The 72,089-nt window shown below is 40.0% G+C and overlaps 2 pseudogenes; both read left to right on the top strand.

The window, feature by feature from the left end:
• Window positions 1–44,437: 44,437 nt before the first annotated feature.
• Window positions 44,438–44,998, top strand: LOC149146059 (pre-mRNA splicing factor SR-like 1 pseudogene; annotated as a pseudogene).
• Window positions 44,999–50,588: 5,590 nt separating this feature from the next.
• On the top strand, window positions 50,589–51,149 carry LOC149146058 (pre-mRNA splicing factor SR-like 1 pseudogene; annotated as a pseudogene).
• The last annotated feature ends 20,940 nt before the right edge of the window (window positions 51,150–72,089 follow it).

Here is a 72,089-nt window from a genome sequence, read left to right as displayed (position 1 = left end):
GTCTGCATGTCCTGGCTTCTTCTTTCCAGTGTTTGTACCAGGCTTCTTAATGTAAGGACCCTCTTTATCAGCAAAATGGTTTCAGTTCTGCTGGGAATTCCCATTGCTGCCAGCTGAGGACCTGTACGGTTGTTGAGCACATTAATCATTCTATTGGCTACCTCAGGCATGTTGCCTAGAGATGCCCTTGCTCTCTGGACTTCTCTGTGTGCTTTTCCTATGAGTTCCATTTGCTCATGAATGGTCTCAATATACTGCCACTGATCTGTGATTGATTGGCCAATGTTGGCCCATAAAACTGTCTTGAGCTGAGCCACCACTTTGTCAAGGGTAAGCTCTTTCTCCAACTCCTTTATCTTCTCCTTAAGGGCCTTTATTTCCCTCCCTTTTTCTGCTATGCTTTGCTTTGATTTGTCATATTTTTCATTGAGTTTAGCTAAATTCTCTCTGGCTTCATTTAACTTTGCCATTTGGGCTTCTAGGGCCTGAATTTCATTCTTCAGCTTCTGCATATCAAGGCTTGGAGCCTGCTCTGTTGTTGGTGCTGGTGCTGATGTAGATGGTGCTGCCTGAGCTGTCTGTTCTGTAGGAGGAGCACTAGTTTGAGGGGGTTCCTCAAGGTTGATTATTTGTGGAGGGGGCTGTGATGTTTGGCCTACTTCCCTCTGTTGTAGGGCTGCCTGCACTGCTGCCTCTGATTCTCCCAATTTCTCCTGTGTCTGGATCAGCTGTTTCTATAACGATACCAGCATAGCTGCTGCATCTTGGTCATGTCTCAGCTGAGCAACCTCTTCCGTTTGTGGGTGAATAGTTGCTGGGACCTTAACCATTTTTCTTAGTGCTGCCATATCTGCATCTCTTAGTTTCAGCAGCGCTTGTACAGCCTTGATGTCCTTGGGATCATGCCCAAGTTCTATGATTATATCCTCTAAAGCTTTGATTCGGTTGTCCTTTGCTTGAGCGGATGCTTTCTCCAACTCAAGTTGGGCAGCTGTATTGTTTAGGCTATTTTCCAGCCTAAGATTTACCAATGTTTTGTCTGCAAGAGTGGCATACACCATCTCACCCGTTTGCTTATGAAATTCAATCTGATCCATAGGGTGGATGTCTTTTGCAAGGACCTCAAGGTTGGTCCTTATGTAGTCTGCAGCTGACTGTGGCTGCAACATGGTTGGCATGAAATGACTCATTACCATTTTGCCCTCATTTACATCATAGGTAGACATTAACCTCTGTTGGTTTGTAGGAGCCATCTTTAATAAGTGGTTGTAGAGCTGTATCTTGAGTGGCTCATTCCTCTTTTTGATATCTATAAACTGTTGTTTGATGCCTGCTTCAGCTCCCCTTTGGTGGCTTGAGGAGCTGACTTCTCCTCCAACTGTCCTTTCCTGTTCCTGCTGAAAGGAACTTGCAGATGCCTCCATACTCGGTGGGCCCATGCCCAAAGAATTCCCAATAGGCATTTCTTCCTCAGAGAGGGGATTCATTCTGTGCCTTTTCTCCCCGTGAGTTGTGGAGGTGGTGAGGGGAGTCTCCTGCTCTCTATCCCTCTTTTTTCCCTTTTCTTCTTTTTGTGGAGTCTGTAGTACTGAGGCCTCCACTGTCTTTTCTTGCCTAGGGGGCACATTCTCTTGAGCCTGTTGCTCAGTGGATATTGGGGCTTCAGGTGTCTGTTCTTGTTGCTGTACTTGCTGCCCCTCTTTTCGCCCTCCTTCTTGCTGTTCTACCTATTTTTCTGCTTGCTTTTCTGTTTGCTTTTCTGCCATAGGAGGTGGCTGTTCTTGCTGATGTGCTGTTGAAGATGATGCAGCTGCTCCAAGCTGCCTTTGGTATGAAGAGGAAACCTGCCCACAAGTTTCCAAGTCAGCCTCTTTCTCAATATTTTTTGCTTCTCTTTGTAGTATTTGCTCCCTAGTCATTGGCTCTTCTAGGGTGCCCTCTTTCCAACTTAGTAGATTGGCATATTTCTCAATATGAGGCAATTTAATGTGAGCATAGCCACCCAACTTATGTTTTATCCTCCCGAGAGAAATGAAATGATTAGGGTCATAAGGTACCCATTTGAAACTAGTTTCTAGTCGGAGGCCCTCTAGGATCATATCTGCTTCCTTCCATCCCTCCTCCCTTATGTTGTAAAGGAAAGGGCCTAGCTGGTTCCTGACTTTTAGCTGCACTTTCTTGTTTTTACTATGGAAATGGATTTGGTCTGCATTTCCAAACTGCCTGAAATATTCCAAGGCAAATAGTCTCATAGGGACATATCTTGGCAGCCTATAAGGGTTCAGCTCACAGCCATATACTCTGATCATTGTATGGTGTTGGTAAAAGTACCAATCACCAATGCTGTAGGACTTAGAGAGATGGAGACTTCTTTGCATTTCCTCGGTTAATCTCGGAGGAGGAACACCATATAACAAAGTCATTGCTGGATGAATGAAAAGGTCTATGAATTCACAGTATGTGTATGGTGAACAGGAGGTGCAATAAAAACTGAGGTCCAAAATACTACAGACCTTGGATTCCCCTGGGCATCAAGTTTCTTGAGAGGAATGGGGAAACTGTCTGGTTGATAAAATAGGAACAGATGATAGATGTATGAGGTGTATCTGAACACCTTTTCCCTTTCTAGATTCATCAGTTGCTCATGAATCTTATTTGCAATATATTCAGCATAGTCATAGTACACAGCAGGAGGCTTCCCAGGAGAAAATATGGACATCATGGCCATTATGGTATCATCAACATCTTCAACTCCCTTGTAGCCCAGGACATAGCTAATCAAATCCACCAGCATCCTCCCCAAGTCATTGAGATAGGGATGCCTAATAGGAGGTGTTCTCAGAGCTTCAGAGCTTGGCTGCATAAATAACTGATTAATTTTGATGAATTGGGCACTGGACAGGTTCCTCCCCTTCTTTAGTAAATCTAACATGGAGAGAGGAGTCAATGGTCTTGCAGAATGAAAGTTGAGCATTTGATTTATGGCCTCAGGGGTGATATGGAACAAGACTGCACCTGAGGGATTGATAACAGCTCTCTGACATGGATCATAGCATTCACAGCATCTATGGATCAAGTCTGGAAGGGCATTGACTTGAGGGAGGTTGTAAATGGGCAAGTTGGAGTCCCAAATCCCTAAAATATCAGCTCCACTGAGGTGTTGAGCTTTCAATTCATTTAGCATATGAATATTATACTTAGAATTTATTGGGAACCAGTCTAACATCTGATAATCAATATCTCCTAGGGCTTTCCATTCTAACTCTCTTTGTGGGGCATTCAGAGGTCGAATATTGAGGGCTACTGGTGTTTCCATGGTTAAGTAGTGCTATGACTTGTATTAGAACTGGTGTTACTAAACAGAGCAACACAGAGGAGTATTTCTGGAACAGAGAGGTGAATTGCAAAGGAACAGAGGGAAAGTGGCAGTGACAGCAATTGAAATACTGTACAGAGGACTGATAGAGCAAGTGGCAGGCCTGAAAAAACTCTCTTCTCGGTGAATTAGAGCAGCTCGGGTTCTTAGTTCACGAATGCGCAAGCTAATTGTGAATTTCGAGAAATTTGTTTAAATGCAGGTTCTGGAGAAGAATTCGGACCCAACAGTTGGAAATGGACACAGGTTACTGGTGGTTTGCTGGTAAATACAGTGTTTTCTCACTCTTTTTATGCTATCTTTGGACAATCATGGACAAAACCAGGCGCGGAGGGAATGATATCGATAAATACCTCTTCAATTGCCGGCAATGGCTACGAATGCAGGTGGATTGGATGCGCCCACGGTCTCTGGGTCGATTTCTGCAGGTTGGCGATGGATTGGTCGTAAAACACATGCCAAGCAGAGCAATAGTTGTTTTAACAAAAGTGACAAAAAACACGATTTTCGGCGAAAATATGGACTTTTTTGGGATTTTGGCGCTTTTTTTGGATGACGTCATCAGGTGGGGTCAGGGTCGGATGACGTCAGCATGACGTCATCGGGTGAGGTGGCAAGCTGTGAGTGGTCCACGGGGGTGCGTAGCTGGCGGACATGTCGGAGTGCTGGCGGGCGGGGGCGCTGATGCGGCGGTGAGGTGGCCTGACGTGGGCATGACGTATCAATGGCGTAGGCACGGCGGGACCAGCGGTAAACCAGAAATGGTAAATGGTATTTCTCGGACCGCTATTGATACGGCCGTGGATTTGTCAGAGGGCGACCTGAGAGAATTTGGGGGTGACGCGTGGCGGAGGCCTGACGTCACCCTCTGACAATTTCTCGGGCGATAAAGGCAGTACATCGGGACCGACCCGATATGGATCTGGGCCGTCGGATGGGAAAGCCCAGATCCGACGGTCGATGGGTTGATGAGATGTAAGGACAATACGGAATGCGGGGCTGATAAAATATTATTATTCTCTGAACTGTGTGCCCGGCGGAACTTTATAAAAAGTGGGTTTTTATGGTTTTTTGCAGTGTTACGTGTTAAATGGGTTTATACACAGATTTATTTACAAAGCGCGTTTAGGTTATTAATCCAAGAAAATCCCGGATTAATCCCACAATTAATTTTCCAGCGCTTTTTGGGTCGCGCTCTAATGTTTTAGCGCTTAAACCATTTGGAACCAAACTTAGAGTTATAATTCTCGGGGAAGGGGATACATAGGTATTTTGGGGTTTTTGCATAATTTACATAGTAATAAGGGGAAAAGGGGGTATAGGGAGTTAAATAGTAGAAGTTAGGGGTTAATATGAGTGGAAGAGGTGGATGAGGAGGGGAAACACTAAGTTTTGTATGGAATCAACTTAGTTTAGGGAGTAGATCAAAATGAAAAGAATTTTACACAAGAAATGTGGCTTTTAAAGAAACAAGAACCACCACAAGACCTTGGTTACTTTCATGAACATGGCTGGAAATGGGATGTTAGCAATGAATGTGAGGGGGGAGATTAGGAAGTTAGACATGCTCCATTTTGTTGCTGCAAATGATAGGGAGAGGAACTTCTCTTATCCATTGATGCTTCCTTTATGTTAGACCAGCAAAATTCAGTTGAAAGGAATGACATTTCTGCAACCCCATCTACCTACCCATCTACTTGCCTAGCATTTTTTGTTTCTTCATGGAGGGTGCACTTAGACTTGCAAACCCTCATGTGCCTTTTCTTTTCCTTTGGCTTTTTCTTTTGATTTTCTATCTAGAACTACCCTTATTGCTTCCAAGGCCCCAGATTAAGCAGTTGGGAACCTTAATTCTCTACCTAACTAGTGGTCAGCCAAGATTAGACAGTTTGGACAGACTTCTTTCTCTATTCTATAACAGAAAATTGAAGCATGGCATGATCCAGATTAGGCTGTTAGACCATCCATCAAAATTGAGTCAACATCAAGCTTATGTACACACATTGTCTTCTCTTGGAAATATGGGATCTTTGCATCACCAAAGCAGAGCATATTTGGAACTTTTAGTTGCCCATCATGAAATATGAAACCTATTGGTATAGGTATCTAACAGTGGCTCCACATGGGGATGGTTTTTCTTCTTGAAAGACCAAGAACAGCAGGTCAGAATGCCTTGGCCCTTTGACTTCTCTTTACCAAAACTTGGAGTTTTTCTTCCTTGAAATCTCAAAACTGGAATCTATCATACTTGTGGACCTTGCTGAACTAAAGCCTCTTCCTGATTCTGCAAGACCTTTCAAACTGAGCTATTCACATGCTGAAAGAAAACATTATATACAACAAATTATGTACAGGGAAACAGCCATGCTATATACATGGAGAGTAGTCAAAATAGTGCTTCAACATCCTGCCATTCACAGGACCTTCATCCAAATTAGTTTCATCAAGACTTTTAAGAAAGTAAGTATTGTTTCCTTGCACTGCTTGGATAACAAATGGTCCTCTCCAAAGGGAATCAAACTTTCCATGTTTTCCCTTATCTTGCCTTCTTGAATCCCACTTGAGGACTTTGTCCCCAATGTTAAAGTCTTCAGCCTTAGTCCTTCTGTCAAAAGCTTTCTTTAACTTTTTTTGTAAAACTTGAACTCTGCTATAAACTTGGTCTCTAGTTTGCTGCAAGCATACCATTTGATTGATCCTTCTTTGTATGTCATTGGGCTCAGCTTGACTTTCTTGAAGTAGTTTCATAACAGGGATCCCTAGTGATGAAGGAAACTTGGCTTCTAATCCATAGACTAACTCATATGGGCTGACCCCAATAGATCTCTTGGTTGTTAGTCTGTCTGCCCATAAGGCATTGACAAGCTTCTTATGCCAGTTCTTCTTATTTTCTTCCAACATCTTCTTTATGACGTTTACAAGGCTTTTATTTGATGATTCAGCAAGGCCATTTCCTTGGGGATAGTATGCAGTAGAATGGCCCAAAATAATGTGGAATTTGTGACAAAAATTGACCATCTTCTTGGATCTAAAGGCAGCAGCATTGTCTGTTATGATCTTATCTGGACAACAAAATCTAGACAATATATTATTCTCCAAAAACTGAATGATTGTTGAATCATTTGCCTGTCTACATGGGATGGCCTCAATCCATTTGGTGAAGTAGTCTGTGGCTGTGAGGATCCATCAATGTTGGCCTGAGGATGAGGGATGAATTTCCCCAATGAAATCCAAGCCCCATTGTTGAAAAGGTCTTTCTGTTGCAATAGGCCTCAAAGGAAGTGGCAGTAACTTTCTCTTTCCCTCAAACACTTGGCATTTATGACATGAAGTGGTAAATTTTTTGACATCAGAGAAAACAGTGGGCCAATAATAACCTGCCCTCAATATCTTATCCACAATGGACTTCCAGTACAAATGTCCACCACAATCACCTGCATGAAATTCTTTCATGACATTGTTAGTCTCGTTCTCAATTAAGCAGTTTAACAATATACCCTCATGGTTTTTCCAAAGCAAATTACCATCCATGACACAAAATCTTGAAGCTTTCATTTTTAAGAACCTACATTTAGTTCTGGAGAATCCTGGGGAGCACACAGGTTTTGTAACACATAACATAAATCAGAATACCAAGAGGATTGTTCAAAGGCTGCATTGATCTTTGGAGTCGCCAGCTCCGGTTCATTGTCCAGTTGGTTAATGTCTAAGGCTTGAAAGTTTGCTTCTGTCATTAGTTTGGCCAAACCTTGCCCTTTTATCAGTTTTGTAGGTTTTATTTCAATATCAAATTCCAAGATGTTGGCAATCCATTTGCCTCTTCTGCCCTCTAGGTTTTCTTGGGTGAATATGTCTTTCACAATGGGACTTGGCACATAAGATATAACATGGGAGTATAGGATGTAAATCCTAAAGTCTTTAATGGCCTTGACCAAAGCATAAGCTTGCTTCTCCATGATCTGATATTTCAGGGGTGCATCTCTAAGAGCTCTACTAAAGAAAGCGATGGGTTTTTCATTTCCTTGGTCATCTTTTTGTAATAAGACAGCAGCAATGGTATGCTGGGAGGCAAAGGAGAAAATGATAAATTCTCTGTCAAATTGAGGATTTGTTAAGACTGGTGTTTGGGTAAGGGCCAACTTTATGCCTTCAAAAGCTTGATTTGCTTCTACTGTCCATTTGACTTTTGAATCCTTCTTAAGCATGTTATTTAGTAATCTGATCAATTCTGCTAGGTTTGGGATAAACCTCCTTAAGAAGTTAATTTTTCCCAAGAAAGCTTGTAATTCTTTGATGTTTCTTGGGTGGGACATTTGTAAGATAACTTGTATCCTGTCTGGGTCAATTCTAATGCCATCCTTTGAAATGATGTGACCTAACAGCTTACCTTCTTCTAAACCAAACAGAGATTTCTTAGGATTTAAGGAAATTCCGTATTTCCTACATGTTAAGAATATCTGTCTCAAATGCTTCAAGTGTTCTTGGTCAGATTTTGAGAAAGGTGTGAGGTCATCTAAGTAGATGACAAGGAAATCATGAATCTCTTTGGCAAAAGCAATATCCATTGCTCTTTGAAAGGTAGCTCCTGCATTCTTCAATCCAAAAGGCATTTTTACATATTTGAAGGTTCCCCATGGGGTTGTGAATGCGGTTTTGTCTTGATCATCAGGGTGTACTAGGATCTGGTTAAAACCTGAGAATCCATCAAGTAGTGAAATCCTTGAAGCCCCTACCACTCTTTGGAGAATGTGATCCATTTTGGGTAAGGGATAATTGTCCTTGAGGGATACTTGGTTTAAGTTCCTTAGATCAACACAAAGTCTTATCTCACCAGTTTTCTTTCTTGTGGGCACCAAATTTGAAATCCAGTCTGAAAACCTGATAGGTGCTATGATACCCGCTTTAAAATTTTGTACCTCTTTCTCAATTGAAGGGAGAAGCATAGGATTTATCCTTCTCAATTTTTGCTTGAATGGCTTTTGATTAGGCTTGAGAGGGATGGTGTGTTGGATAACAGAGGTGTCATAGGATTTTAAATCCTCATAACTCCATGCAAAGACATCTTGAAACTCTTTGAAGAGGTCAATGTATTTAGGCTTCTGATCAGGAGGTAAGGATGCAGACAATTTTATTATCTTGGGCTTTTCAACAGTTCCAATGTTGCATTCTTCAATGGCAGCATTAAGGGGCTGCATTTTTGGTTTTCTAGGGACATCATTTGAGTCAAAAATATCCTCCAATGGAGTTAGGCCTGTTGGAAGAAAATTGTCTTTCAATTGTATCACTTCTGCTTCAGCATCAGCCACTTCTTCACAACTGATTTGTTGAATTTCTTGTATGTTGTCTTTGTTAAAGATGGTTGGATGTAGCATTTGGTTAGCTGTTTTGGGTGATACCACTATTTGGTCTTGTTCACATATAGTTTGTGACTCACTTACAGCCTCTGCATCAATGTTTAGTCCTGAAAATTCTTGCTGTAAAGTCAAGAAATTGTTTATTTGTGTGTCATCCTCAAATACTTGCCAATCCTTGATATTGTTTGGGACAGAGGGTCTGTGTTTAATCTCAGCTGTAAAGCAGTGGTTGGGTTCAAAAGGTAGTTTGCATGTGCTTGCAAATGTGGCCAAACTGTGAGCATGGAGATTATGGGTTCTAGAAATTTTGGTAATTTGAAATTCAGTGAAGGAACTTAGTAATTCAACAGCAGCAGACCTATAAGATCTCAGTCTTTTGTCATTAGTAACAAAATTTCCCTTCACTTGTTGGATAATTAGGTCTGAATCCCCCATGACTGAAATTTTTGTGGCTTGTAAGGATTTTACTAGTTTGAGGCCTAGCAAAAGAGCTTCATATTCTGCCATATTGTTGGTGCATCTGAAATTTAGTCTATAGGCTCGACCTTCTGCATGATTGTTTCGTTTGTTATGTATCCAAACTCCTGCTCCTGCCCCTAATTTGTTGACTGACCCATCAAATTCAATGAACCATAGTATTTCTTGGTCGGGGGAGGAATTGTCAACCACCATGGGGCTAGGCATCAACAACTTGAGATCTTGGCTTACACTTGGTTTTTCTTCTTGAATACTTTCATTTGTTGACCTTTCAACCATTATTTCCTGAGTAGCAGCTTGTTCATTTATATCCTGATCTTGTTTGAATGACTTAGTTTCATCATCATTTGTAGAACCTGTATTATCATTGAAGAGAATATAGGAGTCAATGTCAGAATGGACAGCATATATGGGGAAGTTTTGAGGTTTTTCTTCACTGCTTACCATGTATTTCATCAGTGTTTCTCTGTATAGTCTTTTTGGTTGCCCGAAGACAGATATGGTGGCATAGGACATGTCTAATTGAAGAGAACCTTGAATTTTAGCCCCCCGTGATCTTGATAACAACATTCCATATTTAGGTGGAATATCAGCAACTACAACATCCATCAAGATTGTCTTATTGGGGTATTGAACAAGTGAGACACAAAGATCCTTTATCAGGCCTAAACACTTGACTTGGCTTGAGTCAAATGAAAATAGGTCCTTGTATGGTCTTGTAATATCTAGATTTAATCTTTCCATGAATGATTTGGGCATCAGGTTGTGGGAAGCACCTGAGTCAAACATTGCATTGTGTAATACCTTATCATGAACATGCAGGCTGACATAAAAAGGTAAGATTCTTGTAACTACTGTCTTTCCGTCAACCTCTGGGCCAAAAAGTAGTTCTGGAGTGTCATCCAACACATTAACATCATCTTTGTTATGAGTAAGCTGAAGGGATCTCTTAATTTGTTGTTTATAGATGTCATGTTTGGCCAACTCTGAGAGAGGAATGGCTATTTTCAGTTTTCCAATTTCAGCTTCCAAGTCAAAAGGTTTTTCAGATTGGGTTTTGGTGTTCTGGTTGACAACCTTTTCCCTTTCTATGGATTCCTTAGAGCTTTCTCCTTGATTCTCATTTTGATCTTGGGGTTTGTCCTTTTTACTCATCTTTTGAGAAATATTGCTGGGTTTATGCTGCAAGGATGATGTCACCACTGGCTGTTGATTTGAGGGAGATGCTTCAGTTATTTCTTCCACTGTTACTTCTTTTGTGATTGGATCAGTTTTATCAATTGGCTGTGTGACAATAGCCTTTTCAAGTGGTGGGGTTCCCTTTGTTTTGTCAGGCTGTGTCACATTTATTGTTCTACATCTCAATTTATATTGCTTATGAACCTCATAAACAGCTGTATCATAGCCTTGTTTGAAATCAAATGACTCACCTGATTTGGTTTGGAACTGCTTGATATCATCATCCTTATGATCTTCTTGTGTTAAAAATAATTTATTTCCACTGTCCAATCCCATTAGATTAATGTGAGGGTCTTCATTGGGTTCACTAGATGTGGAAGCCTCAGCATAATTCTCTTGAAAAGGGGGTCTGACATGCTGGTCAGGATCAGTTCTTCCCACATTGGGATTTTGATTCTTTCTAAAGTTTTGGTTTCTTACGTTGCTTGTTTGCCCTTCCCATGATGCCTTTCTTTCTATGGTTTCCACTATGTCCCCAAGTCTATCCATACCTTTGATGATTGCATCTAACTTCTACTCAAATGCTGAAGGTTCTTCCTTAACGGTAGTTCTTCTTTCAGTTCTGGCTCTATTTCTCTTGGCAATCAGATTTGCCTCTACACTTACTGCTATGTCTTGCATGTCTGCCAAAGTTGCAGGGGCTCTTTCTCTCAATTGATATGCCATATCAGCATCAAACCCATCAGGGAATTTTATTAATGCTAAATCAGGTGGAGGTCTAAGGTTTTGAGGAATAGCACTATAGATAGAATTGAATCTAGTGCAATAGTCTGAGACAGTTTCTTGTGGACCTCTCTTTATGGTGTCATATTCAGATAAAATATGTAGAGGGTCTTTTTTCTTTTCCCATCTGTTTAGAAAGGACTGGTAAAGGGCAACCGAATTAGCTATAGAGTTTGCAGCCAGTGCCCTGAACCAAGTTCTTACTTCACCTGTCAGACTTTGTACAAAGATTTTCATTCTCGCATCATCATCATCTATCTCATAGTTTTCGAAGTAGTCTTGCATTTTCTTTGTATGCTGTAAGGCAGTATATGTACTGGTTCCATCAAAATAAGTTATTTTTCCTTGGTAATCCTGAGGCATGGCCGCAGGATTGTTAGGCAGCTGGAGGGGAGCATAATGATTTGCCATGTTTGGTGGGACAACTGGAACAATAGGAACAACAATAGCAGTTTGTGTGTTAGATGTTGCCAATATGTTTTGTGAAGTGGATGATGAAGAGGGGGAGGAATGAGTTGTATGGAGGTGAAAGGTTGGCTTAGAAGGGGTGGGAATAAAGGTATGATGAACTGCCTCAGGGCTAGATTCAGGAGATTGCTCTGGTTCCTTTTGGCTCTTTTGAGTTTTATGGATCAAATTTGGATTCTCGAAAACAGGAGGAGGATTTGGGTTAGGATTTAACCTGGTGTGCCTAGTCTTCCTTTTGGGAGCCAGCTTCTGAACTTCTTTTTGGTATTTTAGGATATTTTTAGAACTATTTCAAGGGACTGCTCAAGCTGTTTCTAGAACCACTGTCTAAAGACAGACAGTAGTTTGAAAAAATATGCTCAGTCCCCAGTGGAGTCGCCAATTATGTTATCACCCAGGTTGTTCCCTTTGACTCCCAAGGGAATACGGCTGGGGTAACCACTAACCAAGCTTTGGATTATAGCTTATAGCCTACCTATAATCAGAGAGGGCTCTCTCTTTAAAATTTATCTCTGTTTTGTTAAGATTTTAGGCTAGTTATGATGTTCAGTTTTGTTCAAGGTTTTGGTTGAATGATGTCTTTCAGTACCTAGGGTGGAAATCTTCATACAGTATTAGTCCATTGGGCAATGGAGTCTGGGGCTATAGGTTGTTTGAAGTATTGAGTGAGATTGTCGAAACTACAGGGCCATTTAAACATTTCATGAAACAAACTTGAAATAGTGATGGTGAAGTGTGTTTAACCAGTGGAAAGCAGTTAAGAATTTTCCACTAAGCTGTGAGTGCGAGATAGAGATATACTGCATAGAAGCAGACTTGAATTTCTGGGCAATAACCACTGTGAAAGATATAGTGTGGAGGTGCAGCAATTAAGAATTACACCTTCATAACTATAACTGAAGAAAACATTTATAACAGCATAGATTGAGGCCAGGGTATTCTATGAATAAGTCCTGGAACTATTCTTTTTCTCTGCCATTAAACTGTGAAACATAGAACATGAATGGGTTATGAAGAAATAATAAAAACACATAACGAAGAGTTTAAAGGAAACTTATTGTGTCATGAAATACACAGGAATCCTGTAGCATTTAGCACACACACTACAACGCCTCAGACAACGCAGAACTTTAGAAATTCCATCAGCTTTTTTATTAATACTCTGAAAATTTACAGCATAAGATCTCCAGAAGAGAAAAACAACAACCCCTGCAAGCTTATGCGAGGGGAATATATACAATCGGTTACACAAAAATATCTGAACCGCTGAGTCACTTGGTAATTAAGTATGCTCACCAACCTTACAAATATTAGATAAAGAAGTTATTGCTGCTCTTAATACAAAATGAATGCTCTTTAAATGTTGTCAGAAGTCTTTTTGACCTTTGGAGGTCACTGAGTCGGTTGAGCGTTCTGAATAAATGCTGAATGATGTGTCTTTATGCTCTGTCATGCTGTAGCTTCCTCGGCCCTGTCATCTGTAACTGTCAGTGCTGCTTTAGTGGCCGAATCTATCTGCTGAGTTGGCTCAGTCCATCTTTCTTTAGTCATACTGAATGCATCAAATTTTCCTGTACATGATGACTTATGTTTTTTGATGAAAAAATTTGATGAAAGGCTTTTGATTACAGTATCAATAGTATCATTTTGGTCCACCATTCTTGTGTGGGCAATTGATGTCTCAAAATTGCATCCAAGGTCTCATCTGCCCTGTATATTTGTAGAAGTTTGGAGGCACTTCAAACAAATGCTTGATCTCATTCATAATAAAAAATAAATTCTCTACTCTATCATAGAGATTTTGCCCAGATGCTGGCCTTGTTTCTTCTGAAGTACTAGGTCTTTCAGTGATCTGATTTGTAGCAAATGTGTTGACCCTCTTTGCATAGTTCTCATGTGAGAGTAGCCTACCTGCGTTGTTCAGTAAGCCAGGAAGACCTCTGCTTTGTAGTGCTGCAAACTTGTCCATGAACCTGTTTACTTCTGTCTGCATGTCCTGGCTTCTTCTTTCCAGTGTTTGTACCAGGCTTCTTAATGTAAGGACCCTCTTTATCAGCAAAATGGTTTCAGTTCTGCTGGGAATTCCCATTGCTGCCAGCTGAGGACCTGTACGGTTGTTGAGCACATTAATCATTCTATTGGCTACCTCAGGCATGTTGCCTAGAGATGCCCTTGCTCTCTGGACTTCTCTGTGTGCTTTTCCTATGAGTTCCATTTGCTCATGAATGGTCTCAATATACTGCCACTGATCTGTGATTGATTGGCCAATGTTGGCCCATAAAACTGTCTTGAGCTGAGCCACCACTTTATCAAGGGTAAGCTCTTTCTCCAGCTCCTTTATCTTCTCCTTAAGGGCCTTTATTTCCCTCCCTTTTTCTGCTATGCTTTGCTTTGATTTGTCATATTTTTCATTAAGCTTAGCCAAATTCTCCCTGGCTTCATTTAACTCTGCCATTTGGGCTTCTAGGGCCTGAATTTCATTCTTCAGCTTCTGCATATCAAGGCTTGGAGCCTGCTCTGTTGTTGGTGCTGGTGCTGATGTAGATGGTGCTGCCTGAGCTGTCTGTTCTGTAGGAGGAGCACTAGTTTGAGGGGGTTCCTCAAGGTTGATTATTTGTGGAGGGGGCTGTGATGTTTGGCCTACTTCCCTCTGTTGTAGGGCTGCCTGCAGTGCTGCCTCTGATTCTCCCAATTTCTCCTGTGTCTGGATCAGCTGTTTCTATAACGATACCAGCATAGCTGCTGCATCTTGGTCATGTCTCAGCTGAGCAACCTCTTCCGTTTGTGGGTGAATAGTTGCTGGGACCTTAACCATTTTTCTTAGTGCTGCCATATCTTCATCTCTTAGTTTCAGCAGCGCTTGTACAGCCTTGATGTCCTTGGGATCAAGCCCAAGTTCTATGATTATATCCTCTAAAGCTTTGATTCGGTTGTCCTTTGCTTGAGCGGATGCTTTTTCCAACTCAAGTTGGGCAGCTGTATTGTTTAGGCTATTTTCCAGCCTAAGATTTACCAATGTTTTGTCTACAAGAGTGGCATACACCATCCCACCCGTTTCCTTATGCAATTCAATCTGATCCATAGGGTGGATGTCTTTTGCAAGGACCTCAAGGTTGGTCCTTATGTAGTCTGTAGCTGACTGTGGCTGCAACATGGTTGGCATGAAATGACTCATTACCATTTTGCCCTCATGTACATCATAGGCAGACATTAACCTCTGTTGGTTTGTAGGAGCCATATTTAATAAGTGGTTGTAGAGCTGTATCTTGAGTGGCTCATTCCTCTTTTTGATATCTATAAACTGTTGTTTGATGCCTGCTTCAGCTCCCCTTTGGTGGCTTGAGGAGCTGACTTCTCCTCCAACTATCCTTTCCTGTTCCTGCTGAAAGGAACTTGCAGATGCCTCCATACTCGGTGGGCCCATGCCCAAAGAATGCCCAATAGGCATTTCTTCCTCAGAGAGGGGATTCATTCTGTGCCTTTTCTCCCCGTGAGTTGTGGAGGTGGTGAGGGGAGTCTCCTGCTCTCTATCCCTCTTTTTTCCCTTTTCTTCTTTTTGTGGAGTCTGTAGTACTGAGGCCTCCACTGTCTTTTCTTGCCTAGGGGGCACATTCTCTTGAGCCTGTTGCTCAGTGGATATTGGGGCTTCAGGTGTCTTTTCTTGCTGCTGTACTTGCTACCCCTCTTTTTTCCCTCCTTCTTGCTGTTCTACCTGTTTTTCTGCTTGCTTTTCTGTTTGCTTTTCTGTCATAGGAGGTGGCTGTTCTTGCTGATGTGCTGTTGAAGATGATGCAGCTGCTCCAAGCTGCCTTTGGTATGAAGAGGAAACCTGCCCACAAGTTTCCAATTCAGCCTCTTTCTCAATATTTTTTGCTTCTCTTTGTAGTATTTGCTCCCTAGTCATTGGCTCTTCTAGGGTGCCCTCTTTCCAAATTAGTAGATTGGCATATTTCTCAATATGAGGCAATTTAATGTGAGCATAGCCACCCAACTTATGTTTTATCCTCCTGAGAGAAATGAAATGATTAGGGTCATAAGGTACCCATTTGAGACTAGTTTCTAGTCAAAGGCCCTCTAGGATCATATCTGCTTCCTTCCATCCCTCCTCCCTTATGTTGTAAAGGAAAGGGCCTAGCTGGTTCCTGACTTTTAGCTGCACTTTCTTGTTTTTACTATGGAAATGGATTTGGTCTGCATTTCCAAACTGCCTGAAATATTCCAAGGCAAAAAGTCTCATAGGGACATATCTTCGCAGCCTATAAGGGTTCAGCTCACAGCCATATACTCTGATCACTGTATGGTGTTGGTAAAAGTACCAATCACCAATGTTGTAGGACTTAGAGAGATGGAGAATTCTTTGCATTTCCTCGGTTAATCTCAGAGGAGGAACACCATATAACAAAGTCATTGCTGGATGAATGAAAAGGTCTATGAATTCACAATATGTGTATGGTGAACAGGAGGTGCAATAAAAACTGAGGTCCAAAATACTACAGACCTTGGATTCCCCTGGGCATCAAGTTTCTTGAGAGGAATGGGGAAACTGTCTGGTTGATAAAATAGGAACAGATGATAGATGTATGAGGTGTATCTGAACACCTTTTCCCTTTCTAGATTCATCAGTTGCTCATGAATCTTATTTGCAATATATTCAGCATAGTCATAGTACACAGCAGGAGGCTTCCCAGGAGAAAATATGGACATCATGGCCATTATGGTATCATCAACATCTTCAACTCCCTTGTAGCCCAGGACATAGCTAATCAAATCCACCAGCATCCTCCCCAAGTCATTGAGATAGGGATGCCCAATAGGAGGTGTTCTCAGAGCTTCAGAGCTTGGCTGCATAAATAACTGATTAATTTTGATGATTTGGGCACTGGACAGGTTCCCCCCCTTCTTTAGTAAATATAACATGGAGAGAGGAGTCAATGGTCTTGCAGAATGAAAGTTGAGCATTTGATTTATGGCCTCAGGGGTGATATGGAACAAGACTGCACCTGAGGGATTGATAACAGCTCTCTGACATGGATCATAGCATTCACAGCATCTATGGATCAAGTCTGGAAGGGCATTGACTTGAGGGAGGTTGTAAATGGGCAAGTTGGAGTCCCAAATCCCTAAAATATCAGCTCCACTGAGGTTTTGAGCTTTCAATTCATTTAGCATATGAATATTATACTTAGAATTTATTGGGAACCAGTCTAACATCTGATAATCAATATCTCCTAGGGCTTTCCATTCTAACTCTCTTTGTGGGGCATTCAGAGGTCGAATATTGAGGGCTACTAGTGTTTCCATGGTTAAGTAGTGCTATGACTTGTATTAGAACTGGTGTTACTAAACAGAGCAACACAGAGGAGTATTTCTGGAACAGAGAGGTGAATTGCAAAGGAACAGAGGGAAAGTGGCAGTGACAGCAATTGAAATACTGTACAGAGGATTGATAGAGCAAGTGGCAGGCCTGAAAAAACTCTCTTCTCGGTGAATTAGAGCAGCTCGGGTTCTTAGTTCATGAATGCGCGAGCTAATTGTGAATTTCGAGAAATTTGTTTAAATGCAGGGTCTGGAGAAGAATTCGGACCCAACAGTTGGAAATGGACGCAGGTTACTGGAGGTTTGCTGGTAAATACAGTGTTTTCTCACTCTTTTTATGCTATCTTTGGACAATCATGGACAAAAATAGGCGCGGAGGGAATGATATCGATAAATACCTCTTCAATTACCGGCAATGGCTACGAATGCAGGTGGATTGGATGTGCCCACGGTCTCTGGGTCGATTTCTGCAGGTTGGCGATGGATTGGTCGTAAAACGCATGCAAAGCAGAGCAATAGTTGTTTTAACAAAAGTGACAAAAAACACGATTTTCGGCGAAAATATGGACTTTTTTGGGATTTTGGCGCTTTTTTTGGATGACGTCATCAGGTGGGGTCAGGGTCGGATGACATCAGCATGATGTCATCGGGTGAGGTGGCAAGCTGTGAGTGGTCCACGGGGATGCGTAGCTGGCGAACATGTCTGAGTGCTGGCGGGCGGGGGCGCTGATGCGGCGGTGAGGTGGCCTGACGTGGGCATGACGTAGCAATGGTGTAGGCGCGGTGGGACCAGCGGTAAACCAGAAATGGTAAATGGTATTTCTCGGACTGCTATTGATACGGTCGTGGATTTGTCAGAGGGCGACCCGAGAGAATTTGGGGGTGACGCGTGGCGGAGGCCTGACGTCACCCTCTGATAGTTTCTCGGGCGATAAAGGCAGTACATCGGGACCGACCCGATATGGATCTGGGCCGTCGGATGGGAAAGCCCAGATCCGACGGTCGACGGGTTGATGAGATGTAAGGACAATACGGAATGCGGGGCCGATAAAATATTATTATTCTCTGAATTGTGTGCCCGGCGGAACTTTATAAAAAGTAGGTTTTTATGGTTTTTTGCAGTGTTACGTGTTAAATGGGTTTATACACAGATTTATTTACAAAGCGCGTTTAAGTTATTAATCCAAGCAAATCCCGGATTAATCCCACAATTAATTTTCCAGCGCTTTTTGGGTCGCGCTCTAATGTTTTAGCGCTTAAACCATTTGGAACCAAACTTAGAGCTATAATGCTCGGGGAAGGGGATACATAGGTATTTTGGGGTTTTTGCATAATTTACATAGTAATAAGGGGAAAAGGGGGTATAGGGAGTTAAATAGTAGAAGTTAGGGGTTAATATGAGTGGAAGAGGTGGATGAGGAGGGGAAACACTAAGTTTTGTATGGAATCAACTTAGTTTAGGGAGTAGATCAAAATGAAAAGAATTTTACACAAGAAATGTGGCTTTTAAAGAAACAAGAACCACCACAAGACCTTGGTTACTTTCATGAACATGGCTGGAAATGGGATGTTAGCAATGAATGTGAGGGGGGAGATTAGGAAGTTAGACATGCTCCATTTTGTTGCTGCAAATGATAGGGAAGAGGAACTTCTCTTATCCATTGATGCTTCCTTTATGTTAGACCAGCAAAATTCAGTTGAAATGAATGACATTTCTGCAACCCCATCTACCTACCCATCTACTTGCCTAGCATTTTTTGTTTCTTCATGGAGGGTGCACTTAGACTTGCAAACCCTCATGTGCCTTTTCTTTTCCTTTGGATTTTTCTTTTGATTTTCTATCTAGAACTACCCTTATTGCTTCCAAGGCCCCAGATTAAGCAGTTGGGAACCTTAATTCTCTACCTAACTAGTGGTCAGCCAAGATTAGACAGTTTGGACATACTTCTTTCTCTATTCTATAACAGAAAATTGAAGCATGGCATGATCCAGATTAGGCTGTTGGACCATCCATCAAAATTGAGTCAACATCAAGCTTATGTACACACATTGTCTTCTCTTGGAAATATGGGATCTTTGCATCACCAAAGCAGAGCATATTTGGAACTTTTAGTTGCCCATCATGAAATATGAAACCTATTGGTATAGGTATCTAACAGCATGTCTATGCATGTTGTACTAAATTGTGATTTCCATTCTATTGAATTGTAGAGTAGAATTGTGTTCTTATATTTTTATTTTGAAATCTTGAGCAATTTCAATTTCTATCAAATTTCTACATGGTATCAGAGCCCTGAAATCACATTAGAACCAATATTTTGAATTTATCCCTCAGGAATTTCAAATTTTCAACTCCATTGTAGCAATTTTTCTTCAAATTCAGGAGAATGTCTTTCAACGAACTAATATTGGAGTATGCCCTGGAGGGTAACTCAAATTTCATAGCCTGGAAGGACCAAACGGAAGTAGTGCTGAATGATAATGTTGTGTAGAATATGTTGAAACTGACGTTGTGAAACCCCAACAATCTGATGCACGATAGTTAGCCCCGTGGAAGAAGGATACTGAAAGAGCGAAGAGGATCATCCTGGAGGGTGTGAGTGACCACATAGCCTTGAAGTTACATGGCAAGGAGACAACCTTTGTTTTATGGAAGACCCTCACTAAGCTATTTGAAAATAGCAATGATGCCATAAAACTTGGTTTGATGAACAAATTGAGGATTGAAGACAAAGGGTATGAGGTAGTCTTCAACAATGGGAAGGCCTACCTCAAGCATTTTGCTTCAAGTCAAATTAAGAAAATTAGTGTCAAGATCAAGAGCCTCTACATATTATAAGAAGATGCATGTGCAGCCTTGAGGAGCAAGGCAAAAATTAGAGATGTGGTGGTTGAGAGGGAGCAAGATAGACCTCTCAAGATGGAGCCTCAGCCAGTTGGCAGTTGGGCTGACCAATAGGATGATGATGAGGAGGACCAATCAGAGACCTCTAGTAGAAGGAGAGTTCGAGCCAAGTGGGTAGAGGGAGAAATTGCAGCTATACCTCTAGGAGTGAGGTGGGGCGATGTAGAACCTTAGTCCCAGAGTTACAGAAATTTGGGCAGGGTCCATTGAGGTGTCCTCCTCATGGATCATTACCTTGCTACAAGGGCCCACAACATTCAGTAGTATAAGGATCAATGTTAGTTGGTGCAATTAGATGCTGAGGAACATAAAGAAGTGTTGATAGCAGTGCAGGAGGCACAATGCAAAATCAACATCAGTGCAATTTTCCTAGTGGACAGTTGTAGAGACACAGTTGATTCAGTGTTTTTTTTATGCTTCTTAGTTGCAGTTGTTGTAGTAGCAACAACAACAGTGAGAGGTAGTGCTAAAATACATTCCACAGGTGTTAGATAGGGGTGTTGAAAAATCCCTTTCTTGCTAAGAGGGAGTATTAGAAACTATAGCAAGAAAGGCTCAATTTGACTTTAGCCTTAGTCAAATTGAGTAAATTGATTGTCCACATTAGCAAGACAATTTGGAGGAAGTTAACTAGTGTGACATTGCTCTTATCACTCATTTAGCTCAGTAAATTCGAGTTAGTGGGCTTAGAGTCCAGTCATGCATGTGTTGATTGTTAATTTTTAGCAAATAAGTTAAGTTATTTTCAGTTGTACATAGTTAATTAGCCTTTAACAATTAATAGAGTCAGTTGAAGGTCAGTTGTGCAGTGGGACATCAATCTGACTCAGATATTTGTTAGTTAACTGATCAATCAACCAAAAATAGCTCACACATGCATGAAATTTGAATTTATCAGCTGGAGTGGAGGAGACAAGGCTAGTGTAACATGAGTTGTATACGAGTTGAGTGTACAGTTGTTGCATATAGTCAAGAGATAAATTCCTTGGGAATTGCGTAAGAAAATAGGTACTTCCCTATTGTTTAGGAGCTCGAATTAGCTCAGATTTGCGCAAGGAAGTAGGAGACTGGAGGAGGCATAAAGTGGCTAAGTGTTGGCCAAAGGTTCTAATTCAGTAGGGAGAAGAGTTTAACCTTTGTAGGTGGTGCTGAGAGCTAGAGCATTCAATTGTAATAGTTTCTCTATTCAACTGATTAATGCAAAAAGGCTTGAGGGGTTTTTCTCAGTTGGGTTCCACTAGAAATCACTACGTACTTGTGTTTTTGCTTGTTGAATGTGTATGCATGTTGTTCTAAATTGTGATTTTCATTCCATAGAATTGTAGAGTAGAATTGTGTCTCTTGTTTTTTCAGTTTTAATTCTTGAATAGTTGCAATTTCTATCAATTTTGTACACACTCCACTAGAACATATCCCAAGAGATTTTTGATATGCCATTATAAATCTATGGTTTGTAGATAGCAGCCTACCTAGATTTGGTATTGTCAGTTTATGGAATCCAATCTCTAGTTTCCATTTCAATTTGTTGATTTGGAATAATGCAATGATTGAAGCACGCCTCATCTTGCATGCGAGAGATAATGCTATGGATTTCTGGAGGTTTAGTGTCATTATAATTTTCCATAGATATTCTAGCCTCCATTTCTGCTTTAGGATGCATTGGAAGACAAACCCTCCTAGCTCCCTTGCTACTCGAGGGAACTCTTTATCATCCCATAGTGAACAGAAAACAAAAAATATAATTCTTGTCTTAAATGTAGTGATAACAAAGTTCCCTTGTTGGCAAAGAACCCATAGACTAAGAGAGGAAATACCAACAAGAACATTTAATCTATTAAGCCAAAAGACTTCAAAACTTCTCCAAATTAGCTTGGTAAGCAAGAGAACCTCCTTAGGAGAAGGCCAATGAAACCTAACACACTTGAATATATAGTGAACAAAAACCACCCAACTCCTTCATTCCCTTGAAATGAAAATGAACCATCCCCTTAAAGAAATTGATACAAAACATTCAACTAGAGAGTTGACTACATGCCACCCTAAAACCTAGATCCCACTCAGATTATTTCTTGTCTTAACTGATGAGAAAGGAGAATCTAGACCCTAAAAAAAGTACCAAAAGAAAATAAAGAAATGTAGCAATTATGGTGTAGATTTGCAACTGCTCATAAAGTTTTAATCAAAATCACAAGACACAAACCTACTCTACTTCTTTGTGGAATTCAATTCTCATTCAGAATATCAATCACAAACATGAAATGAGACATAACAAACATGCAAACAATATTTTTTCCAAGGAAAGCAATTTTCTAAAAACCCCAATGCTTGCTTTCTTAATTTGATGTATAGATATGTATTACAATTGCTTTTCTCAACTGAGCACAACCTGCAAGTGAATAACCTATCTCTCTACCCATTTAAAAGCTCTAACGCAGACTTCGTCAATTTTTGCCTCTGCTTGAGAACCTATTTCCTTGTGCAATTCCTTGAGAAATTAGGCCCCTATTATTTAGGAATTTCTCCAAAATGGATTATGCAATTCCCAAGGCTGATCATCAGACTGCATGTAACACATGTACACTCAAGACTAGTCTACAACCGATGTTACACTGCCTTGGATTATACACCACAGATGGGGAACTCGAATTCTCTGCATGCACTAGCTATTTTGGGTTGATTGATTAGTTAACCAGATGATCACTGAGTTAGATTGAAGTCCCACTGTACAACTGACCTTCCACTACTTCCTCCAATAGTTGGAACTAGTTTAACTGAAAACAACTTGAGATCACTGACCTTGATTGCTACAAATTAGCAATCACACATGCTTAACTGAACTCTAACTCCTCCAACTCAAATTTACAGAGTAACTTGGGTGACACAAGCCATGTCACGTAAGTTAAATACATCCAAGTTGTATGTTGATGTTGAAATTTGAATTTCTCAATTTAATCAAGGCAAAATCAAATTGAGAATTTCTTGCTACATTTTTCAACACTCCCTCTCAGCAGGAAAGGGATTATCAGCCACCCCTATCCTACACCTGTGGAACTCAAACTTCCCTCTCAATAAATCCTTTGTAAAATGCCAACATCTTGTTCCTTTGTCGGAATGTAGTGTAGCAACATTATCCACCTCTACATACGGTCCCATAAATGGTGATACCAAATATCTATATGATTGGATCGATTGTGAAATATAGGATTCTCAGAGAGCTTGATGTAACTCTGATTATCACAGTAGATCACATTTGGATTCATCATCTGACCAAATAGTGCAACAAGTATCTTTCTCATTTAGATCGCCCCACATGCTACTTGACATGCAACCATGTATTTTCCTTCTCCCGAGTTGAGCGCCACAGATCTTTGCTTCCTATTTTACCAGGAAACAACTATGGACCCAACACTAAAAATTCCACCTGATGTACTCTTTTGTTCTGATGGACTCCTTGCCCAATTTGCATCTATGAAGCCACACAGGTTCACTCCCTTTGTACGTTTGTACCATAGTCCAAACTAGGTAGTGCCTTTGAGGTAACATAAAACATGCTTAGCTGCCTTCCAAAATAATTTGGTTGGCCTAACCATAGCTTGGCTTAGTTGGTTGACTACATATCACATATTTGGTCGTGTGTTCACAAGATACATTAGTGAACCCACTAGCTTCCAATAAATGGTAGCATCCACTTCTTCACCTGAAGTAGCATCCTCCTTCCTCCAGTTGGTCACTAGAGGCGTCTCCATGGGTTTACAACTCTCCATGCAGAATCTCTGTAGTATCTCATTTACATACTTGCCTTGAGACAAAAATAGTTCCCCATCACCTTGCCATACATCCAACCCGAGGAAGTAGAGCATGAGACCCATGTCCTTCATTTCAATTTCCCTTACAAGGTCCTCCTTGCAAGGTCTAATCAACTTCTCATTACCAGTTAAAATCAAATCATCAACATATAAGACAATAATAAGTAATTTACCTTCTACCAAGATATGGCAGAGGTTTTCATTCGCTTCACTTTTGGTGAAGCCCAAACCGGTGAGATAGCTATCGATCTCGGTGTACCAAGCACAAGGTTAATGTTTAATACCACACAACGTTCGTTTGAGTCTACACACATGAGACTCCCGATCAAATGTCTCAAAAATTTATGGTTTCTTGATGCACGCCTCCTCCTCAATAACTCCATTGAGATTTATTTTTTTTTACATCCATCTGGTGGATCTTCCACCCCATCTACGCAGCCAATGCAAGAATTGATCTAATGGATGAGTACCTTGCTACACGAGAAAAGGTCTTCTCATAGCCAATTCCCGCAACTTGAGAGTACCCCTTAGCCACAAATCTGACCTTATACTTCTTTATGCTTCCATTTTCCGCCTATTTCACCTTAAAGATCCATCTCGAACCCACTACTGATTTATCTGCTAGTCTTGGGACCACTTCCCAAACATTGTTCTTTACAATGGATTCATATTCCTCCACCATTGCATCAATCCATATAGGTTTATCTACTGCTTCCTCGAAATAGGATGGCTCAATCTATACAAGCTCAGTCATTAGAGCCATGTAGCCAGTTTACTGTTCAAGTGACCTTCTTTGCCTACACAAATTTGAAAGAGCTCCCACATTCTCCCTCGCATCCTGCACAAGTTTATCATCTTCCCTAGTCCTTTTCCTACCTTCTTTGGATGATTTTGCTTGATTGGATGTATCCACTCTCTGCTCCTCAATTTGTGGCTGCTCCACAACTTCTGAGGCTCCTCCTTTGGAGCTAGATACTCCTCTTCTGGTGGGATATGAAGCTTCCTCTCAAGAGAGCACCGCATCACTTTATTCTCATCAAACTTTATATCCCTTTGCACAAATGTCATTTTGAGGGATGGAAAGTACACACGGTAGTTGTATGGAGTTTATGTGTAACCCATAAATACCCTCGACTCTGTTTTCGGCTCAAGCTTCTTCCTTGATTATTTGGAGACATGGCAGTAATAGAGGCTCCAAAAATCCTGAAGTGCGACACATCCAGCTTCCTTCTCGATAAATCCTCCTTTGGTGTAATCATACCAAGAATCCGATGAGGACTCTGGTTCTACAAATAAACTGTTGTGTTACATTCCTCAGCCCACAAATGCAGAGGTAGGCCTTGGTCATGCAACATCGCTCTCGCCTCTCCCATAATTCTACTTCTCTTAGCCACCCCATTTTGCTATAGGTTGTGGGGTATTGTCAACTCTCATCAAATGCCTTCTTTCACACAATTTTTTTTTAATTCATTCGACACATACTCACCTCCATTATTTCTCTTGAGAGCCTTCACCTTCTTGTTGGTTTCTTTCTCAACTAGTGCCTTGAATTCTACGAACTTGGAGAATGTCTCATCTTTCTTTCGCATGAAGAAGATCCAACACTTCCTTAAGAAGTCATCAATAAAAATGAAAAAAAAATTGTGACTAATAGTGGAGGATTTCAAGAAATGTCCACAAACATCAGAGTGGATCCTTTCCAAGATTGCATGTACTTTGTTGTCTCGATCATGGAATGTGGATTTTGTGTACTTCCCCAAGGTACATTTATATACTGTGGGATATTGTCATTCTTCTACATCTTGATATTTCGAAGTTTATCCTTAAGCACCAACTTCATGTGGTCACTACTATTCTGGAACAGATCTATCAATGCCTACCACATTGCATAAGGAGTTTCTTTCCCATGGATATTGGTGACAATGTGGCCCGTAATCCCTCCAATATTATACTCCTTGCATTGGCTACATCTTTCTTCCACTGATCAAGGTTCTGGGCATCAAATTCCATTTGTTAACATTTCTATTGATGTATTCTAGCAATCCATTTTCATAGAATATCACCTCCATGCAATCCTTCCATGCGATGAAATTAGAGTTTCCTTCCAAGGCATACTCTAGCCTCAACCCGTTGAAGGTCATCTTCTCAGCTTTGAAGAGATCCTGCTACACTGAACTGCAAATTCGAACCTCCTGAGAAAAAAATTCAAAATTCTTACTCTAATGTGAATCCCACTCTGATACCATGTAGAAATTATGGTGTAGATTTATAACTACTCATGAAGTTTTAATCAAAATCACAAGACACAAACCTACTCTACTACTTTGTGGAATTCAATTCACAATTTAGAACATCAATCACAAACATGCAATGAGAAATAACACACATGCACACAATATTTTTTTCGGGGAAAGAAATCTGCTAAAAACCCCAATGCCTACTTGCATTAATTTGATGAATAGAGATGTATTACAATTGCTTTTCTCAATTGAGCACAACTTGCAAGTGAATAACCTATCTCTCTACTCATTGAGAAGCTCTGACCCAGACTTAGTCAATATCTATCTCTACTTGAGCCCCTATTTCCTTGCGTAATTCCTTGAGAAATTAGGCCCCTATTTTAGGAATTTCTCCAAAATGGATTGTAAAATTCCCATTGTTGATCATTGGAATTTGTCAGCCTCCTATCGCAATAGGTGTTCATATTTCATGATTGACAGTTGAAAGTGCCAAATATGTCATCTTTTCATGCTGCAAGGTTCCATATTTCCAGAAAGAGGCCAAAGAAGAGGCCATGAAAGTGTGCCAGTCTAAATGCCACTGCTGTATTCCAAATTTTGATGAGTTAATCCATTTTGATGAGTTTTTCAGTTAAGGGAAATCCAAACAGCTTAATCTTGGCTTCCCTAGGTTTCAGTTTCTTGTTGTAGAATATAGAGAATGAATATCTGTCCAAACAACTTAATCTTGGCATATTTGTAGATAGGTAGAGAAACAAGGGTGCTCAACAACTTAATCTGAGCCCCTGGATGATATAAGGGTACGTTTAGATAGGAGGGCAGTCAAAAGAAAAAAGGATAATCACAGTTTGCAAGTCCAAGTGCACCCATGCAAAAAGAAGAAAAAATGTTAGGTAAGTAGGCTGGGTAAGAATCAAGCTATGTGATTCATTTCATGTTTTTTAATGTTATAACTATTCAGATCACAAGTATAAGGCAATTTCCCTTTGGAGGAGCTCAAGCGAGGCATGTCTAATTCCCCTTTCTTCTAAATCTCCAAATCACTCACTAACATCCCCTTGAGGACCTTGGGATCTGCCCAACCAGTCCTGTTATCACTTCATTTTTGTAAAAAACCAAGTCAAGCTTTGATTCTCTTCAGTAAAAAGAAGCCACATTTCTTGTGTAAAAATCATGTCTCCACAGTCCATTCACTTCCTATGTCTAAGTTTCAGCTCACAAACTTAGCCTCTCCCCTACACTTCACCTCACAAATTCATATTAACTCTTAACTCTACTATCTAGCTCCCTAGATCATTTCCTTATCCCCTATTATACAAAAAACTATATAAAATCCCAAAAATATTACATATCCCACCCTATAGCACTATAGCTATGTACATACAGTTCTAGGAAATAATAGTCCACCTGGGACTATTATGAACCCATCCGTGTCATAACTCTGGGATTGGTCTAAACCTCTGGTTAGGCCAATAACCTATATCCACCCCTTTACCCTTAAAACCTCACTATCCTACCTTTCGCGCACATAAAACCCCCAAACTCCGCATTAACCTAAGGTTTTCAACCCCCGTCGCGCATTTTTGTTTAAATAATACGGGCGGGTCCCGTCCCTAACCTCCCGCTACCTCGCCTACCCCGCCAGCCGTCCGATGGCCAGCACCCCAGATCAACGGTGGGCGGGTGTTTTCATATACCGATCCGCCGGAGGTTAACGTCCGGGGGATGGGCAGTTTCCCTGCCGTACCCCCGCCACGTGTCAGCCTCCCGGTGTGTTCGGAGGCCCCTCCCCCAATACCACCTATGTGGAAAAGCGGTGCGGGAGAAAACCGGATACCGCCTCCGCCGAATGACGACAGCGCCACGTCTTCAACCCGCGTTGGCCTCCTGCCACCATGTCCTGTGCCATGTCACCCCACCGTACTGCCACGTCACCCTGCCACGTCACCGCCGTACTGGGACCCACCGCTGACGTCATGCTGACGTCATCACCGAAAAGGGCGCGAAGCGTGAAATCTGCAGCAAGGGATGCCCGGAATGAAAAACCGAGGCAGTTTTTGATGCGTGATTAGCGCTTAGCACTAATCGTGCATCGCTAAGAAAAATAGGCCAAAATGGAAGCCCTCTCATGGCTCGGCTACCAACAGGCCCGAAATTCGCAAATTGACAGGAATTTCTTCACGCAGGATTCAGAAAAGGGGCAAAAAACAGTTCTTAAGGCAACAGAGGGCCGAACAGCAGCCATAAAATGTCGATGGGACAGTTTAAAGCATTCAGAAGACAATAAGGAGCCCAGGTTCAGTGAAAGTGTATCAGAGGAAGCGACAAAGATTATCAGTTAATGTTTTTGGTGGAAATCCATATTTCCAAAGCAGGTAAACATTAAGAGGCCCCCATCAAAGTCAATAAAGTAGTGCTGGGCCATCAAAGCTCACCAAATCAAAGTTAATGCATAAGGCCACCTAAGGGCAGCGCTGTAGAAATCAAAGCACAGTTATGGCCAAATGCCAGCACAGAGCTCTAAGGACATCACAGTGACTCATTTTTGAGGCAGCTGCCCCCAGCGCAGCATTAGATAGATATTTTGGGCATTTATTTCAAGCATATGTTAGGTTAAAGACACTTATTGCATTAGATCTGTCTCAGATCTGATTCTTGTAGATATTTTGCTTATAAAAACCACCCTAATTTACTGTTTAGGGGGTTGGTTGGTTGATTTGCTCCACTAGAGACTCGCTTTGTATGTTTGATGATTTCTTTAATCAAAGACTGCTAAAATTTCGGAAGATGGACTATCTACTATGTTGTTAATGTGTTGAAGAATGAATTATGGAATTCTTGTGTTGCAACATGACTCAATAAGTGTTTTCTACCTATGTTTTCCATTGATATATGCTCATATCATACATATGTCACCATCTAAAATAGCAGGAAAAATGAATAGCTTAGACTCTGTTTAACTACACTCTATGCTCAATTTCTGTTGTTTCTTTAAGTTTTCCTCTGAATTGGTAATGAATATGAATTCCCTTTGGCTCATATTTCCCCTAATTCACCCATGTTTGACAGTTATCTAGGGATTCTTTACTGCCCTTAGATAGAGCTCATTCATCTTCCCTCTGTTAAGCTGAACAAGAGATTCTTAATTGCCTCTCATTCCTTGGCCTTCAATCCATCTCCATTTAGCTTGAATGTTGTTTCATGTGCTGCTATCTTGCTCCATGTTCCTCTTGTGACCAAGAAAATGCACCAGCAGTCCTACTCCTTGACTCCATGCCCAATGGTTTGAAACTCTCATATTATACTTACCTCTCTACTTAGAAGCATCATCCTTCCCACCAAAACTTAAACAAAAAACCTTGAAATCAATAACTAGCCTAAAATCATCATCAACAAAGCTAAATCATAAAGAGATAGCCCTCTCTGATTGCAGGTAGGCTAGGACCTGCAGTCCAAAGAATGGTTAGTGGTTACCTCGGCCGTATTACCTTGGGAGTCAAAGGGAACAACCTGAGTGTTAACATAATGGCGAGTCCACTGGGGAACCAATGAATTTTCTAATTGCTGTATATTCCTTAAAACTACAGATGAAGCCTGAATGTTAGCCAGGAAGCCTTTGAAACTGTTCTTGCTTTTCATTTACAGGAGTAAATATAAGCTGCTTCAGTCAATCTTCATGCTAGTTTTAAGCTATAGATAGTTGTTCCAAAATTTGATCAGTTCCTTGCTAATTCTAAAAACATTCACAGAAAATACCAAAACAAGTTCAGAATCTGGCTCCCAAAAGGAACTCACGTTATACAAGGTCAAATCCAAACCCAAATCCCCCAGCTGCTTTTGAAAATCCCAATTTAATCCCAAGGAGCCTCAGGAAGCTAGAGCGAAGAGAAGATTTTGCTAATTCTAGTCCTGAAACAGTCCAACCAAGCTGTGTTCCAACCCCTGTCAATGTTTTATTTCGTTCAACCCCTACTTCCCCTAGTTCATCATCCACCTCTCAAAGCACTCCTTCCACACCTCCATTCACTGCACATACTCCCATTACCACTATTATTACCGCTGTTCCAGTCGTTCCATTTATCCCTGTTGTTCCACTTATCCCTGTGAATATGGCGAATAGATATGCTCCGTTACAATTGTCTGCTAATCCAGGGGCTATGCCTCAGGATTACCAAACTAAAATCACATACTTTGATGGTACTGGTTCTTGCACAACCCTTCAGCATACCAAGAAGATGCAAGACTATTTTGAGAACTATGAGATAGATGATGATAGCTTGAGAATGAAGATTTTTGTCCAAAGCTTAACAGGAGATGTAAGGCCTTGGTTTAGAAGCCTTGCTGCAAATTCCATAGCTAACCCAGAGGCCCTTTACCAAACATTTCTTAACAGATGGGAGAAAAAGAAAGATCCCTTGCACATATTATCTGAATATGACACCATCAAAAGAGGCCCTCAAGAGTCTGTCTTAGACTATTGTGCGAGATTTAATAATGTTTATAATGCAATACCACAGAACTTAAGACCTCCACCTGATCTTGCTTTGTATAAATTCCCTGATGGTTTTGATACTGACATGGCTTATCAGTTAAGGGAAAGAGCCCCTCAAAGCCTAGCAGACATGCAAGATGTTGCTGTCAGTGTAGAGGCAAATCTGATTGCCAAAAGAAACAGAGCTAGAACTGAGAGAAGAACCACCTTTAAGGAAGAACCCTCAGCCTTAGACCAAAAGCTGGATGCTATTATCAGTGGAATGCATAGGCTGGGAGATAGAGTGGAAAGCATTGAAAGGAAATCTACATGGGAAGGACAACAACCCAATACCATAAGGAACCCAAATTTCAGGAAAAATCAGAACACAAATGCTGGTAGGTCTAGCCCAGACCATGATATAAGGCCTCCTTTCCAAGAGAACTACACAGAAGCATCCACATCTAGTGAGCAGACAGAAGACACTCACATGAATTTGATGGATCTAAAGGGTGAGCAACAAATTTTCCTAACCCAAGAAGACCAAGATGACCTTGAGATAAATCAATTTCAGACTAAGTCAGGTGAGTCTTTTGATTTTAAGCAAGGTTATGATTCAAATGTTTATGAGGTCCACAAACAGTATAAGCTGAGGACAAGGACCATAGATGTGCCCGAAAAGGTTAAACCAAGTGATACCAAACAACCTAAGAAGATCAAAGAAAAGGTTGCCCTCATAGAAACTGCTGATAAAATAGTCCCAAATCCAAAGGATTTCACCATAGAGGATGTCACAGACAAGCAGCCCTCTAATGATCACCCTCTGCCACCTTCTTCCTCAAAAGAAGATTTGAACAGCTCTCCTAAAAACCTTTCCAAATCAGAAATAGTTCAAGAAATCAATGAAGAACAAGAGAAAACTGCAGAAAGTGCAATTGAAAAGGGAAAATCTGCCAGTCACAATACTAAATCACAGTTAGAAAAACCTTTTGATTTAGAGGCAGAAATAGGTAAACTGAAGATATCCATCCCTTTATTTGAACTTGCCAAACATGATATCTATAGGCAGCAACTCAAAAGATCGCTGCAAATGCTAGAAAATAGGGATGATGTGAATGTATTAGATGATCAACCTGAGCTCCTTTTCGGTCTTGAAGTCAATGGTAAATCAGGACATGGAGTTGTGTTACCATTATATGTCAGTTTGCACATTCATGATAAAGTATTGCATAATGCTATGTTTGACTCAGGTGCCTCACACAACCTTATGCCCAAAGCTGTAATGGAGAAGCTAAACCTTGATGTTACAAGACCCTACAAAGACTTATTCTCCTTTGACTCAAGTCAGGTCAAGTGTTTAGGCTTAATCAAAGACTTATGTGTCTCCTTAGTCCAATACCCAAACAAGAAAATCCTCATGGATGTGGTGGTTGTTGAAATTCCACCAAAGTATGGCATGCTATTGTCAAGATCTTGGGGAGCAAAACTCCAAGGATCTCTCCAACTAGACCTCTCCTATGCCACTATATCTGTCTTTGGGCAACCAAAGAGACTATATAGAGAAACATTGATGAAGTATGTGGTAAGTAGTGAGGAAAAGCCCCAAAACTTCCCTATCTATTCAATCCATTCTGATATGGATTCTTTTATTTTATTTAATGATGAAACAGGTCCTCCCACTGGTGACAAGCCGTCGGCTTTAGAACTGAACACACACATCAATGAAGAATCGGTTGCCCATACTGATGAAACTGCCAAAACAATAAAGGCAACCAACATACAAGAAGAAACTCCCCAAATAGAAAATTCAAATTTTCCCACTGCAAGAATGACTGAAACTCTTAATACTAACCACAAGCAAGAAATCACATGGTATTCAGAGTTTGATGGCTTTGTTAACAAGTTAGGAGCAGGGGCAGGGGTATGGATTCACAATACACACAACAATCATGCAGAAGGCCATGCCTACAGACTAAACTTCAAATGTACCAACAACATGGCAGAGTATGAGGCTCTCCTTTTAGGCCTTAGACTGCTCAAAGCTCTAGGAGCTGCAAAAGTATCCATCCTAGGTGACTCCGATTTAGTCATACAACAAATGAAAGGCAACTTTGTTACTAATGACAATAGAATGAGGGCCTATAGGACTACTGCCACTAACATACTCAATGCATTCAATGAATCCAGGCTTGCCAAGATTTCAAGAAATCATAACATTCATGCACACAGCCTAGCCACTTTTGCTAGTACATGCAAGCTTCCCTTTGAGCCAAATCACCATTTCACTGTTGAGATAAAACATAGGCCTGCTATCCCAAATAATGTTAAAGATTGGCAAGTGTTCGAAAATGATGCCCAGATTAACAATTTCCTCACTCTTGAGCATGAGTTTTCAAATATTAACATTGAGATGGATGCTTTGACGGATGAACAACAGCAAACAAATGAAAATCAGCAGGCTGTAACAGCTGTAACATCCAAACAAATGCTAAAACCAACTGTTTTTGACAATGCAAACATAGAAGAGCTGAAACAGATGCATCTGGAGGAAATAGCCAAAACAGAGGCCGAGATCGTTGATCTAAAAGATAACTTTCTCCCTGCTGGCCTCACTCCGTTAGAAGATATGCTTGATGCAAATGATGTTCCCAAAAATCCAAAAATGCATCCCTTAAATGCTGCTATAGAAGAACACAACATTGGGACAGCAAAGAAGCCCAAAATGATCAAACTATCTCAATCTTTGCCACCCGATCAAAAGCCTAAATATGTTGATTTGTTTAAAGAATTCCAAGATGTATTTGCTTGGAGTTAGGAGGACTTGAAGTCCTATGACACCTCAGTGATCCAACACACCATTCCCTTAAAACCAAATCAAAATCGCTTCAAACAGAAACTAAGGAGAATCAATCCCGTGCTTCTCCCTTTGATTGTGTTGACACCTAATCCTCTGCGATTGGGTGAATTTGGAATGTGAACAGTCATCAAGAAGATGAATTGATCAGTCACATTCATGTATGTAACAATAGCTACCTAATGAAATAAATGAATCAGTTTTTCTGCCAAGTCTGGAGTTACTCCTGGCCTGACATGGTATCAGAGCCAGCTCCTTTCTTTAGCTCTTGTGCCTTGTAACTCCCTTGTCTGACTGAATACCTACGCTCTGCTCCATATTCCATTACCTGCGCCCTGGTCCATACAGTACGCTGCCCATATATTCATTGGTGTCAGTTGCCTGACATTTTCTCTCAATAAACCGCCCTCCAACCGTTATGTTTGGTAAATATCGCTAGCTGGCCTCCCTTCATACACTGCTGCTCTTTCCACGCTGATCACCAAACCAAAAAAAAACCTATGCTGCTACTCTTCCCATAACTGTCACCACACTGTTGTATCAGTGCTCCATTATTCTTGTTATTCCGAATTTATGATGGTGATTTTGCCTTCAATGGCTAAACTGAACTGATCTCATCTGGTCGAGTCTGTTCGTGTCTCTCTTAGCCTTTTCCTTTTTCAACTTTCATCAAATTTTCCACAGCAGCCTTCAATATCCAATAGCAAAAATGTATGAATACAAAGTCCATCAACAACGTGAACTGAACTGACAGAGATTACTTTGGTGTGGACTGGACTGCATGGAGGCGTGGCCCAGATTGATGGCATTCTTGTGGACATTATCCACTCTAGATTCCTAATCCTGACAATGTTGTTCACATTTTTTGGGCCATAAAGTGAATTTTTATACAGTAGGGAGTCCAAGTTATAATTAATTGCAGAGATGACTGCAAATCTGTGCAAGGAAAGCCGATCTAGCAAGAGCAAACAATACAATGAATTTTATGAATAAAATGGTCGAGTCCACCGATTTGTGACCTTTCATCTACTATTTTAATCAGCCCTTCCCCTACAAAATTTGTTACACATATATATACAGAGTTTTATACGTTTTCTTACCGCTGTGTATTTCGTGTACCCGTTTCGTTTCAGCGAGGCCGCTTGTCAAAGAATTATAAACCATCCATCTTCATTCTCTTCCTTTGCTTTGTATTATCTGGTTGTATTACTGATTTGTACCTCCGCATATTGTGGGAACGCCATTGTTGTGTGGCTAAACGAGATAAGGTGCATCCAAAGAGGCCGAGCTCCCAAAGGAAGAAGCACTGCCACTGCACAATATTAAGAGACCACGCACCGCTGCTCCTCAGAGAAATCATCACGCCTGCGTGCTTCATTGTTTGGTAAGGTAATATGTAATATTTTGTAATGGGCGTATATTACATGTGAAATGTAATTGGCATATATTACAGTTAAAGGGTTGAAGTAATATGTAAAGCGTTTTGTAATGGACATATATTACATTTAAAAGGTTGAAGTGATATGTAATACGTAATATTTGAAATGATGGATGCTTTTTATATCAAACATTGAAGGGATTTGAAGAAAATATAGTGCATAAGGCTGTAACGTAAGGATTTTTTTTCAGCAGAAGTAATTTTTACAGAATGCATTCAATCATCTCTATGGTAGGGATAGTTCTCACTGGCAAGGAGAACTATCCTGAATGGTCCCAGATGATAAAACACACCCTCATCTTCAATGAGTTGTGGAAGGGAGTGTGTGTCGGAGAAGGAGACAATGACCCAGTACAGCCTACATCAGACAAAGAGCTCGTCATTTGGGATAACAAGAAAAGCAAAGCATATGCATTAATCGTAGCATCTGTAAATGAAGAAGTAAGTCACCATATTTCATCATATTCAACTGCCTTTGAAGATTTACAAAAGCTCAAAGAACTCTATGACTCACATTCTGCACTTGAAGTTGTTCAGCTCATGATTAAACTCTTCACTCTTGAACTGAAAAATAATGATCCTCTTGCTCTTGCATCTGAAGTAAAATCCATAATGCATGATATCAAATCCACTAAGGTTGAGCTGGATATCCCTCTTATTGCTTTTCTCAAGGCACTCTATCGTACCTACTCCAATTATCTTGAGTCTTTACAAGCAAATGGAAATCTTAAAGATATAACCTTTGACTCTCTTGTGAAAAAGTTTGCTCAAAGAGAGAAAGCCTTTGGAAAGAAGACAATCCCTGAATCTTTTGAAGAGAATATGTGTCTTGCTCATAAAGAAAAGCATCCTGCTCAAGATTCTACAAGAGGAAGAGGTGGTCGAAGAGGAAGAGGAAGATACTTCAGAGGCAGGGGGGGCAGACATTCTCAAGGAGAAAAGGCAGATCTGCATTGCATTCGCTGCAAACGAAATGGATCACATGATGCTTCTACATGCAAGCTACCATGGGACAAAATTGAGCAGAAAAGAAACCAGCAGAAAGGTAAAACTGATGATACAGACAAAGGTAAAGCACCTGAATCCGCTCACTATATTGAGGCACAATGTAACATTGGAGTAAATGAAGATTTGTTTAATGCTTCACTTGCTTCTTCAAAAAATGATTGGTTGCTTGATTCAAGAGCAACCTATCATATGACTCATAGAAAAGATTTTTTTGAAGATTTCACTAATAATGTTGATGGAGTAGTATACTTTGCAGATGAGTCAAAAATCAGGCCATTATGGCTTGGCACAATCAGGCTTAAACTGCCTGGTCTTCTAGACTTTCTTCTGGATCATGTTCTATATCTCCCACAGCTCAAGAGAAACTTGCTGTCCTTGGTCCACATCCGCTAGCAAGGTCACTCCATTCATATGTTTGATGGCAAGCTTGAGGTAAGAAATGCATCTGACCACTCACTTGTCATGAGGGGAATAGAAGAAGAAAGGCTTCTCAAACTGCAAGGAACCTCTGCTCATGCACATCATTTCTCATATATTTCTCATCATGAAGAAGGTACACTTCCATCAAGTTTATTATGGCATGCTAGATTTGGACATTTAAACTATGACAGTCTCTGCTTATTGAAGAAAAATGGTGTTGCTGGTTTGCCTACAATTCCTAGGAAACATAAGCAATGTGATGCTTGCATTCTAGGAAAGCATAGCAAACAGTATTTTCATGATTCACATTCAAGAGCACATAGGAAGCTTGAACTCATTCATTCAGATTTATGTGGTCCAATGCCTGTTCCTTCTGCAAATGGAAATAAATATATCATGACATTTATTGATGATTACACCAGAATGTGTTGGGTTTATTTATTGAAGAACAAATCTGATGCTTTTCAAACATTCAAGAATTTTCATAAATGGATTGAAAATGATGCACAATCTCATATTGGGTCTATTCGCACTGATAATGGAAAAGAATATACATCAAATGAATTTGAAAACTATCTTCGCCAACATGGGATCAAACATCAAACAACTGTGCCTTATAATCCCCAATAGAATGGTGTAGCTGAAAGAATGAATAGAACAATCTTGAATATGGTACGATCCATGCTGTTCTTCAAAAATGTAAAGATAATGTTTTGGGCTAATGCTGTTCTATGTGCTGCATATATAAAGAATAGATGTCCATCTAGTGCTATAAGAAACAAGACTCCTTATGAATTGTGGTATGGACATGTTCCTTCGGTAAAACATCTCAGGATCTTTGGTTCCACCTGTTATGCTTTGATGCCAAAGGTACATAGAAACAAACTTGGTGCTAGAAGTCGTAAGTGTATCTTCCTGGGGTATTCAACCACCTCTAAAGCATACTGCCTCTATGATGAAGTAAATAAAAAGTTTGTTGTATCTAGAGATGTCATTTTTCTTGAATCATCCAAATCTGACAATGTTGTTGAGCGGCAACTTGATCGCTTGGATAGATTCGCAAAAACAAAATCATTTCAAGAATTTGATAATCAGATCCCACATCTTGAAGGGGGGATTCCTATACTAGATCAACATGTGGAATCTTCTTCTGAAGAACAATCTCCCCTACATGAAACTCCAACAACGGATGATGCTTTAAGTGATGTAATTGATAGAATTGGGAGACTCAATCTTGATTCAGTCCCAACTCAATCAACAGAGCAGCCTGGACCATCTCAGAAAGGTCCCCCAAAGTGGCTGACAAAGACACTTGAAAGTGCTCATCCTGGTGAAATTGGAAAAACAGGAACCAGAAATTCAAACCGACAAAATGGAGGTGATGTAGATGACTCTAATTCACCTGTTGATATGGATGTTACTTATGATTGTGAATTGAACTTGTCTACAGATTTTGAACCAACTTCCTTCAAAGAAGCTGCTTTTCATGATGAATGGAAAGAAGTGATACAAAAGGAATATGATGCCCTCATAAAGAATGGCACTTGGAAGCTGGTTGATCCTCCATTTGGAACCAAACCAATTGGCTGCAAGTGGGTCTACAAGAACAAATACAAAGCTGATGGCTCACTTGACAAGCACAAAGCTAGGCTTGTGGCAAAAGGTTTTGCATAGAAGGAAGGGGTCGATTATGAGGAAACTTTTGCCCCCACAGCGAAATGGGCCACCATCCGGACACTCTTTGCACTAGCTGCTCAGAACGGTTGGAAAGTCCATCAAATGGATGTAAAAACTGCATTCTTGAATGGAGATTTAAAAGAGAATGTTTTTATGTCCCAGCTTGAAGGATTTGCTCTGAAAGGACATGAACATAAAGTATGTAAACTTGTGAAGTCCTTGTATGGCCTAAAACAAGCACCGCGAGCCTGGTATGAAAAACTAATTGAGCATCTTCTGAAACTCAACTTTAATAATTTTGATCTTGATGATGCAACTTTATTTGTCAAGAAAGTTGGCAAAACAGTTGTGTATCTTGTGGTATATGTAGATGATCTTTTAATGACAGGGAACAATGAAAGCTACATTGCATCCATAAAGAAGGAATTAGGGAAAAGTTTTGAAATGACTGATTTGGGCTATGTTCATTACTATCTTGGCATTGAAGTAATCCAACATCCAAAATCCATATTTCTTTCTCAAAAGAAATACATTGGAGATTTGTTAAACAGATTTGGCATGACAGAGTGCAATCCTCTTTCTACTCCAATGGAACAAAACTTAAAGCTCACATGTATTGAAGGAAAGGAATTTGAGGATGCAACAAAGTATAGACAGCTTGTAGGAAGTCTCATCTACCTCACTACTACCAGACCAGACATTTCATTTACTGTTGGAATCCTCTCCAGGTTCATGCAAAAGCCTTGTGAGGGACATTGGTCTGCTGCAAAAAGAGTTCTAAGGTACTTGAAGGGAACTCAAGACCTTGGAATCAAGTATACACAGGTGGACGACTTCGGCTTGATTGGATACTCTGATTCAGACTTCGATGGAGACAAAGAAACTGGGGTATCTACTTCAGGATATGCTATGAGTCTTGGATCAGGAGCTATCTCCTGGAGATCACACAAACAATCAGTTCCAGCAGATTCCACAACTGAAGCAGAATACGTGGCAGCAGCTGAAGCAACGAAAGAAATTGTGTGGCTCAGGAAAATTCTTGAAGATTTGCAGGTAAAACAAGTACAATCAACTCCACTCATGATTGATAACACCTCTGCAATAAAGTTGGCCAAGAACCCAAAGTTCCATGATCGTACAAAGCACATCAATACTAAATATCATCTGATCTGACATCATGTTGAGGCCAAAACAATCCATCTCCGTCATTGTTCCACAAATGTTACACTAAAAAATGTCACCATGGCTATTTACAGTTAGTATGGCTCTATCAACAGTCATGCTATCCTCTTAGGCAAGTCTTATGCCTCTGCTCTCCATGTCAAACTCCAAAAAGAGAGAAAGTCTTTATAAATGTATTTATCTCTGGGTACGCAGGTTCTCTCAACCTTACCTGCGGGTACGCACCCAATGTTCACAAAAGCTGCGTCTTTGGACGCTCTGTATGTAAAGGGACAGGTGCGTCCCCCTGTAAAGGTCAAAATGCGCAATTTTCATCTTTAAAAAGTTACTTGTGGTCATTTCTAGAGCATTCTAGAAGGTTGTTCGACGTGTATTGAGCGCCTCCAGATGGTTCATGTACCCCTACCAAAGAGGAACTTATCCCATCAATAAGGGAGCTATCCCATCCAAAGAGGGGATTATCCCATTGATGGTGGACCTGATTAACTTCCTCTTGAGCACTATAAATACAGGCATTGGGCCAGAAGGAGAGGAGGTTGGAAGCTATACATTTCTAAGGGTAGATGCTGCTGGAATTAGGACTCCCATTTAGAAGCTTGTGAGGAGAGATTGCCATCTTTGCTTGTTCTATTTGGAAGTGGGTGAGCTTTGTCAAAGTAAAGGAGAACTCTTGATGGACCCTGGGAGGGACTTGCACAACACCAAGGCTCAGGTTGTATTTGTTCCTTTTGTTACCTATTAATGCAAATGAGTCCATTCTTCTCAATAACTTGTTATTTATGAGTTGTTTCATGTACTCCTTGGTCTATGTGTTAAATATGTTTTATTTTATGAGATTATCAAGTGCTATTTAATCGTTTGATTGTTAGTGAATGCAGGTTTCAAAGTGAAGGAGGAGCTCATCCGGATCAGCAAGGCTGGACTGCTACAACAGCGTGGGACTACAGGTAGGATCTAAACACTTGATTTCTTATATAGTAAATGCATGTTTAGGGAAGGATTGCTCTTGTTTGTCTTGTTTGTCACTAGAGAGTCTTAGGCTCCTAGGGAGGTTGGTTGTGTCCGCACAATCGACTCTTTCCGCCTGACAAATTGGCGACTCCACTGGGGACTCCATTGATGTGAAAGTCTTTTCCTTTGTATGAACTTTTCTCTGAGAAAATTGGTTTATTTTTTTTGGTTTTTGGCTCTGTGACTTTGCTTTTGGGTGGGTTAGCTTAGGGTTAGATTCATTTTAGTTTTTCTTGAATTTTCCAGTAGGACGCACCCTCTGAGTATTGCACAGTGCGTCCCTGGACGCACTGTCGCTGTGTGCACAGAGCGGGCCCGCACCTGTCTTAACGGGTTACCTGCGTCCCCTGCTAAAATTTGAGAAAATTCCATTTTTTGCATTTTTTCTCTTAGATTTTGCTTTTTCTTAGTTTTTACTGCCCAGATCCATTAGTCTCCTGTCAAAGATCTTCACCTAAGCTTGTTTCATTGGCATTCCTGCTTTAAGTTTTCATCAATTGGGTGTTTTGAGTCTCTTTTTTGAGAAATTCTTGATTTGATTTCCTTTGGTCATTACTTGGAGGTTTCTCTCAGTCCTTTCACAATTTTGCATCTTTTTGCTTTTGTTTTTGCAAAAAAAATTTCCCCCTCATTCGCCGGGGGGGGGGCTAAATTGTGTATGAGTGTTAATCGCCTTTGAGTGTTTTTATGTTTTGATCTTTGGAACTCTCACCCAATTTTCTCGACTTGCACTTGTTTGGTTCTTAGATTACCTTAGAATCATCTTGTGTTTGAGAATTCTCTTGCATAGATCACATTTGCATAATTAGAGTTCTCATTTTCAGAATATTATTGAAAAATGTGCATAGATTACATTTGCATACTTTTCAAGTGAATTGTGCATAGATTACAATTGCATAGTTTACATTCTGAAAAATCAATCGTAGATTTAGATCAGCTTTCTTTGATTTGAATTTACACAAAAATAAAAAAAAAATGGTTTGGAATTGATTTGCATTAGTTTTTCTTGATGAAATTAGTGCATTAGAGAATTTGTTATATTTTCTCTTAGTGATCAATTTTTGCATTGTTGGAAGTGAATGGAAACTCTCTCCTTACTTTAGTTAGGATTCATCGAATTGAAAGGATTACATTATCATATTTGATTGCATTCAGTTGAGTCGGGTCATAACACCATTGGTTTCATATCCATTTACCCTTTGAGTAATAACAGCCTTAATAACACAGCGCTTAATTAAAATTCATCTAGTAATTTTTACATTTCTAGGGCTCTGATACACCAACATAGCTTAGGCTAGTGTCTTGGAATAGGTTTTAGTTAACTCTCCAAGACAGCAAAACCAAACAAGTAGCTCATCTTGTGGTAGGATAAATCCAACTGTTTCATTTGTACTCTGGGAAAGCTCCTCTTAAAGGAGAAGCACGAGACCGTGTCCGAACCAGTGAGGGGATCAATCCTCCTTCATTGGGAAAGACGCCAGATACGCACGTACTACAAACGGTAAACCTCGGATTATTGTCGAGGAGCCTGGGGTCACTTGTCGGTAAACCTTGGATTATTGTCAAGGAGCCGGCAAGGGGATTGAGCTTGTTACTCTGCCCTTGCGTGCTATCGGGTCGTAGACTGTTCCCCCAGGTGTATTTGTTGCTGTTGGTGACCTTAGTGACCATTATCTTTAGGGTTCTACCCAAGGTGACGGTGGAGGGAAGATCCCACTGTACCTGGAGCAGACGTCGGCTAGACTCACTTCGATTTTCTGGGGGGTTCACTTCACTCGAGACGGTTAAAGTGGAGGAACTTGGTCCAGTCTATTCATTAAGCAGGTTGTCGGGGTAACTGTTCCACCCACCACTTCTGTACTAAATTCGGCGATGTTGGGTGTTATCACTGAAAATGCTGTAGTTAAAAATTTTTAGCCTAGTTTAAAGACCAGGGTGTTTTCGCAGTGCCTGAATTCTTTTAGCAGTTTCGCAGCGCATAAATTCGTTAGCAGTTTAGCAGCGCCATCTGTTTTAGTGATTTCGTAGCAAAATCACTAACCTTGCACTGGCTGCGCTACCAAATTGGGAATTTTCCCGAAACCATTGCCATTTTCACCAGCGGTCATGTTTATCAAAATCCACTGAGTTATGCATGAGTATAGGCTTGAAAATAAACAACTCAGACATTCCGATGATGTTCTGAACTATAGGCAGGATACATATGGCTCCTTTAGTGGGCTATTTCTCCCAGCCTGTTGCAGATGGTCTTGACCCAAGATTGCTTGTGACCCTTGGAACAAAGGCAGTCAGCACAACAAGGAATATCTTTATTAACACACATGAACAATCACCAAACAAAGTAATGTAAACTACAGGTGGTATTCTTGATAGTCTTACTTATTGGCTAAATCTTGAAGATTTCTCAGCTAATGCTCGGATGAAAAGGCCCATTTAAGCCAAAGGAATATGTTAGAGTATCTTTGATTACAGAGGATAACAGAGGTTTTCTGCTGCTTTGGATTGAGTATAGTTTCGAGGAGAATGCAGGATTGCTGGTTGCTTCATGCCAACAGGTTGTGAGTCTATGATGTATTTCAGAGGACAGTCGAAAACCTGCAAGCTCAATTGTTGAGACATTTAAATTAGTCATGAAGCATGTAAAGATGCAAGTTTTGATATATTTTATGCTCAAGTATGCAATGGTCATATTGTTTCCTGAGTCGGGTGTTGTCACAACATACTACCAGAAGCTATTGAAGGAGCTGGAACATTGGCTCAAGTGTTTACAGATGGGAAGACCACATTCAGTGTCATAAAAATGTTTGCCATAATGTTTGCGCGGGGGAGTGTTCACTTCTTAGAGAATTAAAGGTTTTAATGGAACACTGGAATCTCTGAATAATCCTGTAGATTAACGCCTTGATGTTAGGATGGATGGAGCAAACAGTGCAAAGCACTGACTTACTGGCAACAGTGTATGCGGATAAGGCTGCAGTTTGGCCTGTTTCATCACCTCTAGAATCAACTGCACAAGAGTCTTCGAGAGTGAACAATTCTAATCAAAAGCAAGAGACAAAATGGCCAGAGCAATCTGAAGAACTATTAGGGTTGATTGTCGATTCTCTCAAGGCATTCGATGGTGTAGTTCCCCACGGTGGTCCAGAACCAAGACAGAGGTCACAACTCAGAAAATTGCTCTTGTTTTAGATAAGGCTCCAAAACATTTGCAACCAGATATTTTTGCTTTGGTGACAAAGTTGACAGTTATTTCAGAACATTTATTGGCTGCTTAAGCATTATTGGATCGACTTAAAGAACCAGATACGTAGCTTGAGCTGTGGTTACCTGTTCATGCCGCATTAAGAAAGTTACAAATTGGGAATGGTATCCAGGAACACATTCCGTTTCAAGTTCTGGAGTTGCTGATGGATACAAATCTCTCAACAAATGCAATGTTAATGAAGGAGTTTTTCCCAAATGATACGTGTCAACATACGGGTCTATATGGGAGCACCGTTTTCATATTATGGCTGAGGACTATTAAAATGGGCCGGTGGAGATTTCTTCTGCTGTGGGTAAAACCGATTATGGATAAGTGACAACATACGTGTTAACTGTATGACACATGGCCTCTACAACAGTGCGCTGGATTGTGGGATCATGTTTGTGGAATTGCCAGGTGTTATAGATCTTTCTGTTCATGCGCAAATGGAGGAAGACAAATTGAGCCATTGACACAAGATATCTAAACTCTTTCTTTTTCGCCTTTGATTTGCGTTGTTGGGACTGTTTTGCCGGAGTTTATCAAGTGGGGACAGAGGGCGAAATTGATGCTTAGTGGAATGAGCGCATTCACCCTGAAAAATGCGGGTTCCATGGAATACGTGAGATTTTTACGGAGTTGGTTCGCCAAACAAGGAAATTCCAAGGACGCAGAGGATGAATAAAATTTTCAGAGAAAATATTGACTTCTTGTTTGAACTCTTTGAGTCTCATGATCTCTGTGCCGTTGTGGAGTTGCAACAACTGTTAGACGTTTTGAGACTCACTTATCAGTTCCTAGCAGAACGTTTATCAATGGACACATACAATGTTATGCTAAATGAGATGTCAGAGAACATCTCCCTTGTCTCTTTTTCTGGTCGCTTTGCCTTGCAGGTTTTTTACAGAGATGCAAAATGATTTCTTGGTAAATTTTGTCTTCTGTAATACTACCCAGCGTTATATTCGCCCATTGAAAGTGTGCCAAAGACCAGTTCAGCGGACACCTGTTCCACATGGGAAATCCAGTTTTTATTGCTGCTCTTTGAGAGGTGTTTGACTGTATATCCTAATTTTGAAATCGCTAAGAATAACATGACTATAGCCCTTACAGACCTTGGTACAAAGGTGAAGCGTGAAGGAGATATACATCAGAGTATAGCTCATTACAAGAAGGGAATTGTAGGGGCCCGTTTACAGCATTTTGTCTTCTCTACAAATTTTTTACCATGAAGTTGACAGTGAAGCAAATACATGGGCTTCTTAAGCACGAGGATTCTCCATACATGAGATGTAGTGGTTTCCTGTACTTGCGTTATGTTGCAGATCCTAAGACGTTATGGGTTTGGGTCGAGCCTTATGTTAAGGACGAGGAGGAATTTTCTCCAGGATCAAATGGAAGGATGACCACAATGGGTGTTTATGTTCATGATTTACTTCTAGGCCAGTACTATTTCGATACACTTTTTCCTCACATACCGGTACCTATCATGTGTCAAATTACTGCTCATTTGGAATGAATGAATCCTCCCACTCGGCATGCAGGAGTGACTGGTGATACTAATCACTATGGATCAGATGACACTGCCCGAAGGCCACCATCAGTTAAAGCTGCTTTATCTGTGTAATTTGGCCAGCATGCACCACATTGTGCTTCTACCCGAGATGCCTCACCTGTGCGTCGAATACTGCCTCGTGACAGGAATGGCAGTGATGCTATTTCAAAATCAACCAATGGTGATCGTTATCACGACAGAGAGAGGAGCAGGGATCCTGTTAGGGATTATTAAAAGTACAGTAGAATTTATTATGCATATCACAAGACTGTGTTTTTGAAATCACACAGCAGTTTCGTAGCGCGCTACGAAACTGCTGTAGGTGATGATTTTAAACACAGAGCAGCTATGATGGTGAAGATGACTGAGAAACTTGAAAGAGAGACACTTGTCTATCAGTATAACCTACAGCACATCCAATATGTGGCAGTCCGCTCTATTTTAGTCAATTAAGGATAAAAGGTAAGCTCTTTTAGGTTCGAATATGATGAGGCAAAGCAAAGACTGACAGACAGGAAAAGTTTCCTATATTTTAGGATGATGGAAAACATATTATATTAAGAGCCAATTAGCAACTGCAGACACCTGTTCAGCTCATAAGGTTTCCAGTTTATTTGAAAGATGTGGTGATATGCGTTGTTCAGGAAGAATTAAAGAACAATGGACATGTTTTTAAAGTGATGAAGAGTGATGGGAGACAGAAGCCGTGAAAACAGAGCACTTTCCTTGGTTAATTAATGAAGCCATCTATGTGACTGGAATCCAAGGCCAACTCATTTAGTGTACTTTCCTTCAAGACACCTCAACCCAAGCAGCAAAGGACATGTGTCAAAAGGCAGAAAAGCATCATGCGACAAGGAGCAAAGATTTAGGATTTTGATTAAATGAAAACCATTTGTGATTTCAGTTTAGACATTTTGTAATTAATAAATTAGTTATGCACTAGATAGGGATATTCAATAGCCACCTTCGAGGCTCCCCTCATGCTGGAGGAGGAAGCTCGAGGTGGTTAAGCTTGTTTGCCTATATATGGATCAATAGGAGATGTAGAGGGGGTTGGATATTTTATGAAAACAGAGTGCTATTTTGGCTTGTGTAAAGAACAGTTTGCAGTAATATAAGATATATGCCTTTCTTCTCAGGATTCATACAGCATTTCCATGTTCAAGATGTATTGTTTTACTTTGTCCTTCATGTCTTTTTTCAGTTGCTTAGAGGAGTAATCACTCAGAATTCACATATGTTGCTCTGACTTCCTGTACTCTTCTATGAACTGTGGTTTTATAAGAGTTATATTTTGAACATTTAAATGTCACATGCCCTGACTTCTATGTAGAGGAAATATCATTGTTTGTTGTAGCATGTTTGACTCCATAAGCCCAATGGATGTATTTGTATATTTGTCCAGCCAGCAAGTTCATTAAATCTATTGTACAAGAGTTAGCCCTCTTATCAACATTCAAAATCAATAACTTTTTCTTGAGAGAGCCCTCTCAGGCTAGGGAGGCTAATCCTTAGTCAAAGCTTGGTCTGAAATAGTTACACAGAGTCTACCTGATCAGCAGCCCTTCAGTGCTTGATTCTGTGATAACATTTTGGTGCGTCTGCCGGGAGCTTAAGATTGAATTTCTGAAGGTAGCAGGAGTTCAAATGATTTTCAAGGCTGCAAAACTACCTTGGCGACTCCACACAGCAAAGAACAAATTAGAAGGTGACTCCACTGCTAGAAGATCAGTAGCTTGATGAAGTTTCAAGATGGATTCCACTGCAAGAAAGAATGCCAGGTATGCTCCTATGAATCGGTCTCATATCCCTGGTTTTCCAAATCCTATGCCAAAGGTTGATTGGGTGGATGATCTTCCAATATTCAAAGATGAAAAGAAGGATGATGCTGCTCTCCATTTGGTTAAGTTTCACTTACATGTACGCAGTCTTAAGGTTCATTTCCCTGAAGATTGTCTCATGAGGATGTTTATGGCTACTTTAGAAGGAGAGGCATGGTCTTGGTATAAAGGTTTGGAAAATGATTCATTATCTTCTCTTGCTGATTTCCATGAGGCGTTCTGTGAAATGTTTAAAGAATGTTATCCTTCTTTGTTGCTGCTCAAAGATTGCTGTAGGCATTCTTTGAATCTTATTCAGTGCTTGGAGGATTATTATGGTGATGATGAATTTACAGATGAAGAAATTTTAGAGGCTCTCCATGACAATGTTTTTCAGCACCAAGAAGAAGGTATAACACTCCATGAAGCGCCGCATGAAGAGCAACAAGAGTTTACCTGTGAAAACCATGTTTTATCCTTTGATATTGATGTAGAGATGCAGCAAATTTGTCAGGCTTCAGATCATAATGAAGACGGAATTAATTGCACTCAGCAAGAAGAAATATTGGAGGAAATTTTCTATGACCCTCAGGCAGAGGAAAAGCTTGCTCAATTTTGTAATTCCTTGCAGCAGCTTACCCCAAATAATAATCATAATAGTGAGGAAAATTCCATTGTTTGTTGGAATGATTCAGACAAGCAACTGGATAGCTTGTCAAATAGAAAAGTGGATAGTACATCAGAGGAGTCTTGTGTGGTTGAGAATCAGGGGCCTGAAAATGAAGAGTGTTATCATGATCATTATTTTCAGCAGCTTTCTATGACCGAACACAAGGAGACTACACTGGTTCCTTTCTCTTTCACGATTGAGGAACTGAACACGGTGGTTGAAGATCAGTTTGTACAGCTGGAAAGTTTCGAGAAAAGACAAGCTGATCATGTGTTCTGGGATCCTATAGCTGATTATATGGAAGAGTTTTACTCTCCAGTATTTCAGTTGTTCAAAGAAGATCAGAGACAATTTCAGTGGCAGCGGTCTTTACACTATCACATTGGCTCTGAAATCCGATACAGTCAGAGAAGATTTCAGTGGAAGCGGTCATTACACTATCATATTGGATCTGAACTCCAGGACAGTCAAAGGACTCAAATGTCAGATAAGATGAATGATTGGCTACATTGGAAATATCATGTTGCTTGAGCTACAAGTGGGTTTGCAGCTGATAGGGTAGGTAGGTAGATTGCAAATAAGCTCAAGGTTGGCTGAGCATTTATTTTTCAGTAGCAGTAGTTTCTTTCTCCTACAGTCATGCTTGTCAAGCAAATTTTTGTTTGTTACAAATGGGTAAGGCACTGGAGCTGCGTGTTCTTAGCGCACCACAAGGGCACACTATCCCTAGTGGAGCCACTGTTATCACTGAAAATGCTGTAGTTAAAAATTTTTAGCCTAGTTTAAAGACCAGGGTGTTTTCGCAGTGCCTGAATTCTTTTAGCAGTTTCGCAGCGCATAAATTCGTTAGCAGTTTAGCAGCGCCATCTGTTTTAGTGATTTCGTAGCAAAATCACTAACCTTGCACTGGCTGCGCTACCAAATTGGGAATTTTCCCGAAACCATTGCCATTTTCACCAGCGGTCATGTTTATCAAAATCCACTGAGTTATGCATGAGTATAGGCTTGAAAATAAACAACTCAGACATTCCGATGATGTTCTGAACTATAGGCAGGATACATATGGCTCCTTTAGTGGGCTATTTCTCCCAGCCTGTTGCAGATGGTCTTGACCCAAGATTGCTTGTGACCCTTGGAACAAAGGCAGTCAGCACAACAAGGAATATCTTTATTAACACACATGAACAATCACCAAACAAAGTAATGTAAACTACAGGTGGTATTCTTGATAGTCTTACTTATTGGCTAAATCTTGAAGATTTCTCAGCTAATGCTCGGATGAAAAGGCCCATTTAAGCCAAAGGAATATGTTAGAGTATCTTTGATTACAGAGGATAACAGAGGTTTTCTGCTGCTTTGGATTGAGTATAGTTTCGAGGAGAATGCAGGATTGCTGGTTGCTTCATGCCAACAGGTTGTGAGTCTATGATGTATTTCAGAGGACAGTCGAAAACCTGCAAGCTCAATTGTTGAGACATTTAAATTAGTCATGAAGCATGTAAAGATGCAAGTTTTGATATATTTTATGCTCAAGTATGCAATGGTCATATTGTTTCCTGAGTCGGGTGTTGTCACAGCATACTACCAGAAGCTATTGAAGGAGCTGGAACATTGGCTCAAGTGTTTACAGATGGGAAGACCACATTCAGTGTCATAAAAATGTTTGCCATAATGTTTGCGCGGGGGAGTGTTCACTTCTTAGAGAATTAAAGGTTTTAATGGAACACTGGAATCTCTGAATAATCCTGTAGATTAACGCCTTGATGTTAGGATGGATGGAGCAAACAGTGCAAAGCACTGACTTACTGGCAACAGTGTATGCGGATAAGGCTGCAGTTTGGCCTGTTTCATCACCTCTAGAATCAACTGCACAAGAGTCTTCGAGAGTGAACAATTCTAATCAAAAGCAAGAGACAAAATGGCCAGAGCAATCTGAAGAACTATTAGGGTTGATTGTCGATTCTCTCAAGGCATTCGATGGTGTAGTTCCCCACGGTGGTCCAGAACCAAGACAGAGGTCACAACTCAGAAAATTGCTCTTGTTTTAGATAAGGCTCCAAAACATTTGCAACCAGATATTTTTGCTTTGGTGACAAAGTTGACAGTTATTTCAGAACATTTATTGGCTGCTTAAGCATTATTGGATCGACTTAAAGAACCAGATACGTAGCTTGAGCTGTGGTTACCTGTTCATGCCGCATTAAGAAAGTTACAAATTGGGAATGGTATCCAGGAACACATTCCGTTTCAAGTTCTGGAGTTGCTGATGGATACAAATCTCTCAACAAATGCAATGTTAATGAAGGAGTTTTTCCCAAATGATACGTGTCAACATACGGGTCTATATGGGAGCACCGTTTTCATATTATGGCTGAGGACTATTAAAATGGGCCGGTGGAGATTTCTTCTGCTGTGGGTAAAACCGATTATGGATAAGTGACAACATACGTGTTAACTGTATGACACATGGCCTCTACAACAGTGCGCTGGATTGTGGGATCATGTTTGTGGAATTGCCAGGTGTTATAGATCTTTCTGTTCATGCGCAAATGGAGGAAGACAAATTGAGCCATTGACACAAGATATCTAAACTCTTTCTTTTTCGCCTTTGATTTGCGTTGTTGGGACTGTTTTGCCGGAGTTTATCAAGTGGGGACAGAGGGCGAAATTGATGCTTAGTGGAATGAGCGCATTCACCCTGAAAAATGCGGGTTCCATGGAATACGTGAGATTTTTACGGAGTTGGTTCGCCAAACAAGGAAATTCCAAGGACGCAGAGGATGAATAAAATTTTCAGAGAAAATATTGACTTCTTGTTTGAACTCTTTGAGTCTCATGATCTCTGTGCCGTTGTGGAGTTGCAACAACTGTTAGACGTTTTGAGACTCACTTATCAGTTCCTAGCAGAACGTTTATCAATGGACACATACAATGTTATGCTAAATGAGATGTCAGAGAACATCTCCCTTGTCTCTTTTTCTGGTCGCTTTGCCTTGCAGGTTTTTTACAGAGATGCAAAATGATTTCTTGGTAAATTTTGTCTTCTGTAATACTACCCAGCGTTATATTCGCCCATTGAAAGTGTGCCAAAGACCAGTTCAGCGGACACCTGTTCCACATGGGAAATCCAGTTTTTATTGCTGCTCTTTGAGAGGTGTTTGACTGTATATCCTAATTTTGAAATCGCTAAGAATAACATGACTATAGCCCTTACAGACCTTGGTACAAAGGTGAAGCGTGAAGGAGATATACATCAAAGTATAGCTCATTACAAGAAGGGAATTGTAGGGGCCCGTTTACAGCATTTTGTCTTCTCTACAAATTTTTTACCATGAAGTTGACAGTGAAGCAAATACATGGGCTTCTTAAGCACGAGGATTCTCCATACATGAGATGTAGTGGTTTCCTGTACTTGCGTTATGTTGCAGATCCTAAGACGTTATGGGTTTGGGTCGAGCCTTATGTTAAGGACGAGGAGGAATTTTCTCCAGGATCAAATGGAAGGATGACCACAATGGGTGTTTATGTTCATGATTTACTTCTAGGCCAGTACTATTTCGATACACTTTTTCCTCACATACCGGTACCTATCATGTGTCAAATTACTGCTCATTTGGAATGAATGAATCCTCCCACTCGGCATGCAGGAGTGACTGGTGATACTAATCACTATGGATCAGATGACACTGCCCGAAGGCCACCATCAGTTAAAGCTGCTTTATCTGTGTAATTTGGCCAGCATGCACCACATTGTGCTTCTACCCGAGATGCCTCACCTGTGCGTCGAATACTGCCTCGTGACAGGAATGGCAGTGATGCTATTTCAAAATCAACCAATGGTGATCGTTATCACGACAGAGAGAGGAGCAGGGATCCTGTTAGGGATTATTAAAAGTACAGTAGAATTTATTATGCATATCACAAGACTGTGTTTTTGAAATCACACAGCAGTTTCGTAGCGCGCTACGAAACTGCTGTAGGTGATGATTTTAAACACAGAGCAGCTATGATGGTGAAGATGACTGAGAAACTTGAAAGAGAGACACTTGTCTATCAGTATAACCTACAGCACATCCAATATGTGGCAGTCCGCTCTATTTTAGTCAATTAAGGATAAAAGGTAAGCTCTTTTAGGTTCGAATATGATGAGGCAAAGCAAAGACTGACAGACAGGAAAAGTTTCCTATATTTTAGGATGATGGAAAACATATTATATTAAGAGCCAATTAGCAACTGCAGACACCTGTTCAGCTCATAAGGTTTCCAGTTTATTTGAAAGATGTGGTGATATGCGTTGTTCAGGAAGAATTAAAGAACAGTGGACATGTTTTTAAAGTGATGAAGAGTGATGGGAGACAGAAGCCGTGAAAACAGAGCACTTTCCTTGGTTAATTAATGAAGCCATCTATGTGACTGGAATCCAAGGCCAACTCATTTAGTGTACTTTCCTTCAAGACACCTCAACCCAAGCAGCAAAGGACATCTGTCAAAAGCCAGAAAAGCATCATGCGACAAGGAGCAAAGATTTAGGATTTTGATTAAATGAAAACCATTTGTGATTTCAGTTTAGACATTTTGTAATTAATAAATTAGTTATGCACTAGATAGGGATATTCAATAGCCACCTTCGAGGCTCCCCTCATGCTGGAGGAGGAAGCTCGAGGTGGTTAAGCTTGTTTGCCTATATATGGATCAATAGGAGATGTAGAGGGGGTTGGATATTTTATGAAAACAGAGTGCTATTTTGGCTTGTGTAAAGAACAGTTTGCAGTAATATAAGATATATGCCTTTCTTCTCAGGATTCATACAGCATTTCCATGTTCAAGATGTATTGTTTTACTTTGTCCTTCATGTCTTTTTTCAGTTGCTTAGAGGAGTAATCACTCAGAATTCACATATGTTGCTCTGACTTCCTGTACTCTTCTATGAACTGTGGTTTTATAAGAGTTATATTTTGAACATTTAAATGTCACATGCCCTGACTTCTATGTAGAGGAAATATCATTGTTTGTTGTAGCATGTTTGACTCCATAAGCCCAATGGACATATTTGTATATTTGTCCAGCCAGCAAGTTCATTAAATCTATTGTACAAGAGTTAGCCCTCTTATCAACATTCAAAATCAATAACTTTTTCTTGAGAGAGCCCTCTCAGGCTAGGGAGGCTAATCCTTAGTCAAAGCTTGGTCTGAAATAGTTACACAGAGTCTACCTGATCAGCAGCCCTTCAGTGCTTGATTCTGTGATAACATTGGGCTTCATCACCAACTAGTGTTTTCGGTCCGGAAGGCTACTGTTTGTGTATGGTTTGACTCCTAGATTTGATAGCGCGTGTTAATTTGTTTGTTTTTAGTTTTAGAGACCATAGGTGTGAATTGTGAATTGTGAATTGTTAATTTTAGTTTTAAATTGTTAATAAAATTCACAGAAGTTGAATATAATGGCAAATGTTCCAGAATTTACCAACCTAGGAACCCCTCCTAACGAGAATCCTAGTACTTTTCCTTACTTTGGAAATGTTGGTCCTCCTTATATGGCTACTTTGTCATTACCTGGATTTACAATAGGTTTATAGATATGGTTATTTTCAACTTCGTTGGCCCAAAATACTCCAATTGTTCCATCTCAACCGGATGCTTCACCTCAACAGAGTTCACCATCTCAACATCACCAACCTTCTGTTGACCCTTTACCTTCTTCGCCTAATTTTTCTTCCTCCATTTCTTCCTCTTCGCCTGGTAAAAGCCTTGATGCTAGTAACCAGGAGGCTAAGAAGAAGAAGAAAGGGAAGAAGAAGAAGAAGAAGAAGAAGAAGCAAGATAAGAAAGAAGTCAACCAACCAACCACGACTGTAAGTGTTAGTTGTGTTGAGGAAAACTCCGACATGCATCGTAAACCCAAATACCCTTGCAGGCTTTGTAAGGGTGACCACTTCCTTGTCAATTGTCCTGGTATTCCAAAGGTCTTGGAAGTATGGTCAGAAAAATCTCATCAACTTTCCGTTGATCCATCAACCAGTGATAGTCAGGTTCCTGGGAAAAAGGGTAAAGTTAGGTTTCCTTGTAAGTTATGCAAAGGGAGTCATCAAACTCACATTTGCCCTCACATGGATGAAGCCTCAACATTGTTGGAAAACCTTACTGTTCCACAGCAAGAATTTCCAACTGGTTACTGTAAACTTTCTCCCAACCTACCGTCAACTGATGGAGTGATTGATTTAAAATCAAGTACAATCGATCACACTCTCCCATTGGAGAGTGAAACTCATGTCACTCAGGTTGATAATCCGTTAGTTGATCAAGTGGTCGATTCAATTTCACATTCGGTCGATCCCACTTTCCATTTGGAGAGTGAACTTCATACCGCTCAGGTTCTTCTTGTTACATCAGATTCTTCTATGCCGGGGGGCATTTCAACTGTTTCTACAGAACCCCCTCCAAGTACTGAGGTCTTTTCCTTTGATTGGAATAGACTGACAGAACCTCGTCTTCCTTCCTCCATCCCTTTCCAAATCATTGTCAAGGCTGGTGGTAGGGACATACATCGTACTCAGGTAGATGAAGGTGCTTCTGTTAGTATTTTATCCTCAACTGTTTGGAAAGCTTTGGGTTCCCCTCAGCTTGCGCCTATTACGCAGAATCTGAAAGCTTTTAACAGAACCATTAGTGAACCTTTAGGGATCCTTCCTAAGTTTTCCATTACCTTGGAAGGTAAAACTGTTTGTATTGATCTTATGGTAGTTCGAGGTCCCTTGGATTTCAATTTACTCCTTGGGCGAGACTATGTTTATGAAATGAAAGCTGTCGTATCGACACTCTTTCGTGTGATGTCTTTCCCTCACAATGGCAGTATTGTGACTGTAGACCAGCTTTCATTCCCTAGTCTTGTCTCAACTACCAATAATATGACAGCCCTAAATGTTCCTGATTCTAAAGTGGTATCTACCCTGCCACGGGTTAATTATGTGGCAACTGGTCCCATGTTTTCAGTTACCGATGTAAGTGAGCCTCTCACTGTTGATTTAGATCCGGTAATTGACATGAAAAACTCTATGGGATTATTTGAACACGATGTTCTTATCCCTTTTGAGTCCCTTGACATGTGTTCCTTCCAAAGAACTATTCTTCCTTTCGATGAAGACCTTTTGGAAGCCATGATCAAGGTGTGTCCATTGACATGTCTTTCTTCCAGTTGGAAGCCATGATCAGTGAGCGCGAGGATAGTTTTTTCCTGTACCAACCTTGTTAAAAAATGAAACAGGCTGTCGTGAGAAAAGTTCCTTTTACTGTGTCAACCTCGTTAAAAAATGAATCAGTGAGTCTGAGGAAAGTTCCTTTTACTGTGTCAACCTCGTTAAAAAATGAATCAGTGAGTCCGAGGAAAGTTCCTTTTACTGTGTCAACCTCGTTAAAAAATGAATCAGTGAGTCCGAGGAAAGTTCCTTTTACTGTGTCAACCTCGTTAAAAAATGAATCAGTGTGTACGAGGAAAGTTCCTTTTACTGTGTCAACCTCATTAAAAAATGAATCAGTAGGTACGAGGAAAGTTCCTTTTACTGTGTCAACCTCGTTAAAAAATGAATCAGTGTGTGCGAGGATAGTTCTTTTTCCTGTGCCAACCTTGTTAAAAAATGAAACTAGATGTTGTGAGGATAGTTTCTTCTAGTCTCAACCTCATTAAAAAATGAAACTGGAAGTCATGAGCATAGTTCCTTGTCTTCTGTCAAGCTCATTAAAAAATGAAACAAGGAGTTGTGAGGAAAGTTCCTTTTACTGTGTCAACCTCATTAAGAAATGAATCAGTGTGTGTGAGGAAAGTTCCTTTTACTGAGTCAACCTCGTTAAAAAATGAATCAGTGTGTACGAGGAAAGTTCCTTTTACTGTGTCAACCTCGTTAAAAAATGAATCAGTTGGTCAGAGGATAGTTCTTTTTACTGAGTCAACCTCATTAAAAAATGAATCAGATGTGAGGAAAGTTCCTTTTACTGTGTCAACCTCGTTAAAAAATGAATCAGTCAGTACGAGGATAGTTTTTTCCTGTATCAACCTCGTTAAAAAATGAAACAGGCTAGCATGAGGATAGTTCTTTTACTGAGTCAACCTCATTAAAAAATGAATCAGGTAGATTTTAGGATATATAGGTAGATTGTAGAAAGTAGGATTTTGAGGATAGTTCCTGTTACTGAGTCAACCTCGTTAAAAAATGAATCAGGTTTGAGGATAGTTCCTGTTACTGAGTCAACCTCGTTAAAAAATGAATCAGGTATGAGGATAATTCCTGTTACTGAGTCAACCTCGTTAAAAAATGAATCAGGTATGAGGATAGTTCTTTACTTGTGTCAACCTCCTTAAAAATGAAACAACTCCCTTTTCAAGTTAAATATTGAAAGTAAACCTTCATTTCATCCAGCCGGTTGAATGCAATGAAGCCTGGGGGGCATGTACCTCGCTTTGCATCATTATGCTGGGGGCATGCGAACTTTTTGAGCATAGTTCCTTATCTTGTGTCAAGCTCGTTAAAAAATGAAACAAGGATAGGTTAGATAGGTAGATTTTAGAGAGTAGTCATGAGCATAGTTCCTTGTCTTGTGTCAAGCTCATTAAAAAATGAAACAAGGATCATGAGCATAGTTCCTTGTCTTGTGTCAAGCTCGTTAAAAAATGAATCAAGGTTTTTAGAGTAAAGTTTTTTGTTAGGTAGATTGTAGAAATAGTTATGAGCATAGTTCCTTATCTTGTGTCAAGCTCGTTTAAAAAATGAAACAAGGGTTTTGAGGATAGTTCTTTTCCTGTGTCAACCTCACTAAAAAATGAAACAGCTCCCACAAGTCTTTCCAAGATCTTGAAAGTAAAGCTTCATTCCACAAATCCTCCTCTAATTAAGTCGAGAGTTTGACTAGATCTCATAAATGTTAAGTTGTATATTTAGGTTAGTTATTTCAGTTTTTTACGTAATTTTAGGTCGGGTCTTTCAAATGATCTCGTACTTGAACCTTCATTTCATCCACCGTAGTTGAATGAAATGAAGCTAGGGGGGGCATGCGCTCTAGAAGTTACGCTTAGGGGGCATCAAGCACAGTTTTCTTTCTGTTTCAAGCTTGTGAAAAAATGAAACTACTTTGAAGCATAGTTTTTCTCTGTTTCAAGCTTTTGTAAAAAAGAAACCTATCTCGAGTCAGTTTCAGTTATTTTCAAGACTCGTTAAAATCATGAAAATCCCGAGATTATTTTGCTATTTTTCATTCTCGTAAAACAAATGAAAATGCCGAGTTCTTTCCGTCTTTTCCTGCTCGTAAATTAAATTGAAAGTCGGCCATATGAGTACATTTTTATCATTTTTTCAAACTCGTTAAAACTTACGGAAAAGTGAAACCTTGGAGTTCTCTTTTAAGCCCTTTTCAGACTCCTAAAACATGAAAAGATTGTCGAGCGTTTCTTTTACACTCGTTAAAATGGAATTAAAAGACGGTCCTCTTATAGCCCTTTTCTGACCGTAAAAACACGAAAAGATTGCCGGATTTTTGTCGTTTCAAATTCGATACTGGAAATAAAACGTCATGCCTCTGATCGCTTTTTACTTTTCAGGTCAAAGGCATTAATCATGAAAGTACTCCTTGGTCGCAAGATCAAGCGGTTCTCCCAGGTATTATTTTATACTTTTTCGGGCTTGGGGGACACAAATTTACGAAAAATTTCAACCTGGAGTCTTCTTAAGTTTTTCAGACTCTCTAAAATTGAAAAACGCCGAGTTTCTCCTATACTGGACTCGTTAAAATTTCACAGTAAAGGACCTGTTCAATTACAAACAAGAACGAACCACTCCTTCCTAGGGTTTGAATCAAAACTAGGTTGGACTCATCCGAAGGATGAGCTTATAATCAAGCATATGTTATCCTCCTCAAGCTTGTTAAAAATAAAGAGGTACTTGCCAGAAATGGTGGGGGAAAAGAGAGAAGAATGAGCCTGTTTGTTCTCTTTTGTCTCAGAAGAAACTTTATAACCACTCTTGGACACGACACTTTTCATTCACCTGGGTTGGGAAATCCTTTACCTCACAGTTGATCAAACCACTTTGAAAGTCTTCAGCCGGGTTCCGGGGATTAACTTTGAGTCGTTTATCACCAAGCCATCTGTTGTGTCGTTATGTGTTCAAGAGGTTTGCAAGCAAAACTTTCATCTGCAAAATACTTGTCATCCATTTGACCATCCCTGAGTCAGTCCTTACAGCAACATTTCTTCAACTTGAACAAATGATTTCGTGTTGTGGGCTTGCCTGCAACGGGTCGCTTTCTATCGACATCAACACATTATCTAGAGAGATGACTTAGAAATCGTGAGTACCTTGAAGTCTGCATGCATCAATGGCAGGTTTCTCGCCTTTGACGTCAGTTTACATCATTGACTTTCGATCAAAGGATTCCGTGAAATGTTCGACATCAACTCATTCATTCACATCTCATGGATTGTACTGGGTACTTTGAGAACCATTGACATTACTGGTGGTCTCTCTCACACTTGTTAACAATTTACATCATCGAATGGTAATCAAGTGGTTTCTACCATGTTCGACATCAACTCATTTATTCGCATGGCTAGAATCGTACCAATTCGGGAAGTAGAAATGAAGACCCTGGATCTAGTTTCCACCATCCAGGCTGCGAGGAGTTTTGTGTTCATTATATAGTAGACTAATCATAAACAGATGGCTGCGCCCATACTGTGTCTACAAAAGTCTATGATTATGATGTACTGCAAGATCATTCCTGTATCAGAGTAGTTAGTCTGTTAGTTAAAGTTTTGATCTGAGTATGGGAATGCCTACCTCAGTGATGATATAATCTTATACATGTATTTTGTGTTGAAAATTGCAGGTTTTGACCAGGCTCTCCACGAGATAATCCTTGAAATGATAAAGCGCTTCACCCTTCCGAGATAATACAAAACCCTAATCTATTACAGGCTTCGCACTTTAGGGGGCAATCTGTTACACTAAAAAATGTCACCATGGCTATTTACAGTTAGTATGGCTCTATCAACAGTCATGCTATCCTCTTAGGCAAGTCTTATGCCTCTGCTCTCCATGTCAAACTCCAAAAAGAGAGAAAGTCTTTATAAATGTATTTATCTCTGGGTACGCAGGTTCTCTCAACCTTACCTGCGGGTACGCACCCAATGTTCACAAAAGCTGCGTCTTTGGACGCTCTGTATGTAAAGGGACAGGTGCGTCCCCCTGTAAAGGTCAAAATGCGCAAGTTTCATCTTTAAAAAGTTACTTGTGGTCATTTCTAGAGCATTCTAGAAGGTTGTTCGACGTGTATTGAGCGCCTCCAGATGGTTCATGTACCCCTACCAAAGAGGAACTTATCCCATCAATAAGGGAGCTATCCCATCCAAAGAGGGGATTATCCCATTGATGGTGGACCTGATTAACTTCCTCTTGAGCACTATAAATACAGGCATTGGGCCAGAAGGAGAGGAGGTTGGAAGCTATACATTTCTAAGGGTAGATGTTGCTGGAATTAGGACTCCCATTTAGAAGCTTGTGAGGAGAGATTGCCATCTTTGCTTGTTCTATTTGGAAGTGGGTGAGCTTTGTCAAAGTAAAGGAGAACTCTTGATGGACCCTGGGAGGGACTTGCACAACACCAAGGCTCAGGTTGTATTTGTTCCTTTTGTTACCTATTAATGCAAATGAGTCCATTCTTCTCAATAACTTGTTATTTATGAGTTGTTTCATGTACTCCTTGGTCTATGTGTTAAATATGTTTTATTTTATGAGATTATCAAGTGCTATTTAATCGTTTGATTGTTAGTGGATGCAGGTTTCAAAGTGAAGGAGGAGCTCATCCGGATCAGCGAGGCTGGACTGCTACAACAGCGTGGGACTACAGGTAGGATCTAAACACTTGATTTCTTATACAGTAAATGCATGTTTAGGGAAGGATTGCTCTTGTTTGTCTTGTTTGTCACTAGAGAGTCTTAGGCTCCTAGGGAGGTTGGTTGTGTCCGCACAATCGACTCTTTCCGCCTGACAACAAATGAGCAAATTGCAAACATCTTCACCAAAGCGCTTGGAAGAGAAAAGCTTGAAAGATTCAGAACGATGCTTGGACTCACCAACATCCCTTCAGATTAAGGGGGGGAATGTTGACACCTAATCCTCTGCGATTGGGTGAATTTGGAATGTGAACAGTCATCAAGAAGATGAACTGATCATTCACATTCATATATATAACAATAGCTACCTAATGAAATAAATGAATCAGTGTTTCTGCCAAGTCTGGAGTTACTCCTGGCCTGACAGATTGAAAAGGAAAAGAAAAGAATGTTTGAAGCAGGTATCATAGCACCCATCAGATTTTCTGAATGGGTATCCAATCTTGTTCCCACAAGAAAGAAGACAGGTGAGATTAGGCTATGTGTAGATCTAAGAAATTTAAACCAAGTCTCCGTAAAAGACCACTACCCGTTGCCAAAAATGGATCACATCCTACAGAGAGTAGTAGGGTAATCTAGAATCTCTTTGCTAGATGGCTTTTCAGGTTTTAATCAAATACTAGTTCACCCGGATGACCAAGACAAGACAGCCTTTACCACACCGTGGGGAACATTTAAATATGTGAAGATGCCTTTCGGACTTAAAAACGCTGGTGCTACCTTTCAAAGGGCCATGGACATTGCATTTGCCAAGGAAATCCATGATTTCTTGGTTGTCTATCTTGATGACCTTACCCCTTTCTCCAAATCTGATCAAGAGCACCTCAAACACCTAAGGCAAATATTCATGACATGTAGGAAATACTGCATTTCCTTGAACCCTAAGAAGTCTCTCTTTGGCCTTGAAGAAGGTAAATTACTAGGCCATATTATCTCAAAAGATGGGATTAGAATTGATCCTGAAAGAATTCAAGCCATCCTTCAAATCACATTTCCAAAAAACATAAAAGAGTTGCAAGCATTCCTTGGAAAGATCAATTTCCTAAGGAGATTTATCCCAAATCTAGCCGAGCTGATAAGACTGTTAAGCAACATGTTAAAAAAGGATGCCAAGGTAAAATGGTCTCTTGAAACCAAGCAAGCCTTTGAGAGTATCAAAACTGCCTTAACCCAAGCCCCAGTCCTCACAAGTCCTCAATTTGATAAGGATTTCATCATTTTTTCATTTGCATCTTAACACACCATAGTTGTTGTCCTTTTGCAAAAGGATGACCAAGAAAATGAAAAGCCAATTTCATTTTTCAGCCGAGCCTTAAGAGATGCCCCTTTGAAGTACCAAATCATGGAGAAGCAGGCCTATGCCCTTGTTAAAGCAATCGAAGATTTCCGAGTTTACATTTAATATTCACATGTGATTGCCTATGTCCCAAATGCTATTGTAAAAGACATATTAACCCAAGTGGGATTAGAAGGCAAAAGAGGCAAGTGGATTGCTAACATCCTTGAGTATGACATAGAAATAAAACCAACCAAGCTCATAAAGGGACAAGGTTTAGCCAAACTGATGTTCGAAACAAACTTTCAAGCCTTAAAAATTAGCCAACTGGACAATGAACAGGAGCTGGCGACTCCACAGACCAGTGAAACCTTTTTGCAATCCCCATGGTATGCTGATATATGCTTTGTATTGTTAAACCTATTTGCTCCCCCAGGATTGTCCAGAACCAAGAAAAGATTTTTAAAAATGAAGGCTTCAAAGTTTTGTGTCATAGATGGTGCTTTATTTTGGAAAAATCATGAAGGTATACTGCTTAATTGTTTAACCATGAATGAAACTAACAATGTCATGAAAGAATTCCATGCATGAGACTGTGGAGGACATCTATATTGGAAGTCCACTGCTGATAAAATTTTAAGGGCTGGTTTCTATTGGCCCTCTTTGTTTGCAGATGTAAAGAAGTTTGCTATCTCATGTCATAAATGCCAAATCTTTGAGGGCAAAAGAAAGCTGTTACCTTTGCCTCTTAAGCCCATCTCAACCGAGAAGCCTTTTCAACAATGGGGTCTTGACTTCATTGGAGAAATCCACCCCTCTTCCTCAGGCCAGCATAAGTGGATTCTAATAGCCATTGACTATTTCACTAAATGGATTGAAGCCATCCCATGTAGACAGGCCAATGACTCCATCATTATCCAATTCCTTGAGACCAACATCCTTTCTAGATTTGGCTGCCCTGAGAAGATCATTACTGACAACGCCGCTTCCTTCAAATCCAAAAAGATGATCAATTTTTGCCAAAAATTTCACATTACCTTGGGCCACTCCATAGCCTATTACCCTCAAGGCAATGGCTTGTCCGAATCATCCAACAAAAGCCTCATCAACATCATAAAGAAAGTGCTAGAAGAAAACAAGAAGAACTGGCATAGAAAGCTCACAAATGCCCTATGGGCAGATAGACTTTCAACAAAGAAATCCATTGGGATGAACCCTTATGAGCTGGTGTATGGCATGGAGGCCAGATTTCCATCTTCCTTGGGCATTCCTATCATCAAGTTGTTACAAGAGATCCAAGCTGAACCAAATGATGTTCAACGAAGAATCAACCAGACCATTCATCTTCAGCAAACAAGAGAGCAGGTCTATGACAGAGCTCAAATTTTACAAGAGAAGCTCAAAAGGATGTTTGATAAGAGAGCTAAGGCTGAGGATTTCTGTGTTGGCAACAAAGTTCTAAGGTGGGACTCACGAAGAGAAGACAAGGGCAAACATGCAAAATTTGATTTTCTATGGAAGGGTCCATTTGTTATCAGCGCTGTGCAGGGCAATAACACTTATTTCCTCAAATCTGCAGAGGGCGACACAACTGAAGAAGGCCCTGTTAATGGCTGAATGCTAAAGCATTATTATGATCCCTGTTGTTGAACACAACGCAGCTGTATTATATTTGTACATAAATACTTGTATTTTCAGCACTTTGTTTTTATAGCAGGCCGAATAATGGAACAGCGCAGCAAAGTTCTTTAAAGGCAGAACCAAAGCAAGTCCTCCATTCAGATCTCTGTCATTGCATTAATCTCAGCAAAAGAGCAGGCAGTTTTTCAGTCAATAGTATTAAAAGAAAGGAGGATTTTTAGTTTACATCAGCACCCTTTTTTCAAAACAGAATCAAGGGAAGTGCTCCAGTTTTGTTCCCCTATGTTGTGTTTATTTCAAAGGCAGGTTCTCAGGCACAGGTGCATGTAATGATAGAGCACGCAGAAAAAAGCAGGCAGTGCTGCTATTGTATAAAAATTCAGTTTATGAGAATGTTGTGTTCAGGTTTCAAATTTTCAATCATTTGACAACCAACACAAGGGAAGTTTCAGTCTACAACAACAATAGAAGATCAAGGCAGTCTGACCTGCTGTTCTTGGCTTTTCACAAGGAAAAGCCATCCCCAAGTGGAGCCAATGTTAGCCTCCTATCGCAATAGGTGTTCATATTTCATGATTGACAGTTGAAAGTGCCAAATATGTCATCTTTTCATGCTGCAAGGTTCCATATTTCCAGAAAGAGGCCAAAGAAGAGGCCATGAAAGTGTTCCAGTCTAAATGCCACTGTTGTATTCCAAATTTTGATGAGTTAATCCATTTTGATGAGTTTTTCAGTTAAGGGAAATCCAAACAGCTTAATCTTGGCTTCCCTAGGTTTCAATTTCTTGTTGTAGAATATAGAGAATGAATATCTGTCCAAACAGCTTAAACTTGGCATATTTGTAGATAGGTAGAGAAACAAGGGTGCTCAACAACTTAATCTGATCCCCTGGATGATATAAGGGTACGTTTAGATAGGAGGGCAGTCAAAAGAAAAAAGGATAATTAGGGTCTGCAAGTCCAAGTTCACCCATACAAAAAGAAGAAAAAATGCTAGGTAAGTAGGCTGGGTAAGTAGTTTTGTGGTTGCAGAATCAAGCTATTTGATTCATTTAATGTTTTTTAATGTTATAACTATTCAGATCACAAGTATAAGGAAATTTCCCTTTGGAGGAGCTCAAGCGAGGCATGTCTAATTCCCCTTTCTTCTAAATCTCCAAATCACTCACTAACATCCCCTTGAGGACCTTGGGATCTGCCCAACCAGTGCTGTTATCACTTCATTTTTGTAAAAAAATCAAGTCAAGCTTTGACTCTCTTCAGTAAAAAGAAGCCACATTTCTTGTGTAAAAATCATGTCTCCACAGTCCATTCACTTCCTATGTCTAAGTTTCAGCTCACAAACTTAGCCTCTCCCCTACACTTCACCTCACAAATTCATATTAACTCTCAACTCTACTATCTAGCTCCCTAGATCATTTCCTTATCCCCTATTATACAAAAAACTATATAAAATCCCAAAAATATTACATATCCCACCCTATAGCACTATAGCTATGTACATACAGTTAGGAAATAATAGTCCACCTGGGACTATTATGAACCCATCCATGTCATAACTCTGGGATTGGTCTAAACCTCTGGTTAGGCCAATAACCTATATCCACCCCTTTACCCTTAAAACCTCACTATCCTACCTTTCGCGAACATAAAACCCCCAAACTCTGCATTAACCTAAGGTTTTCAACCCTTGTCGCGCAATTTTGTTTAAATAATACAGGCGGGTCCCGTCCCTAACCTCGCGCTACCTCGCCTACCCTGCCAGTCGTCCGATGGCCAGCACCCCAGATCAACGGTGGGCGGTTGTTTTCATATACCGATCCGCTGGAGGTTAACGTCCGGGGGATGGGCGGTTTCCCTGCCGTACCCTCACCACGTGTCAGCCTCCCGGTGTGTTCGGGGGCCCCTCCCCCAATACCACCTATGTGGAAAAGCGGTGCGGGAGAAAACCGGATACCGCCTCTGCCGAATGACGACAGTGCCACGTCTTCAACCTGCGTTGGCCTCCTGCCACTGTGTCCTGTGCCACGTCACCCCACCGTACTGCCACGTCACCCTGCTGACATCACCCTGCTGACGTCACCCTGCCACGTCACCCTGTCACGTCACCGCCGTACTGGGACCCACCACTGACATCATGCTGACGTCATCACCAAAAAGGGCGCGAAGTGCGAAATCTGCAGCAAGGGATGCCCGGAATGAAAAACCGAGGCATCGCTAAGAAAAATAGGCCAAAATGGAAGCCCTCTCATGGCTCAGCTACCAGCAGGCCCGAAATTCTCAAATTGACAGGAATTTCTTCACGCAGGATTCAGAAAAGGGGCAAAAAACAGTTCTAAAGGCAACAAAGGGCCGAACAGCAGCCATAAAATGTCGATGGGACAGTTTAAAGCATTCAAAAGACAATAAGGAGACCAGGTTCAGTGAAAGTGTATCAGAGGAAGCGGCAAAGATTATCAGTTAATGTTTTTGGTGGAAATCCGTATTTCCAAAGCAGGTAAACATTAAGAGGCCCCCATCAAAGTCAATAAAGCAGTGCTGGGCCATCAAAGCTCACCAGATCAAAGTTAATGCATAAGGCCACCTAAGGGCAGTGCTGTAGAAATCAAAGCACAATTATGGCCAAATGCCAGCACAGAGCTCTAAGGACATCATAGTTACTCATTTTTGAGGCAGCTGCCCCAGCGCAGCATTAGATAGATATTTTGGGCATTTATTTCAAGCATATGTTAGGTTAAAGACACTTATTGCATCAGATCTGTCTCAGATCTGATTCTTGTAGATATTTTGCTTATAAAAACCACCCTAATTTACTGTTTAGGGGGTTGGTTGGTTGATTCGCTCCACTAGAGACTCGCTCTGTATGTTTGATGATTTCTTTAATCAAAGACTGCTAAAAGTTCGGAAGATGGACTGTCTGCTGTGTTGTTAATGTGTTGAAGAGTGAATTATGGAATTCTTGTGCTGCAACATGACTCAATAAGTGTTTCCTACCTCTGTTTTCCATTGATATATGCTCATATCATACATATGTCACCATCTAAAATAGCAGGAAAAATGAATAGCTTAGACTTTGTTTAACTGCACTCTATGCTCAATTTCTGCTGTTTCTTTATGTTTTCCTCTGAATTGGTAATGAATATGAATTCCCTTTGGCTCATATTTCCCCTAATTCACCCATGTTTGACAGTTATCTAGGGATTCTTTACTGCCCCTAGATAGAGCTCATTCATCTTCCCTCTGTTAAGCTGAACGAGAGATTCTTAATTGCCTCTCATTCCTTAGCCTTCAATCCATCTCCATTTAGCTTGAATGTTGTTTCATGTGCTGCTATCTTGCTCCATGTTCCTCTTGTGACCAAGAAAACGCACCAGCAGTCCTACTCCTTGACTCCATGCCCAATGGTTTGAAACTCTCATATTATACTTACCTCTCTACTTAGAAGCATCATCCTTCCCACCAAAACTTAAACAAAAACCCTTGAAATCAATAACTAGCCTAAAATCATCATCAACAAAGCTAAATCATAAAGAGAGAGCCCTCTCTAATTGCAGGTAGGCTAGGACCTGCAGTCCAAAGATTGGTTAGTGGTTACCTCGGCCGTATTCCCTTGGGAGTCAAAGGGAACAACCTGAGTGTTAACAGAATTCATGCAACACATGTACATTCAAGACTAGTCTACAACTATGTTACACTTCGTTGGAATCTCCAAGACAGCTGGGGAACTCGAATTCTCTGCATGCACTAGCTATTTTGGGTTGATTGATTAGTTAACTGGATGATCACTAAGTTAGATTGAAGTCTTACTGCAAAACTAACCTTCCACTAGTTCCTCCAATAGTTGGAATTTGTTTAAATGAAAACAACTTGAGATAACTGACCTTGATTGCTATAAATTAGAAATCACACATTCTTAATTGAACTCTAACTCCAAATCGAATTTACTGAATAAACTAGGTGACATAAGCCATGTCACACAAGTTAACTACATCCAAGTTGTCTGATGATGTGGAAATTTGAATTTTCTCAATTTAATCAAGACAAAATCAAATTGAGAATTTCTTGCTGCATTTTTCAACAAGAAATTAGCACGCAACACCTTAATCCAAAAGGAATAGTTGAACATAAAAATTTTCCAAGCCTTCCAAAGAGAACTAAGCACACAACAAAGAGAAGTCCATCATAGAAATAAGTGTCAAACAATAGAGAGAATTGAAGCCACCCAGGTCCCCTAAACCTAAGTGAGGGGAAAGTGAAATCCCCCTAAAGAAGTTGAGGATGTGAACTCAAGGAAAGGACCATGCCTATACTAGTCGAGCACCCTATTTTGGAGTAGGGGAGTACCCAGCCCAAGAACCAAAAGTGAGTGCATACGAACAAGACTAAACCAATTGAGAATAGATACATAGAGGTGGTGAAAATAACCCCATGAGTTTTATCCCAACCCGCTACATAAACCACCCCACTAACAAAGAAAACAAAATCCAATGGAGTTCTTGTCGAATTCATGAACGGGAAATTAGACAAAAAATAAACAACATGATGAAAGAATTGGAAGAAGAAAAGCCATAATAGATGACTATCATGCAGAAAAATCTCACCAAAATGGAAATTGCTAGTAAAATTACTAGCAAATTGAATTAGGAAAACTTGAATCTGGAACAAAAGAGGCACCAAACCAAATAACCATAGTAACCAGGTAGTATAACCTCATTTTAAACTTGCCTACATAAACCTCAACCACCTCACCTAATGATGCACCCTTATCTTCTCCTCACCTTCCATATTTCTTGTTGTTCTGATAAAAGGATTGAACATTTGCATAGGTTGTCTTGCAAGGACAAATCAATTCTCAATCCATGTACAAACATTCATCTCCTACATCATGCCATGATAATTTACATTGTGCCACTTGTGGGGAGGGTCATTCCCCCTCTTAAATTCCTTCATCTGTGTTTTGAGGTGAGGGTTCAAGGTGAGGGTTCAGATCCCCTTGATTGACACCCTTCATGGTGATTGAGTTTTCTCACTTGAGTTAATGAGGTGCTACATATTTTCTTTCACTTTGGTGATTCTTGTATCCATGAGCATGTTCTAGTGGCAATCATAGGATCAAGTGGGTTAGTTGGAAGGATTACGCCAACATGATCAATGTTGCGTGAGGATTTTGTTGAGATTATTGCCACACAATGGTTTTTGAAGGATTAATACCATTCCTTGACATTTTTTAACTATTATTGTTATCTAAAGTATATTGCATTGACTTTCAAATTCTAGTTATTTTAAGCTCTATAGTAATTTTTCTATCTATGTTTTAGAAATTTAGTAGGGTCATAAGGGAAATGGAATATAAAGTGCTATAACTCTCTAATATACCTAAGAATTTTCAATAATAGTACATGGAAAGTCTTTGATAATGCTAATCAAGGAGGATAAGTTGTACCCTTAACTAAACCACCCAAATCTCACATCCACAAGAGTGGTATCCTTAAGTGCTATGGCAGATATACTATGGTTAAAAATGATCAAAGGGATTAGATAGGTATGGTCTTAAGCATACTTAGGGGGATTTTAGTATATTGAAGGATACATGTCAGATCAAATTTGTGTGGATTACATCGACTAATTAATACTACTTGCTAGGTACCAATAGAGGAATATATGGTAGCCCAACTATGTGACCCACTTATATCCCTTGATTGTTTGCCTCGCAACCATAATTATACCTAATGAATGAAAAATATCTATGTTCATATACACTCAAACACATCACTAGCCTAAAAAGAAATTTCTTCAAAATTTGGCTATGCATTAGCACAAGAAAGTGATTCGATACCACTTGTAAAGTGCTTATACAACAAAAATATAGCATTAAAGAACAAAATTTGAAGAAATTCAAACCACAAAAAGTAAATGAAATAGGAAAGTATAATTGAATTTTCATAATAAGAAACCCTTCATTAATATTCCAAAAGGTAAGAAATATTCATGTATGTCTTTGAGAGGGAGACTTCCAAATAGGAAGAGATACAATACAATGACAATTCTTGAAAAAATATTACGTGGTCAACCACCTCCATAAATAGTTTCTATCCACCCTAAATCCTAACCACTAGTTTCCCCTACATTAATGACTAAGCCACATTCATTAATGAGTACTAACTACCTAGTGGGCCTTATTCAAAGAGGATGGTCACAATAAAATAGTTAACTAATTCTTGACAAAATATTACATAGCCAACTACCTCTATAAATAGTTTTTGTCTACCCCAGAACCCAACCACTAGTTGCCCCTACATTAATGACTAAGCCACAGTCGTTAATGAGTACCAACTACCTAGTGGGCCTTATACAAAGACAATGATCACAATATATCAACTAAATAATTCCTTAGAAACCTATGTAACCATGATTAGAGAGGTTATGGTAGGACCATGATAATAAGGATTTACTTTGTACTATTTCCATTATACTAACTAATTTGAAGAAAAAATCAAGGATAGAATAGAAGTAGGTCCAAGCTACATGGAAACTCATCAAGAAACTAGAACATAACCCCTTTTTTCCATAAATAGGCTATATCCAAATAGGTCAAATGGCTTAAGGCAACCACCCACACAAACAAATTAAATATTAGTAGCCCAATGCATTACATGGTTAAAATTCTTAGAGAAGGAAACAATCCATGACACTAGCCAACATAATCACTTGAGGCGACATATTAATGCAAAAGGAAAATAATTTACATATGAGTTTCTCACAATCAATCATCAATGAATGACCCTCCATGCTCTTTAAATAAATGTTATGGACCAATTGGTTGCTAAAACATAGAACAATATAGTCGTTAGTATTGAGAAGAAGATCAACCATCTAATCACTTTAAGTCTAGACCATAATTATAATTGTCATTAAAGTAGATAATTATAATGTACACTAAATAAACACAATTTACTTGACGACATATTAGGCCAAAGTGTCCTTCACTAACTTCGAAGTGTTTAAATATCCCGCATCCACCCTTGGTAACAACTTGGGATAGGATTGAAGGATTTACAAATATGAAAATAGAAGAAGGAAAGTTGCATTAGAACCTATCCCACCTTAATCACAACTTCCTAAACTCCTACCATAGATCAAAATTTACAAAACTGCACTTCTTTAAGAGACATTGTGAACATGTTTTATAACTTGATCAGATATAGGGAAATGTAGCACTTCAAGAATGAGAAAACTTCAAGACTCAAGACTCAATCATTATTATAATGAGAAAACTTATCATAACTCAATTGTCAAAATAACAGTTGGAACACTCATCACTAGTTATTATATGTGAATGTCGGCTGACTCATCATTGTTATTCAAGGAAAACCACACCACCTAAAATTACCCACTAATGACGTGTAAGGAAGTAAACGTTCACTTATACCAGATGCCTCTAAATATTAGGATGTTAATATATTTTCCTATGTCTGAAAAAAAGAAAAACAAACTCTTAAATAAACAAAAACAATTTTAAAACATACTCCAAAACTATTATATTATTAACATTGTGACTTAATATTACCTTCCTTATGTAAATTTATTATAAATATTCAAAAGTTGGACCCGTATTTTGGTCTAGTAGTTGATTTGATAATGTGAATTTATAATTTATTATAAATATTCTAAAGTTCGACCCGTATTTTGGTCTAGTATTAGATTTGATAACGTGAATTTATTATTATAAGTGCAGTATCGGCCGCCATTCGAAGTGGGCATCTATACTAAAGAATTCTGAAGAAAAAAAGAAGTCCACCACGCTCGCCGAGAAAAGTAGCGCTTCCCTGTCACAATCACTTTATGTGGGTACGTTTATGGAATTGCGTGTAAAATTTATCATTTTATTTTATTTTAATGTTATTTAAAAGAAATATGATTTTTTTTTCACCAGTGTTTAAAAGGGAGAGATATGAGTATGAAAGAAAGCACATTAGGTAATTTTGCAGTGAAATTTTTTTAATATAAATTTGATTTTTTTAAAGTATAATTAAAATTTTAATATAATTTAAATAAGGTAGATAATGGAATAATGTTTTCAATCATTTCTTAATTTTGAATTTAAGCTAAAGTTTTGGCAAACCATTCAAAGATTCAAATCAGTTAGAATTTGAATGTTGTAATACTGGATTTTATAAATCACGAGAAAATTTATTAAATGATCATATAGATTTTTTTAGATTTTAGAAAGATATTATTTTGTATGAAGAATATATATTTATCATCAATATTGTTAACATTTATCATGTTATTTGTAAAAATTGAATATAGGTGGAGAGGATTCCATTTCTTTCTCCTAACTATTCACGATAACCATAATAGATTACATGATTATGTAGATTTATAAGTACATTGTAAATTATTTTGAAGTATATTTGATTTCACTATGCATTTTATTATTTTTTTGTAAGTAAATTGTTTCTATTAATTCAAGGAAAATTTACATATCGAGGAGCATAGCTTCAAAACATTATTGGTCTCACTCCTACTAGATTAGTTGGCCAGATGGTAAAGACACAGACACTGACATTAATTGGAGAAAACTCGAGGACCAAACACTGAATGCCCAAGTGGACCAAAATTGCCCAAGAATCAAAACACATCTCACAGTCATCATTAAACATCAATATCACCCGAAGTTGGGTCATTAGGGCCATCGCCCCTTGGATGGTGAAACGCTTCATGAACATGTGCCTCCATGTGTGGCATTCTCCCTTCAAAGTTGTCTAGTTGCTTCTGGAGCCGCTTCTGATCATTGTGAAGGGAGACTAACCGATCCATCATATGCCACTAATTATGTTGAAGATCATTCATAAAACCAATGATCTCGTTGCGGTCACCATGTCGATCCTTGAACAACTATTCTACTGTTGCTATCACTTGACAAATTTGTGCTTCGAGCAAGTCAAAAGGTGAAGACAGGGCTACACGCCCAAGAGAGATGACGTTCTGTAGTTCCAGCTCATCCCCTTTGTTCTACTAGTCCACATGATGCGTCGTCCCCTAGCCATGGAGACTCACCACTCTCTGGGTCCTTCCTCACTGACAATGCATGAGATCCTCATTGATATGCTTGCTTGACCCACACCACAACTTCCAACGAATGTTCGGGCTACTAGGACAGAAGAGTTGCCCCCACGCCCAAATGCCCTCAGATGTTTGCTCATCCCCGCACCACTCGAACAACCCGTTGTCAAAACTTCCCCTAGCCCTACAACGTCTACCACACAATGTCCAAGATGTAGCAAACCATTAGCCCCTCGCTATGAGGTCAACCCACCAGCGAAACCACCACCCTCCCACATGCCTATAGACTCTCCAACCTTGCTTACAACTTCCAACTGCAACCACCAGGAGCATAATGTTGCCTACCACCAACCCTTCACCAATTTGAAACCCCAAAAATATGAAACCACCACAAGACAAAGCACACACCACCCTGGGGTTTTTAACAATTACACTGGCCACCCCAACTTGACCCTTAGACACCCCACACTCCACTCCAAGAACACTATAAATCAAAAACTAGATTACAGTAACAAAGAAACAAGAAAATGATACTTGTGTCAACAAGGAAATAAAAGAGAACTATGTCGATGTTAAAACCATCCTATCAATAATGTGACCCTCACGTTGCACCCTGAAAATTTACCTACCGTTGTAGCCTCCCAAAATAAATCAAATCCCGTATGGTTATCCCAAAAACCATTCAATTAACCCAATTACTACCATTAAACTGCAATTTCCTATACTACAAACTCTCAAAATGATGAGAAAAATATAACTACACTAAATAACCACCCTATTCTCCACATTAACAAAAGTCCACCGACCAACCCCTACCCATAACCAAAACCCAAACTTCACAACCCATGATCCACCCAACGAAACAAATACCCTTTGTAACGTCTCGATTCTTCATCACCTCCCCACCCGCTTA

This window comes from Pinus tabuliformis, chromosome X (genome assembly GCF_031772625.1).
Source record: "Pinus tabuliformis cultivar Carrire ecotype Pingquan chromosome X, CPIR1, whole genome shotgun sequence".
Classification (NCBI taxonomy): Eukaryota; Viridiplantae; Streptophyta; class Pinopsida; order Pinales; family Pinaceae; genus Pinus; species Pinus tabuliformis.
Note: the sequence above shows the minus strand (reverse complement) of the source record. Positions and strands in the feature narration are given on the sequence as shown.